This window comes from Rhinatrema bivittatum, chromosome 1, assembly GCF_901001135.1.
Source record: "Rhinatrema bivittatum chromosome 1, aRhiBiv1.1, whole genome shotgun sequence".
Lineage (NCBI taxonomy): Eukaryota > Metazoa > Chordata > Amphibia > Gymnophiona > Rhinatrematidae > Rhinatrema > Rhinatrema bivittatum.
In genome coordinates this window covers 430,559,522-430,631,610 of record NC_042615.1, presented here as the reverse complement: position 1 = coordinate 430,631,610, position 72,089 = coordinate 430,559,522, and the positions used below count along the sequence as shown (strand labels likewise).

The 72,089-nt window shown below is 46.6% G+C and overlaps 1 protein-coding gene across 1 annotated transcript; it reads right to left on the bottom strand.

Moving 5' to 3' along the window:
* Window positions 1-29,336: 29,336 nt before the first annotated feature.
* Window positions 29,337-50,547, bottom strand: EXOSC3 (exosome component 3). The gene is made up of 4 exons (XM_029604285.1): window positions 50,260-50,547; window positions 43,800-43,949; window positions 36,856-37,007; window positions 29,337-29,563 (listed from the first exon to the last, which is right to left on the bottom strand). The coding sequence occupies exons 1-4, from the start codon at window positions 50,512-50,514 to the stop codon at window positions 29,356-29,358; spliced, it is 765 nt and encodes a 254-aa protein (XP_029460145.1). The 5' UTR covers window positions 50,515-50,547; the 3' UTR covers window positions 29,337-29,355.
* Window positions 50,548-72,089: the final 21,542 nt, after the last annotated feature.

Sequence of the window (72,089 nt, the reverse complement as noted above, 5' to 3'; positions counted from 1 at the left end):
TAACTAGTCAATTGTGAGGAATTTCCAGAGGACCCTGTGAGACTGGAAGTTTGGGTATCTAAATGGCAGATGATAATTAATGTGATGTGATGTATATAGTGCAAAGTGATGTATATAGGGACTAATACAGACTATAGGTATACATTGTTGGGTTCCATATTAGGTGTCAGCACCCAAGAAAAGGATCTTGGAATCATTGTGCACAATACTGTGAAATCCTCGGCCTAGTGCACGTCAGCAGTAAAAAAAATGTAAATGCAGTGTTACATATTATTAGGAAAGGAATGGAAAGCAAAACAGAAAATATCATAATGCCTTGCCTCTGTATCAATCCACGGTGAGACCTCATCTTGAATATTGGGTGCTGTTCTGGTCACCACATCTCAAAAAGATATAGCAGAGTTTAGGGCTTTTCAGCCCAGAGAAGAGAGAGCTGAGGGGAAATATGATAAGAGGTCTATAAAGTAGGGATGTACAGCAATAAAAAATCAATTTTGATGAGTTTTTTTGTTTTGGAGGGTTTGCTTTTTTAAGTTCATTTAATAGCTTGGTTCATTTCCTCAACTAATAAACCCAAATTAAAGCCCCAAAATAAAAAAAAAAAGGGGGGTTTCCTGGAGGACTTCCGACTCCCTCCTAACCCCAAAAAAGTCTTGGGGATAGGAGGTGGGGATTTATTTTGTTTCATTTTGTTTATTTGAAATGAAATAAACATAAAAGAATGAAAAATAAATCAAAACCAAAGAAAAATAAAATGAAATGAAGGAGCCGGTGTTAGCAATCCCCTCCACCAAAAACAAAAACAACAACCCTTGTCCTAGCAGTGAAAAAAAAATGAAAGGCCCCACCCAGGCCTACACATATCGTCTCCCCTAATCCCCCTGAACCTATTTTACACCATTTGTAGCTGTTTAGAAATCCAAAAGAGCAGAAGCAATCCCTCATTGCTCCTGCCCCAGGGCTCTAATTCAAAATAGCACTGGCTGGCTTTCTTGTACAGAGGTGCAGAGAAATCTCGGGGCTGGCCGGCATCATTTTGAATAAGATCCTGGTAGAGCAGGAGCAATGGGGGTTTGGTCTTATTCCATTTGGATTTCTAAAGACTCATGCATGACATAAGATGGATCCATGGGGAGAGGGGGTGAGGGGGATTTTGAGGGCACACCCAGGGGATGGCTTTAATTTAAAATGTTTGCAGTGCTGGAGTGTTTATTTTTTTGGCAGGAAGTGGGAGGGGACTTAGGCTGGAGACGCCTTTGGAAAACCAAATATTTACTTAAGAACATAAGAAATTGCCATACTGTGTCAGACCAAGGGTCCATCAAGTCCAGCATCCTCTTTCCAACAGTGGCCAAGCAAAACTAAATGAAATAAAACACCAATTTTGTTGAAATTTCTTTTTTTGTTTCAGACAAAAGCATATCCCTACTAGTTACTCAGGGCTCCGATTTTGCTAATTAAATACCACAATCATAATCAGAAGCCTGTGTAAGTACTTTTCCTTAAGCAGTTTTCAAAGTAAAAGCACACATATAAGGGTGGATTTTAAAAGCCCTACATGCGTAAATTCTGGTGTTTGTGTGCGCCGGGCGAATTATCAAAGGGACTCAGTCACGCACGTAAATGCTGGTACGCGCATATGTGCCGGGCCACTTCGAAGGGGTGGGCTGTAGAGCATGTTCTGGGCAGGGGGGGGGGGGGGGCGGGCCGGGACAGCGCCATTGATCGCTGTCCCGAAGACTCAGCTGCTGGTGCACGCAACTTACTTCAGTTCGGGCCCTGAAGTAAGTAATAAAACAAAACCAAAATAGGAATAGATAGGATTTAGGGGGTGGGGAGGAGAGGAGAGGAGAGGGGAAGGGGAAGGAAGGTTAGGTAGGGGGATAGGGAACTGGGGAAGGCCGGAATGTATCGCAGAGCGTAAATTGCAAAAGCCCCCCCCTTGCGCGCACTGCCCGCACATACCCACGTGGATTATAAAATCTGGCGTGCATGTGCGCGTGGCCCATGGATTTTATAACGTGCGCGCACCAGCGCGCACGTTATAAAATCGGCACATCCACGTGTGCACGCCAGAAAGTGCGTGCACATTATAAAATCTACCCCTTACTTTCTCTTTTGAAAATCAGTGCAAAGCCTGTGGGTACTTTTTTACTCCTATGGACTTTTCCTTTGCATGTTTTGGGCCAGCCTGCACCACGGTACTTCTACACCTGTGAACTTTGCTGCAGCTGCAAAAATCGGCACCATGAAGCTCGATTAGGGATTTTCAAAATGAAATCCCTGTGCACTGTCTGGATAAAAGTGCTCGTTCTGTGAAACAGTATGGTTTATTTTCCCCTCACAGAGGGGGAAGGCAATTTTCATTTGAGGATTTTACCCAGTAACTGCTTGATTACCTGGGTAAAATCATTTGTAAACTATTCTCAGAATGTGCACCAACCTACAGGTGTTAGAACAAGATGGGCCACTCACTTCCTGGCCTCACCAAATTTTGAGTTGCTGTATGTAGAGCTCTTAGATGAAGCTACGGACATGCATTTGTGATGCAGCGCGTCAGGTCTTGAATAATTACCTTACACTCTGACATAGTCTGGCTGTCCATTTTGCTGCTTCTGGGCTGGGCCACACCGTCAATCCACTTAATGTCCTTCACACCCCATATCCTTTTGGTAACCGTCCTGTGAACCACCCTCTCTAGAAATGTATGTGTTTAAAGTTACAAAAAATAAGCCCCACTACACAATCTCAAAACCTGAAGTACAAGTACAAGGTAAAATATGGGGAAGAAATCACGGCTGGTTTGCAGGATGCCGATTCTGTCGTTCTTCTTGCCGGGACTCCGCAGTTGAGGGGGCAGTTCGGCCGCACAGGAACCCAATGGAGCATGCGTCAGAAGGCGAGAGGTGCTGGAGACAGCTGGGATTGCAACATTACAAGTCAGATAATCAATTAAAGTAATGCGACCTGTACCACGTTGGGTCTGATTGACATACAGACTCGGTTGGCAGTGGTCCTACATAATTTGTCTAATACTAATTTGTTTGCATGTGGCGTGCTAAAATTGAAAAAATTGACCTAGAAACCTTGTTCTGCTGAACAAAGCTGTTGGGGCAGGCAGTATAGCCGTAATAGGGCATTGCTCCACGGTGATGCATTAGACGAGATAAGATTGAACGTGATGGTTGCTATCTTATATTTAATTTGCTTCGCAATTGGGAGCCAATGTAACTCAAATAGCATTGGCGTGATTTGCTCCCTTCTATTCATGCTGGTAATCAGTCACGCCACAGCATTCAACAACAGTTGGAGAGGATTGAATGTTGCAGCTGGTAGACTCAAAAGAGTAGAGAATTACAGTAATCAACTAAGGGTAAGATGGAGGCCTGTATTATGTTTGGAAGTTGGCTTTTTCTAACAGGTGTTTCAGACCTTGCAAGGAGGCCTTGCAGGGAGGCCTGCCACCAGTCCATGACCTGAGAGTGTTCCTCATCCTAGCTGAGCTTCTCCATTGCTCCCCAGGGCTGGAAAGGTGAAACCCTGGGAAGATGGGGGTTACCCATATTTTGTAGAAATATATATTCTGTGTGGAGATCAGCTGGGGGGTGCTATCAACAGTTTTCACCCAGAATGCCATTCATCTTAAAGCCAGCCCTTCTCAACCCCAAGACAGCTCATTTTTGCCCTAACTAAATCTAGCCGCCTAGTGAAACTAGGCAACTAGATTTAGCCAATCTGAGGGGGTGTAACTTCTTACTTACCTGGCTAGATCACTTTGAAAATGAATCTCTTTATTGTTTTATGCATTCAACTAACATCTTATTTTCTCTTTGGCATTTGCAGCACTTTCTCTTAAAGTTACTTAGTGTTAATTATGTTTATGAAATCAAGGTTGTTTTTTCTGATTCCTTATTTTCTGAGGGAAGATTTGATGACCAATAAAAAATCACTGAATCTCTGTTTTCTTTTGAAGGTTGGGACAAGGATAACAAAATCTTCCTTTCAGTTCTGAAGCTTGCAGGATTTGAGGTTGAATTTTCACAGGCTGAGGAAGAAGTTTTGGAGAAAGAAGAAGAAAAGGACCCTGCATGGCAGGTCAAGAAGGAGAGAGGGGCAACAGCACCAGTAGCAATGAGAGAAGCAGACATTCATCTCAACTTTTTGTGTTTATTAACTCAGTGACCGGACTGCTTGTGGGAGCAGCTGCTCTCATCTTTATTTTTGGCATTTTGAACTTTGGCTATTCAGCTGGACCAGTACTTCTGGGTATTGGCGTTGCTATCTTTATTATCACCCTCGCTGCATATGGGGCATTTTGGATGTGGGCAAGAGAGAAGCACCAGAGAAACCAGCCAAATGGGGAATGCCTAGAGAGAGTCAATGAAGACCATTCCATCTCTGTGATAAATCCACACTTCAACATGGGCATGTCAACATGGCCCACAGAATCCCCGGTAGATCATATGAAGCACAGTCCTCCTGATCACTATCGGCATCTCCAAGATCAGCATCATCATATGGACTCAGTCCCCTGCTCTGGACCTAGCTTCACCATTCCAGAAGATCCTCCACCCAGCTATTGGGAATCTGTATCTTGCCCTTCACATCCTGGAAGCAGGCATGGATTTTGATGGCAGAGAAAAAGCACCTGACTTTGACTGATTACTGAATCTAAAATATAACCTCTTATCATTGACTAGTATGACACAAAATGCTTTTTAAAGGACATGTAACAGTATGGATGTATGTGAGTACTTGGAGTTGTAGGTAATGGGGAAGGTTACATAAAAGACAAGACTCTTATAATTACATTGTGCTTCAGAACCATCACTTGTTAAATACTCAATTAGAGGATGAGATAACTCCATGAAAACATGTTTACAAATAAAAAATATATAAAGGGAACAGAGCTACAGTACCTTTATTAGGGAGGGGGAGAAGTATAATTGATTTGAAGTACAGCAGTGTCATAGCAAAGGCATTGGTTGGATTACTTTTATAGCTTAAGTGTTTCTTGGTGATCTTGTAGGGAAGAAAGAGCAGATCCTGAGTGCATTTGGACATCTCTGTTTTACATACATGTGGTTCAGATTTGAGATGGGGCAAAACCAGGTGATAAATCCAAATGGCACAAAACCGCAAACTAATGCACTAGTGGTAATGAACAAAATTAAATAGAAAAAAATGCTGTTTGAGAAATAAATAATTCATAATTAATAAATAATCATATAAATATATATACAAATATACAAGAAAGGGGTAAACATGGACTTCTTTATTAAACAATTAATATGCATTTATTAAAATGTAAAGTCCACATATTAAAACATAAGACCCGACATGGCCATGTTTCGGCAATCATGCCTGCATCATGGGATCAACCGCCAGCACATTATATATTAATTTAAAAACAAATTTGTAATCAAATCTGGATAACCGATACACCTAATCAGAGAGAGCAAAGCGTGTTGGTTAACGCAGGCTCACAACTGGTAGAAGTAAAGAACTGTTCCCAAAATCAATCTGTCAAGGCAAGAATGGGGGATACGGTTTACTTCATGGATATTTGTTTTTATAATTCTTCAACTGAGCCTTTTGTTCATGTTGTTCAAGCATAAGGCAAACGTGCTTCTACTGGCACATAGAGCATTTTTTTGCTTAGGTTGTAGTAAGGGTTTTTCAGCAATAAACTTACTCAGGTATTTATTAAGTCATTTAAAAGTATTTCCCAGGAGCGTGGTCTGGACGGGGAGGGGCAGGATGGGGGCCGTCCGGAACAGGAGCCGTTAGACCCTGTCCTGGGGAAGCATGCATCAGCATGTGCGGCAACATGAGTAGGGTTTTCCCAGTTCCCTCCCAGTCCGCTCCAATTAAGAAACAAACAGGGAGGAAACTTCCCTATCCCCCTACCTACCCTTCCTCTCTTTTCCCCTCTCCTCTCCGAACCCTAAACTAATCCCATGTACCCTAGAAATTTTTGTTTTGTAACTTACCTGTTCCTCCAAGCTGCTGTAAGTTCCACGAGCCGGCTGGCTGCTGATGCATGCTTCCCCAGGACAGGGTCTAACGGCTGCTGTTCCGGACGGCCCCCATCCTGCCCCTCCCCGTCCAGACCACGTTCCTGGCCCGTCCCTTTGAGACAGGCCGGCACTTCTAAGTGTACTGGGGGATACGCACATGGCTGGGCCATTTTTAAAATGTGCATGGCGTGCGCATGGCCTGGTCACGTGCATATCTCCTGGTTTTAGCGCACACAGCGCTTTGAAAATTTGGGCATTAATGTATAATGTGACTCTTGACCCCTGATGCAGGCATTATTGCTGAAACATGGCCATGCTGGATCTCATGTTTTAATATGTGGGCCTTATATTTTAATATATGCATATTAATTATTTAATAAAGTAATACCTTTTTTAACCCCATTCTTGTATATTTTAATATTTTTTAATATATTAAGAACATAAGAACATAAAAAATTGCCATGCTGGGTCAGACCAAGGGTCCATCAAGCCCAGCATCCTGTTTCCAACAGTGGCCAATCCAGGCCACAAGAACCTATACTGACACTGGCTAAATACCCACCTGAACCCCTCTAGCCCTCACCCCCCATCCCTCATCCTTTCTCCGTCCCGCTCCCTCCACCTTTTACTCCGTCCCCCTCCCCCTCTTATTGAACCCATTCTTAACCTTATCTCCCTACCTCCCAAATTGCTCTCTGTACAAACCCTATGTAAATACTATAAATATAGTAATTCAAGCTCACGTTACTTGCCTTAAGCTAAGTTTATGTGTTCGCATCTGTTACCTGTATAATTTACCTGTTTTATATGACTAGTTCTCTGTAAAACGCTACCATGCCAAGTTCATGTTTCATGTAAACTGATGTGATGCTCAGAGTGTATGTCGGTATATAAAAACTTCTAAATAAATAAATAAATAAAGAACCTGGAAGTACCTAAACACCAAGAAGATCCTGTTGCGATTCCGCCCGTGGCTAGGGCCACGGTCGGCCTCTCATCTTCCTGCCAGTCGGCACCCCGACGCCATTGTTCTTCGCAGCTGGAGACCGCCCATGTTGTCCTCGTCACGGTGGGCCTGGCCGCCACATATCCATGCGGCCTGGAGCCGCCGACATCATTGCCGGTCCATGGCTGGGGCCCGCCACCGTCTCTGATGCTCCTCCCCCCACGCACCTCGGAAGCCGCCAGTGTTCCTGCTGCGGCCAGGCAGCTCGCGGCCCGGAGGCCGCCCTGAAACCTTCCTATGTGGCGGCAGGGAGCCACCAACTTCGCTGGGCCTGGTGCGGGCCTGGTGCAGTCTTTGCTCCTCTTCGCGGCATGGATGCTGCTCTCCAGGGTCCCGCCTCCTACCTGCCTCTAGGTGCGGGGCCGCACCTCCTTTCTACATTTAAAGGGCCAGGCCTTCGGGCTCCTCCTGATGACATCATCTCCTGCTGACTGTAAATCCTCTGGGGGGTCTCAGAAGCATTGCCCTTGGAACTAGTCCTTCTGTTCTAGTTGCCTTGGCTCCATGGTTTGCAGAACTTGCCCTTTTCGTGCCTTGAGTCTTCCAAGCCTGACCTCCGCCTGCCTGACTACACTGACCTCTCCAAGCCTGATCTCCGCCTGCCTGACTATGCTGACCTCTCCAAGCCTGATCTCTGCCTGCCTGACTAAAGCTGACCTCTCCAAGCCTGACCACAGCTGGCCTGACTACTCCGTCATCTTTCCAGGAGACCCTCAGAGGCCCACCTAAGTCCAGGTGGTCTGGGCACCCGAAGGCTCAACCTGCAGAAACCCCCAGACTGTTATTGGCGAAGCTCCAGCTTGCCTCTGTCTCCACGTATGCTCCGCCTCCTGGTAGCAGGCACTCTCTGGGTCCGACCAGAGGGCCGTACCAATCCTGCACCAGGACAAGGGTCCTCCTCCAGTGCAACAGATCACATGCTACTGATGTGATTAAAAGCAGTGGCTATTCCCTAAATCAGCTTGATTAATAGCAGTTAATGGACTTCTCCTCCAAGAACTTATCCAAACCTTTTTTGAACCCAGCTACATTAACTGCACTAACCACATCCTCTGGCAACAAATTCCAGAGCTTAATTGTGCGTTGAATGAAAAAGAATTTTTCTCCGATTAGTCTTAAATGTGCTACTTGCTACTTCATGGAATGCCCCCTAGTCCGTCTATTATCTGAAATTGTAAATAACCGATTCACATCTACTCGTTCAAGACCTCTCATAATCTTAAAGACCTCTATCATATTGCCCTCAGCCGTCTCTTCTCCAAGCTGAACAGCCCTAATCTCTTCAGCCTTTCCTCATAGGGGAGCTGTTTCATCCCCTTTTCATTTTGGTAGCCTTTCTCTGTACTATCTCCATCGGCAACTATAACTTTTTGAGATGCGGTGACCAGAATTGCACACAGTATTCAAGGTGCAGTCTCACGATGGAACGATACAGAGGCATTAAGGCATTTTCCATTTTATTAACCATTCCCTTCCTAATAATTCCTAACATTTGTTTCTTAATTATTATTTATTTCTTGTTTAGCATATTTGTCTATTTATTTTTGTTCACTACCACTAACATCTACCCAATAAAATCCAAATTCCATGAATTGTGTGTGTTGTTGTTGGGGGGGGGGGGGGGAGACAAGGGTGTGGAAGATTTTACCAAACTGAATCCAAGGTAGGGTCTGAGAACCACATTGATCCTGAGCTCAAAATTACAAAAATGGTTTACCTCGGGTTTGGTCTCCCGTCCTCTGTGCTAACAAGAATGTGTATTGATTTTCTGATGGAGGGGGCAGATTTACTGCTCCTTTCTGTGCCCCACCTCCAAGACCATGGTTTGTGAAGCAGTGTGCCTCCTGTTACTTCTTGCCCTCTAAGAATATACCCTGTCTCCTAAGTACATAGCTCATACCGCTACTGTAGTGAGTGAGGGGATCTGCTCCTTTCCAACCTTCTGCAGAAGCCACTAAAATATTCCCATTGCCTGATGCCATCTTCTCCCATTTCCTCCCTCCCAACTCATCTGCTGATTCTTCCCAGCTCCACTTCCTCTTTCTTGTACCTTGCAGATGCAACTGTGAGGGATGGAGGTGATGGAGCCCGGCTGCAATCACAGTGAAGTGGGAGGTTTAGGACTTGGTTTCCATTCCACCCTACACCCCTACTAATTTATTTATTGATTGATTGATTGATTTTGCATTTGTTTCTCGCTTTCCATCAGAATGCTGTGAGTTACAACATAATACAATCTTTAACACAGCTTATATCATGGGCATACAATACAATACAATAATGGTACCAAAACCATTTGTAATGGGAAGTACATCCCATTACTCAGATTAAAAGGGAGTGAAGGGAAAGAGAAAGCCAGTCACCGAAGTGGGCAACACAAGGTGTTATAGATGCAAGAAGAAATATAACTGCAAGTAAAGCCAAAAAACAATAAATTTAACTAAAATTCTTTTAATAATGGGAAAGTAGGCACAAAAGTAAAAATGATTTTACGAGAAAAAAATAGTTAAAAATGTTATATGGGAAGTAGTAAATGACGTAAAATCTAGTGCTTCTGCTTGATACTGGTTGAAGGCCATTGCGGGCAAGAGCCTGGATATTGTATTAAAAAGAGCACTTCCAATTCTGATACTAATTCCCTATATAATCTTTATAAAAGAATTTTGTAGAAGTAAGATTGTTCCTCATGGTCGGGAGTGTTTTTTGCGGTTCAAATACATGAGGGAACTTAAGCCAGATTGTGTTTGTTGATTCATTATGAAGAGAGTTGAGCCAGCCGCGGGTGGCTGCGGCCGGCGGGTGTAACAGTACCTCCCCTCCTAGGCCCCCATCCCGGGGGTTTCAGTTTCTGAGGATGGGTGGCATGGAATTGCTTGATGAGATCCTTATCTAGAATGTTGGTGGCTGGTTCCCAACTATTCTCCTCCGGTCCGAAGCCCTCCCATGAAAGTAGGTACTCCCATTTCTTCCCGTACTTCTGCACATCAAGAACATCTTGTACTTGGTATACCACATCCACTTCAGATGACAGTGTTTGTGGCTCAGGCAGCTTCTTGGAGAATCCAGACAATACAAGGGTTTTAGCAAGGATACATGGAAAGTGTTATGGATCTTAAGCGAGGGTAGAAGCCAGAGCTTGTAGGTAACCAAGCCCAAACGACGGAGCACCGGGAAAGGGCCAATGTATCGAGGTGCGAAGCATGTAGATGGGAGCTTGAGATGGATAAATCGGGTGCTGAGCCACATCTTGTCCACCCGGTTTGAACTGAGGACTCACTCGGCGATGAACATCAAAGAACCTCTTGGTGCTTTGGGCTGCTTTAAGTAGTAACTGCTTCGTACTGTTCCAAAGCCAATGTAATTCAATGGCGGTTGACTGAGCCGCTGGTGAAGAAACAGACAAAGGTAGAGGTAGCAGAGGAAGTGGTTGACGTCCGTAGACTACCTGAACAGGTGAGGAACTGGTGGCTGAAGATGGATGAGAATTTAAGGCGAATTCCACCCAAGGAAGGAGCTCTGCCCAGTTGTTCTGCCGGAGGTTAACATAAGCATGAAGGAATTGCTTGAGCGTCCTGTTAGTCCTCTCCGCTTGCCCATTGGCTTATTTATTTATTTATAACTTTTATATACCGACATTCAAATGAATATCACATCGGTTTACATTCAACAGGGGTAACAACTTAAGTGAAGGACCGGAAAAATAAAAGTAAAAGTTACATCTAACAGGGGTTTCAGAGGAACCGGGAAGAGGAAGGAAAGATAGGAAGAGCTAGAGAGAGAAGATAAGTGGGTAGATTACCCGGAACTATATTACATCACCAAATTACATCGCTATATATTATATTGTATCACCAAATTGTATCACCAAATTATTATATTACATCACCAAATTACATCGCTATATATTATATTGTATCACATTAAGCTAATGAGACCATATCTTGGGTTATTGCATTAATAATCGAAGAAGAACAATTGCCATGAGTTGAATTTTGTTAACTGTTGGAATAATACAATTATATTACAGTGCTGACTCTATTATGAATCTAGGTGGTGGTATATTACAATTATATTACAGGAGGGTGATATGCGGAGGTAAAGTCTAGGGCAGGGGTGGGCAATTAATTTTCCCATGGGGCCGCATGAGAAATTGGGATGGTTTTAGAGGGCCGGACTAATATAATTAACTCAGTTCTCAATAGCCCTACTTATGAAAAGACCTCTGAGAAAACACAACAAATAAGACCGATACAAATGCTTACATGCTAGCAAAATATCTCATCTCGGTAACAGACACAGAACCGACCTAACATACTCCCAGGATCCGTAGTAATGCACATAAACTAATCCACACACAGTTACACCTGTATTATGGAATACAAAACAGGAGCAACCCTATCTATGAAAAGGCAACACCACAAATATTAAATCAGGTCCTAAAAACCAATACACCTCTTATTAGGAAAACAGAATAGCAAGCAGCTATAGATCCCCACACAGAAATAATTGTAAAACTATACTAATAAGCAGAATAAATGTTTCAAAACAGCTATGAACAGAATAACATCCAACAATTAAAAACTCATAAACCTATTAAACATTCTCCAAATACCAATAAAATATTTCAAAAAAGCAGACATCACACAATTAAAATGGCAGTCAAGAAAAATAAACTTAAAGCCATCTTACTTACCCCCTCCAGCAGCTCTCCTACTCCCCTTCCCTGCAGGCCGTGGCACACACCAGAAGCAAGCAGTAGAAGCTAAGCTCTATACTTATGGTCCTCTTCCTTAGTGCCCATGTCTCTCACACACACAACCATACCAGTCATGCCCCCATGACCAGTTTCTGTCTCTCACACACCAATCATCTCCCAACAGTCTTTGGCACACACACCAGTCACCTTCCTGAACAGTTTCTCTCATGCCATACACACACACACACCACAGGCTTCCCCACTCCCGTGTGTCTTCTTACATATATGGGCTTCTCACTCTCATAATCACTTTCTCTGTCTCTCTCTCTCTCACACACCCACACACTCACTCACCAGTCTCTCACTCCCATGCTTGTTCTCTCCACATGCACAGGCTTCTCATTCCCATAATCACTTTCTTTCTCTCTCTCACACCACACACTCACCCAGTCTCTCACTCCCATGTTCTCTTTCAGATATACAGGCTTCTCCCTCCCATGATGTGTCTCACACACACCCAGGTTCTCACTCCATGCTCACTCTTCACATGCACAGGCTTCTCATTCCCATAATCACTTTATTTCTCTCTCTCTCTCTCACACACACACATACACCAGTCACCTGATCTCACTCATGCATACACACACACACAGGCTTCCCACTCCCAAGTTCTCTTTCAGATATACAGGCTTCTCCCTCCCATGCTGTCTCACACACACCCAGGTTTCTCACTCTCATGCTCACTCTCTTCACATGCACAGGCTTCTCATTCCCATAATCACTTTCTCTCTGTTACACACACACCAGTCTCTCTCATTTCCATGCTTGCTCTCCACTGCACAGGCTTCTCATTCTCTGAATCACATTCTTTCTCTCACATTCACACACACACACCAGTCTCTTTCTCTCACACACACATTCACCTTACCAACCAGTCTCTCGCTCTCATGCATGCACATACACACACACAGGCTTCCCACTCCCATGCTGTCTCACACACACAGGCTTCCCACTCACATGCTGTCTCACACACACCCAGGTTTCTCACTCTCATGCTCACTCTCTTTACATGCACAGGCTTCTCATTCCCATAATCACTTTCTCTCTGTTACACACACACCAGTCTCTCTCATTTCCATGCTCACTCTCCACGTGCACAGGCTTCTCATTCCCTGAATCACATTCTCTCACATTCACACACACCAGTCTTTTTCTCTCACACACACCGTCACCTTACCAAGCAGTCTCTCTCTCTCATGCATGCACACTCACCCCGGTTTCTCACTCCCACAACACCAGGCTTCTTACGCTCATGCTTTCCCACATACCCAGACTTCTCACTTCCATGCTTTTTCTCTCTCACACACACACACATCAGTCACCTCCCTGACTAATGTCTCACACTCTCACATACACATCAGTCATCTCCCTGAGCAATCACTTTCATTGTCTCTCACATACACACACACATCAGCTCTCTGACCAGTCAATCACACACAGGCTGGCTGGCTGCTTCTCTCTCTTTCTCACTTCCTCTCCCCCCCACCGGAGCACAAATGGGAGCTGCAGCAGCCCCGCCGAAGGCCAAGAAAGAAGAATCCCATCGGCCGCGGGAGGCTCATGCTTCTGACTCCTTTCTCGATTACTGGCTGCTTCAATTGCTCGGGGACCGACGCTGCAGCCGACGCGGCGCGGCTCTTTCTCCTTCCCGCGCACCGCTCCGTGTATCACTTCCTGTTCCGGGTCACGGGAGGGGGGGTGCAGGCGCGGGAAGAAGAAAAGGCCAGCCGCGGGTACCACAGCTTCTAACACTGCTGCTGTTCCCGCTGGGCTTGAACGTGCTGACAGCCCAGCGGCAACGGCAGCGGGAGAGACCGGGAGTGCGCGCCGCGGACCGGCAAAAAACTCCCACGGACCGGAGGTTGGGGACCCCTGAAAAAGACCGCGAAAGGCGGAACTGGTAGGTAGTAGGAAAGAAACTCGAGCGAAGGCACGCTGCCCGATTGGCCGGTGCTGGGCAAGCCTTGCCCAGCACCGGCCAATCGGGCAGCGTGTCTTCGCTCGAGTCACTCCCTCCCCCCCCACCGAACGCTGTAAAAAAAACAGTTCATTCTCCGCTCCCTCGCACCCCGATTGGCCGGCCAATCGGGGAGCGAGGGAGCGGAGAATGAGGCACGCTGCCTTCCCTTGCAGAGGGAAGGCAGCGTGCCTCATTCTCCGTCTGCTCTCAGCAGTGGGCGGGCCGGTCACAGACCGTAGGCGGGCCGGATTCAGCCCACGGGCCGCCCCTTGCCCAGGTCTGGTCTAGGGAGACATTGAATTTTTTTATAGAGAGACCTCCAGAAACGGGCTGTGAACTGAACTCCACGGTCAGAAAGAATGTGCTTAGGGAGTCCATGGAGCCGGAACACATGACGGATAAAAAGCTGGGCGAGTTGTGGAGCCGATGGGAGGCCAGGCAGAGCAACAAAGTAGACCATTTTAGAAAAGCGGTCTACAATGACCCAGATGGTATTGTTGCCATCAAAGGGTGGAAGGTCAATGATAAAATTCATTGCAATGTGGGTCCAAGGCTCACCCCAAGGCAGAGGTTGCAATAGACCCCACAGGCGTCCTACCGGAGGTTTGTGTCGAGCACAAATAGGACAAGATTCCACATAGCCCTGTGCATCCTTCCTCATTGTCGGCCACCAATAAAATCGTCAAAAAACGATTCACATCCCTAGATGGTAGTAGTACTCACAGATGGTGTCTGTAGCGAATTCTTCCAAGTAGAAGAGGAGATGGACACAGGCAGCGAGTCAGGGAACATGGGCCCTCGAGGAGCGAGTACCGGTTCCTGATAGCGACCTGAAAGAAGCAGAGAGGCCCCCAAGGAGCGGGTACCTCGTTAGCAGAAAAGAGTCCAATAGAAGTTGGAGGCAGAGTAGCTGGGTACGAAGAGCAAATCCCATCCGTAGGAAATCCCTTGCTAACTCAACGGCTAGCAATAAACAGTAGGCTTATATATCCGGGCAGCGTGACGTCATCACAGGGGACGCCCCTGAGGTTCGCGCCATAGAGGAAATAAGAATGAGGGCTGCGCAGCGCGCGTGCCCTAAGGTACCTGAGGATCATGGCAGGAGGCAGCTCCCAAGATGGTCCGGGGACGCCGGAGAGGACGACGGGCAGATGCCGCGGCAGCCAGACGTCCACAAGGAGCAGAAGGAGTTGCATAAAAAGAAAGGTAGGTTGAGTGAAGCCGTTGGGCAGCGATGGTTGCAACAGGTGTCAGGTGCAGCAGCTGGTGGCTCTGCCGCGAGGGATGTAGAATGAGCACAACAGCCAGGATCAGACAGTAGAGCCCCATCCTCAATACAATATGTCGCCTACCCCTTCCACGGGCTAATCTAGAGGCATGGGGTAAGGTGTCCAGAAATGGGAGGGGGAATTATCGAGCTTCTCCCGAAGCTGACAGCAGCTGGCTCTAAAAGAGCTATGCAGAGGAATGGCGCTTCTCTGCTCACAACGGCCCGAGGAAAAACGGCTTCTCAAGGCTGGCTGCTGAGGGGGGAAGAGGTTGGAGCCACCAACATTCACCCTGGCTAGTGCTGCAAATAAGAAATTACAGGTAAGAAAAACACTTACCCCCAAGGGCAGACAGTAAAGGAAGAAAAAGTGCCTATCAGGTTCTGCCTGCAAGTCTCAAAACTGGGAGAAGTAACTTGAAATTTTAAATCTTTCTTTTTGGTTGTTTTTTTTTTTTTTTAAATTGATCCATACCAAAGTAAGCAAAGTAAAAAGTAGTGAGAAACGCTGGGGAGCCGTAGATGTCCCCTGCCATCTGCTGGAGTCAGAGAAAAATACTGAAGGGACACAGAGGGCGCTCCAAACTATAAGGAGCTGTCCTTTCAGTTTTTTGCTCTGACTCCATCTGCTGGAAGGGGGACATAACCCCACTGTCTGGACTGATCCGGGTACGTTCAGGGAATTTCAATTTTTTAACAATGCACCCAACACATTTTTGTCCACAAGCACATAGAATAACATTTACTGCATACTTGGTATTGAACTTTTGAAATTCCATACTCCCCAGTCCTTCCTTTTTGCAACTGGAAAATGAAAGCTTGTATAATGATTTCTTGTAATGTTCTTATACATCTTACCAAAGTCATGCACAGCTGGCTCAAAACTGTTGAACACTTGGGGAATTCTAGTCTAATATGAACAGTATGAGGTCCATATTCAAAAGCAATTAGCAGTTATCTGGCTAAATGAAGATTTAGAGACTTATCCAGCTAAATTATATCCAGTTAATAAGTAAACCAGATAAGTTAGAGGTGTTCCGGGGGCTTAACTGGGAGATGTTAAGTTAGTCATATAACTTATCCGGCTAAGTCTGGTTGGCCTATAGAACTGTCCTAAAGTTATCCGGATAAAGTTAGCTGGCTATATTCAGTAGTGTGACAGCACTATTGAATATACCTCCAAAGTTAGCCAGGTAAGTTTATCTAGCTAACTTTGCTATATGGACAGTGACTGAATATGGATCTCCATATAAATTGTAATTGTAAAAAAAGTGTATCTATTGCATATGCCTTCTATTTCTTGTTAATAGCTGATTCTGTTCCTGCTTCAAACTTGTCAATAAACCGACTTGCACATTTTTAGTACCATTTATCACCTATTTTAATTGTTCCTTAAATCTGTACTTAGAACCCTAAAGGTTATATGTACTACAAACAGAAAGCAATGTATGTCACCTGCCGGTTCTTACATGGTTGCTGTCATAACAATTTAAGAAGTGCCATGTTGGGCCCAACATTCTGTCTCTGGCAGTGGCCAGTCTAGGTCACAAGTACCTGGCCTAGCCCCAATAGTTGATGTATTTCTTGAATCTCACTCTCAAGAGTAAGCGCAATCTCACTCTCAAGAGTAAGCGCTGGCTTTCCCAAGTCTAACATAAGTTTTGCTTTTCTGGGTCAGACCAAAGGTCCCTCAAGCCCAGGATCCTGTTTCCAACAATGACCAATCCAATTCATAAGTACCTGGCAGAATTCCTGTTATGGCTCCGGTCCGGGCGGTGCATAGGGAACATCACCCCCAGAGTGGCGCGAGGTGGCAGGGTAAGACTTGGACAGCCTGGTAAGGCAGGAGTAAGATTTGGATAGTCTGGTAAAGTTGGAGCAAGGCTTGGACAGTCTGGTACAGCGGAAGCAAGACTTGGAATGTTGGTAAGGCTGGTGCAAGGCTTGGACAGGAACAGCATGCAGGTAAGACTGGAACTGAGACTTAGACTTGAACAGCGTGCAGGAGAGACTGGAACTGAGACTTAGGAACAGCATGCAGGTAAGACTTGAACTAAGGCTTAAACTGGAACAGCATGCAGGTAAGACTTGAACTAAGGCTTAGACTGGAACAGCGTGCAGGTAAGACTGGAACTGAGACTTAGACTGGAACAGCGTGCAGGAGAGACTGGAACTGAGACTTAGGAACAGCATGCAGAAGACTTGAACTAAGGCTTAGACTGGAACAGCATGCAGGTAAGACTTGAACTGAGACTTAGGAACAGCATGCAGGTAAGACTTGAACTAAGGCTTAGACTGGAACAGCGTGCAGGTAAGACTTGAACTAAGGCTTAGATAGGAACAGCATGCAGGTAAGACTGGAACAGAGTGCTGGTAAGAATGGAACTGAGACTTAGACAACAGCAGCATGCAGGTAAGAGTAGAAATGAGACAGACTGGAACAGCGTGCAGGTAAGACTGGTACAGAGGGCAGGTAAGACTGGAACTGAGGCTTAGACAGGAGCAGCATGTAGGTAAGACTAGAAATGAGACTTATCAAAACAGCATACAGATAAGATTGGAACAGTGTGCAGGTAAGACTTGAACTGAGGCTTAGACAGGGACAGACTAAACAGAACAGGACAGGACAGGGCAAGACAAGGACAATACAGAATATGAAACATAAAAGCCTGAAGGCAGAAACACAGGAAGGTCCTGAGGGACAATACAGAGAAAGGACTAGATAGGCCACAGTGCACAGCAAGGCCTAGATAGGCCAGAGGTCCAGGCAAGAGGGAAGAAGGCCCAAAGGGTACAAGGCAAAGCAAGGGTCAAAAGGCCAAGAGACCACGAGGCAAAATGAGGATATGACTGGGAAGGCCACAAGGCAAGAGTGGCAAGGGCAAGGAGCCAAAGGTAACTTGATGCAGAAGCATCTTGGGACTGAAAAGGCAGGATTATGTAGGGCTGAAGTCTGGGTGTACTGCATTTAGAAGGGAGGAGCTTGGCCAGGCTGGAGAGTATGCTCTTCAAGGTCCCCTGGTGGAGAGGAGGCCATGAGGCAAGTTGAGTCATGAAACCATGGACGCAATGGTGAGAATAGCTCTCAGTGGGGCTCACCGGAGGCCTCTGCTGGTAGGGAGATGTCCTCATTAGGGTACGGTAAGACTGCATAGCAGCTGAAATTGTAACAATTCTCAAGTTCAGTAGATTCCATGCTGCTTGTCCCAGGGACAAGCAGTGGATTTCCCCAAGTACAACTTAATAATGGTTACAGGACTTTTCTTCCAGGATCTTGTCCAAACCTTTTTAAAACCCAGCTACATTAACAGCTTATACCATATCCTACAGAAAAGAATTCCAGAGTTTAATTATGCATTGAATGGAAAAGTATTTTCTCCTGTTTGTCTTAATTGTATCACTTAAGAACTTCATTGCATGTCCCCTAGTCTTTGTACAATTTGAAAGCATAAAAAACAGATTTGTGTTTACACATTCCAATCCACTTATTATTTTATAGACCTCTATCATATTTCCCCTCAGTCATCTCTTCTCCAAGCTAAAGAGCCCTAACTTCTTTAGCCTTTCCTCATAGGGGAATCATTCTATCCCCTTTATCATTTCGCTTGCCCTTCTCTGTACCTTTTCTAATTCTGCTATATTTTTGTTGAGATGAGGTGACCAGAACTGCACACAGTAATCAAGATGAGGTCTCACCATGGAGCAATATAGAGACATTATGATATTTTCACATAGATAAGCAGCTGAATTAGCCATGCTGTCTGGGTACATCCTCCATGCCACTAGGTGGCGGAGCTCTCTAAGATCACCAAAGTCTTTCAGTGAGGTACTCCCTCTTGCATTTTCCAGCGTTCGCCTGAGGATCCTCAGTCCGTTTTTTTCCACACGGCTATCATACGTGGAGCTCTCCTCTCCTGAGAGAACAAAAAAAAAAAAACCATCAAAAACCACAGGAACGGTCTTTACCAGTCAGGATGCCTCAATCAGGATTTAAATTATGTGCCTGTGGCAAGATTATGTCGGTCACTGATGGCCACAAATCTTGTTATCTCTGCCTCGGTCCTGACCAGGACCAGGCAAACTGTGGGGACTGCAACCATATGTCCCCATGAGCGCAGCGCAAGCGAGCTGCCCGGATTCAACAGTTAGGAACATTGGGCTCTTATGCTCCTTCTGAGTCCTCAGCAAGATCCTCTCCAGGCCCAAAGAGAAGGAAGAAGACCCCCTCTCATCAACGGGCCTCTTTTGGAGACCCCCCCCCCCAGGGTTAAAACACCCACCGCTGATGCCCCACCAAAATTCGATGCACGGCACGGGGGATGTGTCGATGACACCGTGGCCACATGCTGCATCGACGCCACTGACGACCATCATTCCGGCTCTCACACGAAGCATCAATGCACCTCCAGAGAAACAGCGCACTGATGCATCGATGCAATGAGAAAGTAGTGTCGCAATCGCATCATGCCGATGCACCACTGACACCATCGACGCAGATCCTCTTACCCCGACGCTGCCGACTCAACTGACGCAGCCAAAGCCTAAAAAGCATACAACGGGTCATAAAAGACCTAGGGAACCGTCACCTCTACTAGTAGTAGACTCTGACCAAGATGTCTCTCTGCCAAGGTTCTCAGGCAGTATGTCATCTTCCTCAGAGGTGCTTTCGAGGCTTTCTACAGTCTCTCTACGCTGTACTGATCCTGGAATCCAAGACCTTCTTACTCAGAAAGTTGTACAACCTCCACTAATTGTAACCCGACCCAGGGGCCCAAGCACTGATATACTACTGGCCGCCCTTCTGCCTGTAGAAGCTCTGACGCCCACTCCTTCTACTTTGGGGCTAGCTTCACAAGCTATATCCCAAATCACCACAATATTATCACAATTCTACAATCTGTGGAGCAGACACATCAGCCACCACTACCTCTTCCAGCCATAATACCACTGGTTCCAGAAGACCCCTCTATCCTGGGGCCAGCTCCAAAAGACCAACCATAAAGGCTTGCATCGCCAATGGAAGATCTCCTAGACACATCTTCCTCAGCAGACTCATCAACAGGCTATCTGTCAGACCCAGCTGAGGACCCGCCTGAACCCGCCTCACAACCAGAAGACCTTACCTATTCCCAATTATTGGAAAAGGTAGGCTTAACACTAAATGTAGAAACGAGGAAAATACCAGACCCCCATCAAGAAATGTTAGGGATCCTAAAAATCTTTGACAATCCCATTGAGCCCATAGCACTTCCACAACACTCGGTGCTAAATGCAGTGATGGAAAAAACATGGGATACCCCTCTCTCTACTCCACCAACATCAAGAAAATAGACCTCAAATACTGTATGAGGGACTCTCCCTTTTACTCAGCAGTTCAACTCCCACATAATTCTATAGTAGTTGAATCTGCGATGCAGAAAGCAAGGAAATCACGGCTACACTCGAACCCACCACCAGCTCGAGATGCAAGTTCTCTGGATGACTTTGCAAAGAAAGTGTTTCAATCCAGCATGCTAAATGCTAAGATTCAAAATCATCAATTTTTCATAGCACAATATCTATTTGAAAATCTACAGGCTCTAAAGCCTCATTTGCAACAGGGAACCTCAGAGACCAATTTGCCTGCAGAATATCATAATATGGAAGAAAGTCTCAGACACCTCCTTCGGTCTGTTTATGAGGGATTTGAGATTTCCTCAAAAACTTTGGCGAACGCTATAGCAGCAAGGAGGCTCACATGGCTTAGATCCAGTGCCTTTAGGGACAACGTACATGACAAATTAACCAATCTTCCATGCCGACCTGACAATTTCTTTGAAGATAAGTTCACCGAAACGGTAACAAAGCTTAAAGAACAAAATACAGCAGTACTATCACTGACCTCTCCTCACCAACCTTCGTCATCTAGGCGACAATATTCTTCTTACAGATTACAGGCCTCCGCCATATCAACCTACCAGACAACAGCCTTACCAAGAACAAGGACCGTGACAGTGCCCCAGAGCCCCTCACCAGTCCCATCAACAAACTGATCCTCAACCCTCAAAGACCCAGCAGGGTTTTTAGAAGTACTCTCGCCACCGGCTCAGACATCTTTGGTAGGGGCAGATTGTCCAGCAACCTGGGACAACATTACATCAGACCAATGGGTCCTGACTTTAATAAATGAGGATTACTCCCTCAATTTCAAATCCCTTCCAACCCTCCCACACTTAGTTTCTCAAAAACACCAAACTGCACATTGAGGACCTCTCCTTTGGGAAATCAAAATACTCCTCCAACACAAGTGCATTCGGAAATTAACTTCTCCATAACTTCATCAAGGGTTCTATTCACAATACTTCCTTATTCCCAAGAAGTCAGGAGGGTTACGTCCAATCTTGGACCTATGCTCACTCAACAAGTACCTTCACAAAGAGAAATTCAAAATTACTTCTCTCAAGTCCATTCTTCTTTCAACTGGATGTATTCACTGGACTTGAAGGATGCAAAAGCCCACATACCCATGCATCCCAACTCCTGTTGTTACTTCTGTTTCCAGATGGACGACAAAACACTTCCAGTACAAAGTTCTTCCATTTGGCCTCTCCTCTGCCCCCAGAGTCTTCACCAAATGTCTAGCAGTAGCGGTGGCACACCTCCGTCGACAGGGGGTTCAAATATTTCCTTATCTGGATGATTGGCTTCTAGTAGCACCTAACCAGCCTCTCCTACAGGACAATCTAATTCACACGAATTCTTGCCTAGACAATCTGGGTCTACTAATCAACTACGAGAAGTCAAATCTACAGCCAACACAAACCTTACAGTTCATCGGGGCCTATATTCTCACCATTCAAGACAAGGCATTCCTGCCACACCCGCGAGCACTAGCTCTCTCCACACTGTCTTCAGTCCTACTTCACAGTACAACTGTTCCAGCCTGCCAAATCCTGTCTATTCTAGGACACATGGCAGCATCTATCTATGTAGTCACACACACACACATGACTACTCATGCGTCGCTTACAATGGGGTCTGAAGAATCAATGGACCCAGTTCCTTCATCCCCTTGAGAGGGGTTATCCCCGAAAGGAATGGGACCAAGACTACGACCTGGAGGAGGGCGTCCTCTGTGAAGCTGTTCGTGATTGCTGAAAACGATGTTGACCCCGGAAACGGGTACGAGTAGCACTGAATGTCCTGGAACTCAGAGGACGATCTTCTGGCAACTTGTGGACCTTGTTCTCACCAAGAGACTTGATGAGCTGGTCCAGCTCCTCTCCAAACAGCAACTTTCCTTTGAATGGCAGGGAGCCCAGCTGAGATTTTGAGGAAGAATCCGCTGACCAGTTGCAGAGCCAAGGCGGAACGCTTCCAAGCGTTCCGCCTGCTGCGCCTCCTCTGGAGGTAGCTCTTGAGTACTGAGCAACTGTTGTACCCATCTGAGGCCTGCTCGTTGCATAAGAGAGCTGCAGACAGCCGCTCTGACCCCCAAAGCGGACACCTCAAAGACTCTCTTTAGGCATACCTTGAGCTTGCGATCCTGTATATCTCGCAGAGCTGCGCCCCTAGTGACTGGAATGGTCGTTCTTTTCGTGACCGCCGACACTGACGCATCCACCTTGGGTACCCTGAGGAAATCCAAGGAGTCTTCAGGGAGTGGGTACAACTTGTCCATTGCTCTGCCAACCCTCAGAGAGGCCTCCGGAGCATCCCACTCCCTGGACAACAACTGAAGGAGCATAGGGTGAAAAGGAAATGACTTAGCTGGTGGGCGGAGGCCCGCCAGGACAGGATCCCCCTTCCTTGCCGTCATACTGGGCCCTGTAGCATCTTGTGGGGCCTCAATATCCAATTCGTCCAGTACATGGGGGATAAGAGGGTCTAACTCGTCCCTCTGAAAAAGTCGCAACACCCGGGGATCATCTCCTTCTAATTGCACCACAGGTGTCTGATCATCCAGGTCTGGGTCGACAGTAGGATCCTGATGAGGTGGATTGGGAATGAGAGGGTGAGAAACCATCCATACCCAAGAGGACCCTTGTGTATCCCTGGCGCTTGGGGTACCCCACCTCCTGTAGACCCCAGGGGGATTCCTGGTCTTGAGCCTTGTGGGGGTTCTGGTGCTTGAGGAGTGGGTGCGTCCCCAGCCTCATCCAGCCAAATTACCTTGGCAGGAGGGGGGGCTGAAGCTGGATCCATCCTTGTTAAGTAGGCATTATGAAGTAAAAGAATAAATTCAGCAGAGAAAGGCTGTGGAGTAGGAGCGGGGGGGGGGGGGGGGGGGGTGCTGCCGGAAATTGTCCCAATGGTGCTTCTGCATCTAGGGGGATCGCGGGAGTCATAATCGGCGGTGAGGGAAAAAATCCGCTGTCTGCCGCTGAATCAGGCTACGTCGGAGCAGTCAGTGCAGGAGACAAAATGGCCGCCGTTCCCACGTTGCCCGGGAACGGGGCCAACCCCCCCCCCCCCCCGAGGGCGTGTGCGCTCGAGCGCGCGAAGCAGACCACCCTGCAGGCCTCGAGGTACTCTCCCCACCGGGGAGGCACCTCGCACATAGGCCTTCCCGGGAGAGCCGCGATCTGGGTGGTACCCCTGGCGCTTGGGGTACCCCACCTCCTGTAGACCCCAGGGGGATTCCTGGTCTTAAGCCTTGTGGGGGTTCTGGTGCTTGAGGAGTGGGTGCGTCCCCAGCCTCATCCAGCCTAATTACCTTGGCAGGAGGGGGGGCTGAAGCTGGATCCATCCTTGCTAAGTAGGCATTATGAAGTAAAAGAATAAATTCAGCAGAGAAAGGCTGTGGAGTAGGAGCGGGGGGGTGATGCCGGAAATTGTCCCAATGGTGCTTCTGCATCTGGGGGGATCGCGGGAGTCATAATCGGCGGTGAGGGAAAAAATCCGCTGTCTGCCGCTGAATCAGGCTGCGTCGGAGCAGTCAATGCAGGAGACAAAATGGCCACCGTTCCCACGTTGCCCGGAATGGGGCCAAACCCCCCCCCCCCCGAGGGCGTGTGCGCTCGAGCGTGCGAAGCAGACCGCCCTGCGGGCCTCGAGGTACTCTCCCCACCGGGGAGGCACCTCGCACATAGGCCTTCCCGGGAGAGCCTTCTCCACAGGCACAACATCGCGTCAGATGCGGCATCAGAGGGGAACAGAGCCGGCACAGTAATCACCCTGGAGGCTGTCAGCAGCAACAAGAAAAACTTGTGCTGGAAAGGTAACCAACGACCAAATTAGACAAATATAAGCTAAAACAGAGGAATGGCGCCTCTATGTTAGGGCTGCCCTGAGGAAAACGGCTTCTCAGGGCAGCTGGTCGTTGTAGATGGGGGGGAGAGGTTGGACCACCAACATGCACCCCTGTCAGATAGCTAGTCAGTTTAAGAGGACTCCTGTGAAAACAAAACTACAGAACGAGGGAGAGATAAACTGTTACAGTCTCAATTTTTACACCCTGAGGCTGCCAAAGAGAGAAAAGACATCGGGAAAAATTTCATCTTACCGCTTCCTACCCGTGATACCGGCGTGTGCTGAAGCCTACCAGAGACCTGGTCCCACCCCCTGCGAGACGCTGACCCCCCGGGTGACGTCATCTAATAGCGCGGAGCCTGCTTAAGACGCTGACCAGGCCGGTGGCTACTGCCCGAGGGAGAGATAAACTGTTACAGTCTCAATTTTTACACCCTGAGGCTGCCAAAGAGAGAAAAGACATCTGGAAAAATTTCATCTTACCGCTTCCTGCCTGTGATACCGGCGTGTGCTGAAGCCTCCCAGAGACCTGGTCCCACCCCCCCGCGAGACGCTGACCCCCCGGGTGATGCCATCTAATAGCGCGGAGCCTACTTAAGACGCTGACCAGGTCGGCGTCGCGCGCCGAAGGGGCGCACCTAAGGGGATCTCCTCTTAGTGCTCCCCCTTTGTGCCTCACCCGTGGGCCTCACCCGTTGGTGCTATCGGAAGATCGTTGTGTTTAGAAGATTTATCGTTTGCGTTTCCTTGTAAGTTCCCTGTATGTCAGTACAATTATGGAGGAATTTGCGATCCCCAGTAAAATTAGTAGCCGTAGATTGTGAAATAACCATGACTCAAAACAGAAACATGTAATAGAACGTTGTCTTGTTCAAGTTCCTATAACTAACAAGACTAAATTTATAACTCTTACTATGCTGTCACTATCTCTGTTCAATGTTCAAGCTTTAGGAAAAAAAATCCCAGTTGTAGTTGACCATTTGAGGGATAGCAAACCAGATATTTGTGCAATAACTGAGACCCTGTTAAAAACATCTGACCAGGTAATCATTAATCAGTTGCCACATGTGGATTATGATATTTTTTCCATTCCCAGAATTGATAAAAGAGGAGGAGGAATAATGCTGTTAGCAAATAAAAAGTACCATTTAATCCAACAAAACGTTAAATTGCCAGCCCATTATGAATTGGCCTTTTTTAAATCTTGCTTACTGCAGGTAATTCTGGTTTACACCCCTCCTGGTTTGTTAGATCACAACTGTTCGCCTATTACGGAATTCTTAGCTACTTCAGTTGATCAAGCAATACCCACTATCCTATTAGGGGATTTTAATCTTCATATTGATAAGTGCCCATTGTCTTCTAGTTGTGAGCTATTTCTAAATTCAGTGGAAGCTCTAGGTTTTTGACAAGTCGTGAAAACTCCAACACATAAAGCAGGCCATACGTTGGACTTGTTATTTCTAAATGATGCTTTGCAGTGTGAATCTCATCCACTGAGTATCCCTGTGCCTTGGTCAGATCATTATCTTATTACAGCATCTATTATATTTAAAACACCTCCTTTCAATTCAGAGGGCTTAAATAAAGTTGAAATTGAATTTAGAAAATCCTGTAAGGTAGAAGAACTCACAGAAATCCTACCAGAAGTACTGGCAAAAATGGATTGCTCTAAAGCAATTAATTTGTGGATAGAATCCACAACAGAAGTAGCCAATAAAATCTTCCCTATTATAAGGAAATGGATAACTCCAGGGAATAAGCATAAATCCCCATGGTTTTCTTCCCATTTAAAATCCCTGAAACAAGGACTGCGGAAACTAGAAAGATCCTGGCGAAAAAAGCGAAACACTAATTCCTTATCAAAATATAGAATTGCACTGCATGAGTAGAGAAGGGAGATTAATACAGCCAAATGAAATTTTTACTCTGAAAAGATTCACAAATTTCAATTCAATTCCAAGATATTATTTTCTTATGTAGCTGACCTTATCAAACCCAAAGGAAACTTGTATGTTTTTGAAGATCCAAAAGAAAAAGCAAACAAATTTGCTTCTTTTTTCATAAATAAAGTACAGGATCTCGTAAAGAAATTAAAAAACCAACCCATTCAAAATATCTCACTACCTTGTAATCCTTCAGTTGCCTGGTCATCTTTTGAAATGGTATCCTCACTAGAAGTAAGTAATTTGATAAAAAAAAGTCTAATCCAGCCACTCACCCATTGGACGTTATTCCATCTAAGGTCCTTAAAACAGTCCCTGATACTATAGCAAAATCACTGGCAGACATTATTAATATATCGTTAGAGGAGGGAATATTTCCAGATCTTTTGAAATGCGCTATAGTAAAACCTTTATTGAAGAAAGAACAACTTGACCCGCAGGTTATGGCAAATTATCGTCCCATTTCAATACTCCCATTTGTGGCTAAATTATTGGAGAAAGTGGTAAATAGACAGTTGACGGAGTATCTTGAGGAAAATCATCTGCTTTTTCCTTCCCAATTTGGGTTTCGTAAATCGCATAATACAGAGACTTTGCTGATTTCTCTGACCGACACGATTCAAAGAGGATTTGATCAACATAAATCATACCTATTAATCCTATTGGATATATCGGCGGCATTTGATACTATCAATCATGAAGCCCTGATACATAGACTACAAGAAATTGGGCTGAAAGACACTACCCTCACTTGGATGAGATCATTTCTATCTAATAGATCTTTCAAAGTAAAATTGGGCACAGTAGAATTGGAGCCGGTGGAGATACAGACAGGGGTCCCCCAGGGCTCTTCATTGTCTCCCACTCTTTTTAATATATATATGGCCCCTCTGTGTAGATTTTTAGCCGGACTGGGTCTGGTCCACTATTTGTTTGCTGATGATGTCCAAATTTTACTACCTATTAATGATTCACTTCAGTCTACTTTAAAATTATGGGAAATGTATTTTAACTCTTGTCCCTAAATAGTGCAAAGACAGAAATACTATACTTAAGTAACAAAGTAACAGAGAAAATAGAAACAGAAATCAAGTCGCTAGCACCATCTTACGAGTTTAAGTTTGAAGTAAGAGACCTGGGTCCTATCCTCGATGCGGAACTGAATATGAAGGCTGCCATAAATAGAGACGGCTTCTATAAATTGCAAATATTGAAAAAATTAAGACTTTTATTACATGCAGGAGATTTTCATACAGTGTTACAAGCAATTATATCACCGAAATTGGATTACTGTAATGCTCTTTTGTTAGGAGTTCCACTTTCAACTTTGCGACCTTTACACAGCTATTGCAAAATGCAGCAGCGCGGGTATTGTCAAATAAGAGAAAATATGATCATATCTCCCCTGTTCTGAGAGAGCTGCATTGGTTGCCCATAAATGCAAGGATCCATTATAAATGCTTAATGTTAATACATAAAACTGTGTATGGTTGTAATAATGAATGGTTGAACGCATCTTTGCGTATACACACACCGGCACGTACTTTGAGATCTTCTGGGAAAGCCTTGCTTACAATTCCTTCACCGAGAGTAGCTCATTTGAGTTCAGTCAGGGAGAGGACTCTCTCTCTGGCTGGTCCTAAAATTTGGAACGCACTTCCGCTTGATATCAGATCTGAATCATGCATTCAGAAGTTTAAAAAACTTTTAAAGACCTGGTTATTTAAACAGGCTTTTAATGAATCAAATGAATTTAGTAGTTAAGTACAGTGATTGTCCTGCATTAGGTTTTATTCTCTCTGATTAAAATACAGGTTAGATATCTTTGGAAAAAATGAAGGGAGCTAGGAAGGATAGGTTAGAATTCCTCTCCTGGAGAAACGGACCAAATTAGTGATTAGTAGAATGTGCTCTAGATATTATTCTATGCTGGATTAATGATTAATGTGGGCTGCAGTATTAGTTTTATATTGTTTTATTGTTTTTTAAATTAGGATTTTAATTTGACATTGATTTTATTTTGTATTTATGACTATAGAGTTTTTGATAATGTTTATTGTAATTTAATTGGATATGTATTTGATGTACTGATAATTATTTTCTGTACTGTAAACCGACTTGATATCGTGTGAGGAAGGTCGGTATATAAAAAATGTTTAAAAAAAATAAATAAATAAAAACTTACCCTAAAGTGAGAAAAAAACACAGACAAGTTTATGAAGTCTATTAGTGCCAAACGTTCTGTCTGCAAGTTTCAGGAACACTAAGACAAATTGAGATAAATCTTTCACAGATCCTCCCTATTATTTATTTATTTATTTATTTTTTAATTTGATCCATCCAAAAGAAAGAAAATAGTAAGAAATCTATAAAGATTATGGGGGAACCGCAAGTGCCAATGTCATCTGATGGAGTCAGAGTAATACTGAAGGGATGCAGAGGGCGCTCCAACCTATTAGGGGCCATCCTTACAGTTTTTGCTCTGACTCCATCTGCTGGAAGGGGGACATAACCAACTGTTTGGACTGATCCGGATATGTACAGGGAATACATGTTTACATGCCAAATTGAAAGTGTGTGTGTGTTTTCCATCAATCCACGAGGTTTCTAAAGTCACTTTTCAAAAAGAGGATTTGCTCCATAGTGGGTCCCAAGCTTTGGCTCTCTGCACCGCTGGATGTAAGGATGGAGTTATTTACTTTTCAGGAAGAAGGTGAAATTGTGGCTGTTTCCATCATAAGCTGTTCAGAAGAAGCCTGCAGTCTGTTACAGTGGAATTCTCCAGCACTGAATGAGGGGAAGGTTATTTAATTTTAAATGTATGATTATGTTGATATTTTTAATGTAACTTTTTAGTATTTGAGATTATTGGTGAAGTTTATTTGTTGTAAACCACACCGGCCAGGTCTAGTACCTGAGTGAATGCCTTATAAGAACTGATAAATAAATGCTCAAGAGAAGTCCTGTCTCACAGAATTTAAAATCTGTGGAGGGAAGAAAGAAATATAGGAGACGTGGGGATGGAGAGTGGGTACAGATGTGATACCTAGTAGGCCAGGAGTTATACATTTTAAAAATTGGCAGTATTAACTAATACTAGTTACCACAACCACATATCATGTATGGCAATAAAGAACAGTACACAAAAAGTGTCTGAAGTACATTTTATTCACAGCACATTGTCTGAAAACTTTGCAAATGTTTGTTTTCTTTGCTCTGCTGTCATGTGTTCACAGGCCTCCAAAATGTTTGCCACAATTAAAGTCCATTGAGTAGTTTTTGCCTTGACCCATATTCTGCCATTCATTCCAATCACTATCTCAAAGGGATAGACTTTTCCAAGCTCCTGAATGATTTCACCCTGTGGGGCTAAAAGCCTACATTGGGGGAAATATAAGAAATGAAACAAAGAGGTTATTTTTTCATAAAAAGTTTGATAATCAATAAAAATATCTGAACTGAAAACAGATGTTAAATGTCTATTTTTAGTATTTCATTCATACTGTATCCTTCTAATGTGTTATCTGATGCTACCAGTGTGCCATCACTTTAAGGAAAATCACAATTTGTTTGCCTATTGGGAGTGGGGTATACAAAACATTGATTATATCTCCTAAGTCCCCAAATCAGATTAGGGTGACTGTCCCTACTGTAGTTCAACTTTGCTTAAGAACATAAGAAAATGCCATACTGGGGTCAGACCAAGGGTCCATCAAGCCCAGCATCCTGTTTCCAACAGTGGCCAATCCAGGCCATAAGAACCTGGCAAGTACCCAAAAACTAAGTCTATTCCATGTTACCACTGCAAATGGCAGTGGCTATTCTCTAAGTGAACTTAATAGCAGGTAATGGACTTCTCCTCAAAGAACTTATCCAATCCTTTTTTAAACACAGCTATACTAACTGCACTAACCACATCCTCTGGCAACAAATTCCAGAGTTTAATTGTGCGTTGAGTAAAAAAGAACTTTCTCCGATTAGTTTTAAATGTGCCCCATGCTAACTTCATGGAGTGCCCCCTAGTCTATTATCCGAAAGAGTAAATAACCGATTCACATCTACCCGTTCTAGACCTCTCATGATTTTAAACACCTCTATCATATCCCCCCTCAGTTGTCTCTTCTCCAAGCTGAAAAGTCCTAACCTCTTTAGTCTTTCCTCATAGAGGAGTTGTTCCATTCCCCTTATCATTTTGGTAGCCCTTCTCTGTACCTTCTCCATCGCAATTATATCTTTTTTGAGATGCGGCGACCAGAATTGTACACAGTATTCAAGGTGCGGTCTCACCATGGAGCGATACAGAGGCATTATGACATTTTCTGTTTTATTCACCATTCCCTTTCTAATAATTCCCAACATTCTGTTTGCTTTTTTGACTGCCGCAGCACACTGAACCGACGTTTTCAATGTGTTATCCACTATGACACCTAGATCTCTTTCTTGGGTTGTAGCACCTAATATGGAACCCAACATTGTGTAATTATAGCATGGGTTATTTTTCCCTATATGCATCACCTTCCACTTATCCACATTAAATTTCATCTGCCATTTGGATGCCCAATTTTCCAGTCTCACAAGGTCTTCCTGCAATTTATCACAATCTGCTTGTGATTTAACTACTCTGAACAATTCTGTGTCATCTGCAAATTTGATTATCTCACTCGTCATATTTCTTTCCAGATCATTTATAAATAAAATATATTGAAAAGTAAGGGTCCCAATACAGATCCCTGAGGCACTCCACTGTCCACTCCCTTCCACTGAGAAAATTGTCCATTTAATCCTGCTCTCTGTTTCCTGTCGTTTAGCCAGTTTGCAATCCTTGACAGGACATCGCCACCTATCCCATGACTTTTTACTTTTCCTAGAAGCCTCTCATGAGGAACTTTGTCAAACGCCTTCTGAAAATCCAAGTATACTATATCTACCAGTTCACCTTTATCCACATGTTTATTAACTCCTTCAAAAACGTGAAGCAGATTTGTGAGGCCTTGCCCTGGGTAAAGCCATGCTGACTTTGTTCCATTAAACCATGTCTTTCTATATGTTCTGTGATTTTGATGTTTAGAACACTTTCCACTATTTTTCCTGTCACTGAAATCAGGCTAACCGGTCTGTAGTTTCCCGGATCGCCCCTGGAGCCCTTTTTAAATATTGGGGTTACATTTGCTATCCTCCAGTCTTCAGGTACAATGGATGATTTTAATGATAAGTTACAAATTTTTACTAATAGGTCTGAAATTTCATTTTTTAGTTCCTTCAGAACTCTGGGGTGTATACCATCCGGTCCAGGTGATTTACTACTCTTCAGTTTGTCAATCAGGCCTACCACATCTTCTAGGTTCACCGTGATTTGATTCAGTCCATCTGAATCATTACCCATGAAAACCTTCTCCATTATGGGTACCTCCCCAACATCCTCTTCAGTAAACACCGAAGCAAAGAAATCATTTAATCTTTCCACGATGGCCTTATCTTCCCTAAGTGCCCCTTTAACCCCTCAATTATCTAACGGTCCAACTGACTCCCTCACAGGCTTATTTTTATTTGTATTTTAAATTGATGGGGCTCAGCTTCATAACGTAGCAGCAAGTGCTCTGCACTTCCAGGTAAGTGACTGCACTTGATCCGAGGGCTCGCTGGGAATGGGGGGTCCTGCTGAAGTCTGAGTTAGCACGTTTGCTTATATAAACAGAATTTTCCATAGATAGCAGAATGAATTAGCCATGACATGGGGATGACACCTTCTCGTGGCAGTGAACAGACTCATCTCGTACCCCCCTGACTACTGACTCTTTAATAACTTTTTTCTTAACAGATATCGATTTTCTCACAACCCAAGGACGTCGATGGACGACAGAATTCCAATTTGCATGCATAACGGAAGGTATAAACTGGAATACCCAACAAACAGTAAGAAACCAATTAAATCTATTAGAATGAAGCGTAAAAACAATATGGACCGATTTCTTACTCCCGTTACAGTTATGGATAAATTTACATGTAATAATTTGTTTTTTCTCACTTTTATGCTAATTAATATTCAAGCAATATCTAAGACCGCCATTATAGTCGACCTTGTAGCAGATAAAAAACCTGACTTTACAGCCATTACTGAGACTTGGCTTAAACCTTATGATAATATGTTTCCAAGTTGTGTTCTAAGTTGATCTTAGTTGTTCTAAGTTGATCTTAGTTGTTTTCCCAATAGATTGTACTTTATTATATATTATCCGTTCATTATTTCGATATGTTCCATGTAAACTGCCTCCCCGGCGATAGTTATCTCTGTTAAATGTGAACTGGAGTGATATTTATTGTATACAGGAACTTCCGGTATATAAAAACCAAAAATAAATAAATAAATAAATACCGTGTTAGTCAATCAGCTTTCAAATGATATGTATACTGCTTTTTCTGCCCATAGAACAAAATGTAAAGGGGGCGATCTCCTATTAATAGTAAAAAACGAGCTGAATGTAAAATTAGTTCCAACTAACATAGATGAGCCATATGAAGTTATTCTACTTGAATCTCCATCCATCCAAATTTGTCTAGCTTATTGCCCTCCTAAGTTATTAGATCATAATATTTCCCCGATAATTGAGTTTTTGACAATAGTAAATCCTGATAAGCCTTCCTTTATTCTAGGGGATTTTAATATACATATGGATGACGAGCCCCTCAGTCCTACATGTTTTACACTGTCTGGATCCCTTTTAAGCCTAGGATTTAGCCAGATAATCCAAGGACCCATGCATAAAGCAGGCCATATGTTTGATTTAGTCTTTACTAATCTAGAAAAGTTTGAAACCTATGAAACTTCTCAGGCCCCTGTGCCATGGTCTGATCATTACTTAATTTCTTGTAATTTTCAAGGCAAAGAAAATCATACCAAAAATCAATTAGATCAAATTATTTCATATCGACCCAAATATAACTCTGAAGACTTAAAATTGGCATTAGAGGAAAATATAGATAACATTGATCTAACAGATTGTCAGACCGCCATTAAATCTTGGTTTAAGGTACATTGCCAACCAAATCAAGCCAATAAAAACAAGAGTCCTAAAAAACAATAAAATAATAATAATATCAAAAAAGCAAAAGTACAACTTAGAAAATCTGAGAAATATTGGAGGAAAAACAAAAACCCTCAAACCCTAGGCCTATATAGATCCCAATTAAATAAATATAAAAATATCATTAATGATACAAAAAAGAACTATTTTAAGCACAAAATTCACTGTTTTAGTTATAATGCCCGAACACTATTTACTTTGGTGAAAAACCTAACAAAATCGTCTAATGTAGAAGTAAATCCATTGGCAGAAGCCAAATGTAATGAAATAGCCTATTTTTTTAAGAACAAAGTTGACAATCGTTTGAAGAGGTTTCCTCTATGGAACTTGAAGTCGTCATTAGAAAATTAAATCCAACTAATCATCCTCAGGATTTCATTACCGTGGTTGCATTGAAACCAATTGCACATCTGATAGCTCCAATACTTGCAAAAATGGTTAACCTTTCCTTATCTGAAGGATATCTTCCAGAAGATTTGAAATCTGCTCTTATTAAACCTATTTTAAAAAACCTAACCTGACTCCAGACCTTCTAAGTAATTACAGACTGATATCGAACCTTTCTTGGTTATCAAAAATAATTGAAAAAATTGTCCACAAACAATCGGTGGAGCATTTAGAGTCAAATAACATCCTGTATCCAAATCAATTTGGATTCCGCCAACATTTAAATACAGAAACACTATTATTATCATTGACCGATACAGTTCAACAATATATTCTTGTCTTACTTGATCTGTCGGCGGCGTTTGACACGGTAGACCATGACATCCTGGTAACAAGACTAGAAGAGATTGGTCTAACAAATAATACTCTCAGATGGTTTACCTCATTTCTACAACAAAGATCCTTTCAGATTAAAATAGGCAGTACCCTTTCCAACAAAGCTGAACTCCAAACTGGGGTTCCACAGGGTTCTGCTTTGTCGGCAACGCTGTTTAATATTTATTTACTGCCTGTATGTCATCTCTTGGCAGGCCTAGGATTGAATTTTTATATTTACGCTGATGACATTCAGTTACTTATTCCTGTATCAGATACAGTTGAACAAACATTTAAATTGATAACCATTTATCTTTCTGCTATTAATCAACTACTATGCCATATGAAATTAGCTTTAAACATGGAAAAAACTGAAATTATTCTCCTTGATAGAAAACCAAAAAATAGTATGAATAATACTAATTACACTCTTACTTTACCAAATAATATTAAGTTAATGCTTTCTGATTCAGTTAGAGATCTAGGAATAACCATCGACTGTCAACTAAATTTTAAAAAACATATCACAACAAAACTAAGGGAAGGTTATTATAAATAGTTGGTTCTGAGAAAATTGAAACCTTTGCTGAATGCCAATGATTTTCGATCAGTGTTGCAAACCCTAATTTTCTCATCTCTGGACTACTGTAATTCTCTTCTGTTGGGTCTTCCACAATCTACTTTACGCCCCCTCTACAAGTGCTGCAGAACTCGGCGGCGAGAGTTTTAACAAATTGTAAGAAACGTGATCATATTACACCTGTTTTGGTTAAGTTACATTGGTTACCGATATCGCAGAGAATATATTATAAGACTTGCTGCATTCTCCATAAAGCTATTCATGGACAAAAACAGACTGCTGAATTTTTCAATCCATCTACATACTCCATAAAGATCATTAAGATCAGCTAATAAAGGACTATTGCAAATTCCATCAGTAAATACAGCTCATCTCATATTAGTACGTGATAGGACTATTTCTGTTGCCGGTCCCTGTATCTGGAACACAATGCCTGTGGAATTACATCTTGAAACAGTGTTCAAAACCTTTAAAAAAGCCCTGAAGACATGGCTCTTTGAACAGGCCTATGCAAACTACTTAGAGAAAGGAGACAGTTAGAATGAACTATTTGATGATTTTACTTCCCCTCCTTTTATTAATAATTTTTATTTTCCTTTTTGAAAATGTGTTTTGTAATTTTAACCACTGATATTTATTTTGGGTTTTTATGATGTCTTCGGTGATGTGAACCGTTGCGATGTGTCTTTTCGAGCGATGGTATACAAAACTTTTAAAATAAATAAATAAATAAATAAATCATCACACACACCCCCCCCCCGGATCGATCTCTCGCAGTCCTCTCGCAACTTCACTCGAATCAACCAGTCGTCTAGATATGGGTGGACTAAGATTCCCTCCTTGTGCAAGAATGCCGCCACGACCACCATGACCTTGGTGAAGGTACAAGGGGCCGTCACCAGGCCAAACGGAAGAGCCTGAAACTGGAAATGTTGACCCAGGACTTTGAACCGGAGGTACCGCTGGTGATCCCAAAGGATCGGGATGTGGAGATACACCTTGGTAAGGTCTAAGGATGCGAGAAACTCCCCTTTGCGCACCGCGGCCACGACCATTCTCAAGGTCTCCATGCAAAAACGGACTCGAAGACACCGGTTCACTTTCTGCAAATCCAGAATGGGACGAAAGGTACCCTCTTTCTTGGGAACCACAAAGTACACCAAATACCAGCCCTGTTCCGCTAAGGGAACTGGAACAATGGCCCTGAGGTCGAGAAGCCGTTGCAGAGTCCCTTGTACTGCCTCGCATTTGGCCCACGAGGCTACGTGAGGCTCCACAAAGGCCTCCCACATCGGGCGCAAAAACTCGAGAGCGTAACCGTCCCGGACCACTTCCAAAACCCAATGGTCCGAGGTAATCCTCGCCCACCGCGTAAAAGCTCGACAATCTGCCTCCTACAGCTTCTGCAGTCCTTACAGGTTGCCTAGTCGTGATCTGGACCTAGGCAAATGTAACAATAATTATGATAGTCAGTGACAGACATTATGTGTCCGCACAGACAATATTTAAATCTTGGTTTCTTCGTGGACATAATAGCACTGAAAAGTGCTGTTTAGGAATCGCTAGCGCAAAAACCTTTAAGACAGAGGAGTGAAGAGAGACACGAAGAAGCGAGAACACGTCCATGCTTGAGTACGGAAAAATAGAACTGAAGAGACTGGTACATGCTTCGTGCGGAAGTTCCGCTCAGGAACAGCAGAATCAAAAACTCTGACAGAGAACACAACGTCTGCAAGAGCATCGTCTGTGACGTCACCCAAACAGCATGGCTAATTCAGCCTGCTTATCGACGGAAAAAGGCATTTATTTGACAAAGAAAATACTACAGTAATATTAAAAATGCTGAAGCTGAAATTACAGGATCTAAATTGATTTTGTAGATTAGAACTAAAAGAGTGACCTAAATGAAAACCATTCCTCTCCCAAACCATCTTAGCTTACTTGTACTAGATCAAACTATGATCAAACATAGTATTACATACCATAAAAAGCTAGTTATGTGCTACTATGTAACTAGTCTCTTATATCAGTGCTTCATGGGGTATACAACACTAAAAAGTCACTATACAAACACTAGGGAACTATAAAACATAGGTAAAGCTGAAGTAGTGTTTTCAACTTCCATGTGAGATTCATCTTGCGAAATAAAAAAAAAAAGAACCCGAATGTCTGCTTAGTTCAAACTCTATGTACAGTCTGCTACTGCAAATAAGAAATGTTAGTAGGCAACGAAGACATTACTTACCTCCTTACTAAACCCAAGGATACCTTAAACAGGAGGCCTTCATGTCCAAACACACCCATTCCAACTGCTCTTCCACAGCTGTCAATACAGACCAGCTCAGGCTCCATATCCTTATTAGCGACAACAAACTGTCCATAAACCAGATCACCAACCTAAAACAAGAAATGGTGTCTGACGTAAGGGGGAGAAACAAGCACAAGCTTGCAGAGAGCCTCGTTCGTCGCATTTATCCATTTGACTGTATTCCAGAGCACTGCAGCATCAGTAAAGGCAGAAAGCCTGCGGTAAGGTAGTCAAAGGCTGTCAATTTTTATCAGTAAGTGGACAAATAGTTACCACTCTTCAGTGGTTCTATGTCAGAGATCTAATGGTAACCAAAGAAAGTAACTTGCAGCTAGTTTTCCTAAATAGCTGGTCAAATGACCACTAACTTTGAGAGGTATTTCTTCAGCTCCGTAAGGCATCAGACTTCAATAGCCTCATGCAGGATATCATATAATGCTGCACGTGCTGGAAGCACTTTCCTGCTACTTTTTTTTTAAACATCATCATTTGAAAATGGGAAGAACAATTTTCATAGTGATGTACCTACATAAATAGGTCTTTACCTGGGTAGACTGCCCTTGTTGCAAACCATACTTACAACGAATGGAATATGGAAGATTTCATGGCACACCTATTTTTAGCCAAATTAAAAAGATGTTGTCAGGGCGGGTGGGGTTGGGGGGTGAGGGAAGAGGCAGAAATGCTTTGGTCTGGAGGAGAAAATATTGTCAAAACTACATGCACTGTTCCCTCTTCCCCAATTGGCTGCCCACAGAAAATAGGAGCCAATTTAGATTGCACTTTGCTCATGCGTACCCTGTAGGAAATTTTCAAAGGGAAAGCACCCAGGTAGTTTCCCTTTCTTGAAACACATGTGGATTATTCAAGACTGCTCCCGCATTATGTTATTGTGAAAAATTACTAGCTGTCCTTTCCAGTAATAATCTTAACAGTGCCATGTGAGCTTAAAATACCTTGAAATTCTAAAAGATGTTGGGGCAGGTTTAAGTCTTTTTTGACAATATGTATTTCCAGAGTAAAAGGGATTTAGGCATTTGTCACTGTCCAAGTCTTTCAATTTGGTAGCTTCAGTCTTTGACAGCCTGACAATCCTTCTCTCAGAAAGTTCTGAATGAGATACTAAAGGAAAATTAGTTCTTACGTGTTAATTTTCGTTCCTGTAGTACCACGGATCAGTCCAGACCATGGGTTGAGCCTCCTGTCCAGCAGATGGAGACAGACTAAAACTGAAAAGGGTATCCTATATCAGGACAGAGCCTACCCTGCAGCCCTTCAGTATAACCATTGTCAAAGCAGAAAAGAACTAATATAACCCAGGAAAGAGATCAAGCAAGTAAACACGACTCAAAAGAGTAACAGAAGAAACAATTATCCACAAGGAATGGACTCTGTAAAACAGCGCTCTTGCATATCCGTGGACATCATATAGATGCTTCCAGTGTCCGTAAGATAATGATAGGTGATATTCATCCAGGGACCTGTAGGAAAAGCTTCAAGTGGTCGGCAGGAAAGTAAGAGAACCAGGGAAGGGTGTCTGGACTGATCCGTGGTACTACAGGAATGAAAATTAACAGGTAAGAACTAATTTTCCTTTCCCTGTACGTACCCGGATCAGTCCAGACCGTGGGATGTACCAAAGCTTCCCTATACCGGGTGGGACCGAGACAGCCACTCTCGAAGCACCTACCGCCCAAAAGAACCAAAAACCGGGGCATGCAGGTCTAAACGATAATGTCGAACAAACGTATGCAGGGATGTCCATGTAGTGGCCCTGCAGATTTCTTGCGGAGAGAACGACTGACTCTCCGCCCATGAAGTAGCATGAGAACGCAAGGAGTGAGCCTTCAAGCCCTCAGGAACAGAGCGGCCTCGGCAAATATAAGCCGAGGCAATCGCTTCCTTCAGCCACTGAGCAATCGTAGTCCGAGAAGCCTGTTTTCCCTTATTCGGACCACTCCAGAGGACAAAAAGATGTTCGGAGAGTCGAAACTCATTGGTGACTTGAAGATAACAGAGTAACACACGTTTCACACCAAGCCGGCGAAGATGGCCCCCATCGGGACCGCGACATCCTCCGTAGAGAATGCCAGAAGCTCTACCGACTGATTAACACGGAAGGAAGAAACGACCTTCGACAAAAAGGAAGGAACCGTTTTGAGAGAGACTCCTGAGTCCGAAAAACGCAGAAAAGGCTCCCGACAGGACAGCACCTGAATCTCCGAAACCCGACGAGCGGAACAAATAGAAACTAAGAAAACCGCCTTAAGCGTAAGTTCCTTTAGTGTAGCCCAACGGAGGGGTTCGAACGGAGCCACACAGAGAGCCCGGAGGACTAATTTGAGATTCCAGGACGGACATGTGGGTCAGACGGGGGGGTCTCAAGTGTTTGGCGCCCTTCAAGAACCGAGCAACTTCCAGGTGAGACGCCAAGGGGTGCCCTTCTACATGACCGAGAAGAGAACCAAGAGCGGACACTTGGACGTGCAACGAATTGAAGGACAGACCCTTGGAGAGGCCCTTTTGAAGGAAGGAAAGAACCACGGAGACCTGCGCCGACCGCGCCGAGACACCCGAATCATCACAGACATTCTCAAAGACCTTCCAAATGCAGACATAAGCTAAAGAAGTAGATTGCTTGCGCGCCCGCAGAAGGGTGGTAATCACCTCTTCCTTATAGCCTTTACGCCTCAGCTGTCGCTGTTCAAAAGCCAGGCTGCTAGACAAAAACGAACAGCCTGTCGAAAAATACAGGACCATGCCTTAGTAGACGAGGAAGATGGCCGAGACGAAGAGGACGGTCCGACGCAAGATTGACCAGATCCGCGAACCACGGCCTGCGGGGCCATTCAGGAGCTACCAGGATGACGGCCCCTCGTGGAGCTCTATTCGTTGGAGAACTTTTCCCACAAGAGGCCACGGAGGGAACATATAAAGGAGAACATCCGATGGCTAAGGGAGAGCAAAGGCATCCACTCCCTCTGAACAGTGCTCCCTCCAACGGCTGAAGAACCTGTTGGCTTTGGAGTTGCTCAAAGTCGCCATGAGGTCCAGGTGTGGGGTGCCCCACCTGTTGATGATCAAGGTTATGGCTTCGTCCGAGAGCTCCCACTCTCCTGGATCGAGACGCTGACGACTGAGGAAATTGGCCTGCACATTCTCCTTGCCCGCTATGTGGGAGGACGCTAGACAATCCAGATGCCGCTCCACCCAGGCAAGGAGCCGGCTGGCTTCCAGAGCCACTAGGCGACTCCTCGTGTCCTCCTGTTGGTTGATATAAGCTACCGCCATGGAGTTGTCGGAGAGGACCCTCACCGCCTTGCCTCGGAGCTGGGGTAAGAACACCTGTAGAGCTAGGCGTACTGCCCGGGCTTCCAGCCGATTGATGTGCCAGCGGGCTTCGACTGGGGACCAATAACCCTGAGTGGTCTGAGACTGGCAGACTGCCCCCCAGCCGGAGAGACTGGCATCCTTGGTGACTATGATCCACTGTGGAGTCCGAATAGGCATTCCCTTCAGAAGATGCGGAAGCGCAAGCCACCACTGTATGTCGGCGATGGTAGAGGCCGAAAGCGGAAGAATCATTTGAAACTGTTCCGACACCGGCTGCCAGCGGGATAGCAAAGCTCTCTGTAACGGTCGCAAATGCGCAAAGGTCCAGGGGACTAGGTCGATAGTTGAGGCCATAGTCCCCAGGACCTGGAGGTAGTCCCACGCCATCGGGAGCGAAATAAGGTTGCTCACCTGATCGATGAGCTTGAATGCCCGAGCATGGGGCAGGAACACCTTGCCAAGCCGCGTGTCAAAACGCGCCCCCAGAAATTCCAAAACCCGGGAAGGCTGCAGATGGCTCTTGGGGAAGTTGACTATCCACCCTAGGGAGGTAAGAACAACAAGAACCCGGTCGACTGCCTGCCGGCAGAGTATCTCCGACTTGGCCCGTACGAGCCAGTCGTCCAGATAGGGATGGACCAAGATTCCTTCCTGTTGGAGAGCGGCCACCACGACCACCATGACCTTGGTAAAGGTGCGCGGCGCGGTGGCGAGACCAAAGGGCAGCGCCTGGAACTGAAAATGCTGGCCCAGAACGTGGAAGCGAAGGAACCTCTGGTGTTCGGGGCGAATCGGGATGTGTAAGTATGCCTCCATTAGGTCAAGGGAGGCCAGGTATTCGCCAGGATGAACAGCTGCTATGACCGCCTGCAGGGTCTCCATCCGAAAATGGGGCACCTTGAGAACCCGGTTTACCCTCTTGAGGTCAAAGATCGGGCAAAAAGAGTCTTCCTTCTTTGGCACTATGAAGTAGATGGAATACTGGCTTGCGCCAATCTCTGCCTCTGGAACCGGGAAAATGGTGCCCAGCTGCCGGAGCCTGGTAAGGGTTTGGGCCACCACATCCCGCTTTAGGCGCCCTCAGGGAGAGACTACATAGAGGTCCGGTAGATCTCGAGAAAATTCTAAAGCGTAACCGTTGTGGATGATCTCGAGAACCCACTGGTGATCTTGACCCATTCCTCGAAAAATAGGGAGAGGCGACCCCCTAGGTTGGGGACCGAGGAACGGGCCAACCAAATCTCATTGCGAAGCGGGCTTCGGGGCGGTCCGCTGAGAGGCCCCTTGCAGAAGGGCCAGCGTCCTCGAAAGGGCTGGGACCAAGATTGGGACCTGGAAGGGCACCCCTTGGCAGAAGTACCACACCCTTGCACCGCATACCGACGTTGGCTCCAGAAACGGGAACGAGAAGGCATAAACGCCCGGGACTGTTTTGGCCGGTCCTCAGGCAGCTTATGAACCTTGTTCTCACCCAAGGAATTAATGAGCTGTTCCAGGTCTTCGCCAAAAAGCAACTTTCCCTTGAAGGGCAGGGTGCCCAACCGTGCCTTGGACGATGGGTCTGCTGACCAGTTAAGCAACCAGAGGAGCCGACGAGTGGAGACCGCCAAGGCCATCGCTTTTGCCTGGACTCGAAGCAGATCGTACAGAGCATCCGCCCCGTACGCAATGACGCCTTCCAGCCGTTCAGCCTGCTCCGCCTCTGCGGACGGGAGGTCCTGGGTGCCAAGTAATTGCTGAACCCACCTAAGGTCTGCCCGCTGCATGAGACTGCTGCAGATAGTCGCCTGGACTCCCAATGCAAGCACCTCGAAGATGCACTTAAGGTGGAATTCAAGCTTGCGATCCTGCACGTCCTTCAAAGCCGTAGCATCCACCACTGGAATAGTGGTGTGCTTGGTCACAGCGGAGACTGAAGAATCCACCGTGGGAATTTTCAGCATCTCCAAACAGTCCTCCGGGAGTGGATAGAGCTTGTCCATGGCTCTCCTGACGCGGAGCTCCACCTCGGGAGCTTCCCATTCCTGAAGGAGTAGCAACTTGTGCATAGGATGGAAAGGCCGACGCCTGAGCCCGAAGTCCTGCCAGGACGGGGTCCATATGCTTGGGTAGCGCGGCTGTCAGGGAATCCGCCGGGGGGCCCTCGATCCGTAATTCCTGAAGGACAAAGGGAATGATGGGCTCTAACTCCTCCTTGTGAAATAGCCGGAGAACCCTAGGGTCATCCCCGTCTAGAGAGGAAGCGTCTCCGCCACGTCCAGACTCTGATCCGGATCAGGAGTGCCCAAGGGTGCTGGAGGGTCCGGGAGAGGGGGGGGCCCCCATGTTACCCGCACCCAAACAGACCCCTGCCCATCCGAGGGCGCAGGAGCGAGAGGGGGGTCTAATCGAGGAACTTTGGCCGGCGGGGGACCAGGGGAAAAATCCTCCTCCTCCTGCAAGCTGGCCAGATAAGATTTGTGCATGAGGAGCACAAATTCTGAAGAAAAACGCGGCCTAGACTTGCCAGGGGAAGGGGGGGTCAGGTACCTCTGCCTGGGGACTCACAGGACTCAAATCTGGGGGACCCTAAAAAATCAGATCGTCAGTGCCAAGCAGCTCCGAATCGGGAGCTGCAGAAACCCCCAAGATGGCCGCCGTTCCCACGGTCTGCCGACCCGGGAACGGCCTGGCCACGCGACTAGCAGAGCGACCCTGGACTGAATTTAAACGAGCCCCCCGAGAGGGCCCTTCATACCCTAGTAAGCATGCTGGGCAGGGCCCCTCACGCGAGATACGCATCGAGGGCTCTCCAAATGACAGGCAGCAGTTGGAGCGCAGCACGATCACTGAAGAAAAGCCACAAAGAGCAGAGAAAATCAGCTGTTTGCAGTAAGATCCGAAAACGTGCTGCCGAGAGTAGCGGAGGCAGCAGATTGAACCCTGAACGCTCCTGTCCCAAACCATCCTGGCTGCCGGACCCCGACGACAAGAACAGGCTGGAAAGTTGTATAAATAGGTTTGCCCTTTTCTCTCTTTGCTTTCCTTTACTTTGTTTTTTTTACAGTCTAAGGCAGAACTGAGAAAGACAGGATCCCAAAGGGAACTGTCCTAGGGGGGCTTCCTTGGCAAAGTAAATGCAGCCAGGGGAGGGGGGAGTGACTGGACCACCAGTTTCACCCCCAAGGATCACCGGGAACAGGGGCTTAGGCTATGTTTCCACAAGGGGCAAGAGCGTGGAGACGGTACTGTCTCCTGAAAAATAGAATCTTTTTTTAATTCTAAACAAACGAAAAAGTACTTGCTTGATCCTGAGATAGAACTACCCAAAGTGGGAAAAGGCTAACTAGCCGAGATCAGGGAACCACAGGGTGAGCTGATCCATCTGCTGAAGACAGACAAATACTGAAGGGCTGCAGGGTAGGCTCTGTCCTCATTTAGGATACCCTTTCAGTTTTGGTCTGTCTCCATCTGTTGGACAGGAGGCTCAACCCACAGTCTGGACTGATCCGGGTACGTACAGGGAAATATACAATACTGTGCATGAAATACACATGGCAGACACCTACCTGCACGTTTGGTCTGTTTCTTTTGGTTGCACCTTCAAAAGCCAGGTACGATAAAGAGGCCTGCTCACTTCCTCCAATGTCTACTTTGAATACGTCACCTGATTTTGCTGTCACTATTCCTATCACATGGTCTCCCTTCACGGGTACGTACTGCACAACAGAAGAGCAAAAGTAAGGGAAAATACAGCTATGGAGTGCAGACAAAAATATTCCTAGAATAAAGAAATAAAACCAGTAAAAACTCAGGTATAAATAATAAACAAGAGGCAAGCATTTGGTGAAAAGAAGTTCTAGAACAGGAAGTCATACTGGAAAGGGCAACCTTAGAAGTAATGTGAGGAAATGGTTCCTCACACTCAGAATGGCAATTACATGGAACTGCCTCCTAGTGGACAGGATAGTCAGGAAGAGATGGGATTAATGTTGGGGAAGCAAATAGGGTCATTATCAACTGCCATACTGTTTCAATGAGCAGTGCTGAATGACAAAATTTTCTGTGAAGACTGGCAAAATATTACTCATCCTGGGACTGAGGATTTTAGCACTCACATTCCCACAGCTATAAATTCTATTCTTCTCCCATGTTGTCCAGAATACAGATAATGTTACCTGGATGAAACACTGATATTACTTTACACCATTTTTCCCCCACCTTTATCTGACTCTGCACCTAAACTTCATAAAACTGTACAATACAACTGGGTTGTACGCAATCATAATTAACAAAGTCCCAGTAGTGGGACAGTTGCCTCAGTACTCTTGAGCTCTACAAAATGCCAGTGGTGGTGGAAGTGGTGGGCAGGGAGGGGGGTTGAGGTTAGTTTATTTTTGTTTTTAGGTAAGCAGAAAAGGTGCAATTACTTCTTGACCGATAACTTCCTTTCCTTGAGTCAAGCCAGACCAACCAGTTCTGATGAATGGGTTATGCCCACTGACCAGCAGATGGAAAGAGAGATCAAGAGGCTTGCTGATGTCACCCATTATAGGCATCCATGTTGACTTCAGCCTGCTATTATCTGTAACAAGCTAACTGTGGACAAACTAAATTCAAACCATTTAACAGAACCTTGTACTTAATTTTGTTTTATGGACTTCCAGAAGAACTAGGAAGAAAGTAGACCAAATACAGACAAAGAAAATGGGGGAAATTATTCACCTGTATTAAAGCAGAAGAAATATGTCATAGCTCTGCAAACTCTAGTCAATTTGTGGTTGAGGGAAAATATCAATTTAACAGTCAGGAGCAGGCCCTGGACTGGAAAGGAAAGTATTAGGTAAGAACTAATTTCACCGTCTTCTTCTTCCAGTCATACCAGTCCTGACAAGTGGGATGTACCTAAGCCATGCCCAAGAGTGGGATGCTGTCAAACCAGCTCTCAACACTTGGAAAGCAAATGAAGCCCTCCTCCCTGACACACACATCCAAGAGATAATGCATTACAGGCCGGATTTTAAAAGACCTGTGCACATAAAACCTGGGGTTTACGCGTGTGGCTGAGCCTTGCGTGTACCGCGTAAATTTTCAAAGGGGCCTGGCCACGTGCACAAGTGCCAGGCCGGGGTCTGGGCGGGGGGGGGGGGTGGGCCAGGACAGCGCTATTGTACCCTGTCCCGATGACTCGCACGCCAGCAGCTGGACAGCGTGCGCAAATTACTTCTGCTCCAGCCCTGAAGTAAGTTGCAAAACAAAAAAAAAAGGATAGGTAGGGTTTAGGGCAGTGGTTCTCAACCTTTTTTTGGCCGGGACACACCTGACAGATGGTTCTCACATTCGTGACACACTGAACATGTGACCATCACGGGGCTAAATGTAAACATGCACTCTGCATCTACAGGAATCCCCTCAACCCCCAGCAATGAGTGCAGAGTAGATCTAGGGCATTACCCTGTACAACTCGCCATACAAAAAAGATATTCTAGTTCTGATAACATCCCAGTAAAAGCAAAACAAACTCCTTTTACTACCAGGCAAAATAGCCTTCCTTATGAAAAGACAGCAAGTTTCCACTAATGCATATTCTATTGAGAAAACACCACAAATAAGATTGATACAAATGCCTACATGCTAGTTAAATACCTCACCTCGGTCACACACCCTTCACCAAGTACAGAAAAACCACAAATTATAAATATGGAGACAGAAACTGAAATGGAAAACCAAAAAAGCCACTCTGCATGCAGTGCGAACCTGGAGAAATGGAAAGAGAAATATAGCACCTAACAGACTAACCCACACAAAAGTTCCACCTGTATTATGGAACACACTCAAACAGTAACAACCCTATCTAAGAAATACAACTATTAAACCAGGCCCTAAACACTAACACATTTCCTATTGGGAAAACAGAATAAGCCAAGCTGCTATAGAGCCCCACACAGAAATCATTGTAAAGCTATACTAAAAATGTCACAAAACAGCTGCTGAACAGAATAATACCCAACAATTAAAAACTCATAAAAATTATTAAAACATATCCAAATATCAATAAAATATTTCACAACAGCAGACATCGCATAATACCCAATAATTAAAATGGCAGTCCATCATCTTCCTGACCAGTCTCTCAATCACACTCATGGTCTCTTATATACAAGCTCTCGATCACACACAAATGCTCTCACACCCATTCACACCAGCTCTTACCCAGGCTTCCATTCACACCTACACACACAAGCTCTCACCCATGCATTCATTCACACCCACACACACAAGCTCTCACCCAGGCTTCCATTCACACCCACAGACACAAGCTCTCAGCCCGGCACCCATTCACACCAGCTCTCACCCTGGCACACACACAAGCTCTTACCAATGCATCCATTCACACCCACAGACACAAGCTCTCACCCAAGCACCCATTCACACCAGCTCTTACCCAGGCTTCCATTCACACCTACACACACAAGCTCTCACCCAAGCTCTCACCCATGCATTCATTCACACCCACTCACACAAGCTCTCACCCATGCATTCATTCACACCCACACACACAAGCTCTCACCCAGGCTTCCATTCACACCCACAGACACAAGCTCTCACCCAGGCATCCATTCACACCCACACACACAAGCTCTCACCCAGGCATCCATTCACATCCACACACACAAGCTCTCACCCAGGCATCCATTCACACCCACACACACAAGCTCTCACCCAGGCACCCATTCACACCAGCTCTCACCCTGGCACACACACAAGCTCTTACCAATGCATCCATTCACACCCACAGACACAAGCTCTCACCCAAGCACCCATTCACACCAGCTCTCACCCAGGCTTCCATTCACACCCACAGACACAAGCTCTCACCCAGACTTCCATTCACACCCACACACATAAGCTCTCACCCAAGCACAAGACACGCCAGCTCTCACCCAGGCACTCATGCACACACAGACATGCCAGCTCTCACCCAGGCACTCATGCACAGACGCGCCAGCTCTCACCCAGGCACTCATTCACACACAGACGCGCCAGCACTCAGCCAGGCACTCATTCACACACAGACGCGCCAGCACTCAGCCAGGCACTCATTCACACACAGACGTGCCAGCTCTCACCCAGGCACTCATTCACACCCAGACGCGCCAGCACTCAGCCAGGCACTCATGCACACACAGACGCGCCAGCACTCAGCCAGGCACTCATTCACACCCAGACGCGCCAGCTCTCACCCAGGCACTCATGCACACACAGACACCCCAGTTCTCACAAAAAAACGTATTCTTTCTTCACTGCAGGGATGGGTTCCAGTTCTGCCGCGGCTTTACTCCGGCGGGCCTTCTTTTTGCGCCACCAAGGGAATGGGCTCCTGTGGTAGCCTCGGTTGGGGTCGGGTTTCCTCTTCGCCGCCACTGGTTGTGGCGGCCTTGCTTTGTCGGCGTCCGGTTTCCTCTTCCCCGCCACGGGCTGTGGCGGCCTGGCTTCGTCGACGTCCGAAACTGCTATTCCTCCCACCCCCGAGCTATGGGATGCCTGCCTCACCGGCCAATCAAAGGCTTTCTCCCTTCTTCCTACTCCCACTGGTAGGTAGAAGGGAGAAGGTTTCCGATTGGCCTGCGCGGGGGCAGGCAGAATGAAGGAGGCTTCCCATTGGGCAATGGGGGTAGGAAGAAAGGAGCTTCCAATTGGCCCGCGGGGGCTGGAAAAAAGGGAGAAGGGAAGTGCAACGGGCAGTGGGACACCGAGAGACGCGACACACCGGTTGAGAAGCACTGGTTTAGAGAGTGGGGAGGAGAGAGGAAGAGGGAGGGAGTTTAGGTAGGGAGGTTAGGGAAGTTCCCACCCAATCAGCTCCTTAACTAGAGTGGCCTGGGAGGGAACTAGGGAAGGTCCGATTGCATCGCCACGCGTAATTTGCAAAGGTTCACCCCCTTGTGCGCACCAACCACATATGCGAACGCGGTTTGTAAAAGCCGACGCACGTGTGTGCGCAGCCACCGAATTTTATAACATGCACATGCATGTTATACATTCGGCACGTCCATGTGTGAGCACTAGGGGTGTGCATTCGTTTTGAACGCATATGTAAAACGCAACGTAATTTTTTTTTTTAACTTAAAAAAGTGATGAGGCGAAAACGATCGGATTTCCAACTTATTCAACATAGCTATGTTGAATACGTTGGAAATCGCGATTGTTGATCCTAAATAAAAATTTAAACCCCTCACCCTCCTTAATCCCCCCCCCAAGACTTACCAAAACTCCCTGGTGGTCCAGCGGAGAGTCAAGACGCCATTCCTGTATTCCTTTGCGAGGAGCCGACGTCACGTGCTCCTCGCAAAGGAATACAGGAATGGCGTCCTGACTCTCCGCTGGACCACCAGGGAGTTTTGGTAAGTCTTGGGGGGGGATTAAGGAGGGTGAGGGGTTTGAATTTTTATTTAGGGAATCGGTGCACATATGGACATAGACTCAACTTATAGAATTCTACATATGTCCATATTGACCGAAATTGACCCCCCCTTTCGACTTATGGACTTATGAACATAAACTTTTTGTCTGCACATCCCTAGTGAGCACCGGGAACAGAGCGCAAATGTTTGAAAATCTACCATATGCATTTTAGGGTACTTCATATCCAGGAACCTCCTCTTCCTGGCCCTCTCAAAGATGGCCATTCATAAGACAAGGAGACAGCAGTTGGCAGGGTGACACGTTTGGACCATGGGGTCCTATTCTGGGCAATGGTGCATTCCCACCTTCAAGCACAGTACCATGGTACAACATCTGTTGGTTCGGTGGATGGCCTGGTAGACCAATGGGCACCAAATTATCAGGCCGATACAGAAAAACACGTGGGAGAGCCAGCAAGCGCCCGCTCTCCTGACGCACGCAATTCACTAAACCGAGGCATGCAAATGAGGGCCCGTGGTAAAAGGAGGCGCTAGGGATGCGCTAGTGTCCCTAGCGCCTCCTTTTTAACAGAAGCGGCGGCTGTCAGCAGGTTTGACAGCCAATGATCAATTTTTCCAGCCTCGGTTCTCGAGCCCACTGACAGCCACGAGTTCGGAAAACGGATGCCAGCAAAATTGAGCATCCGTCTTCCAACCCGCGGGCAGATTTTAATTATTTTTTTTTTTAACTTTTTGGGCCTCCGACTTAATATCGCTTTGATATTAAGTTGGAGGGTGTACAGAAAAGCAATTTTTTCTGTACACTTGCCTGGTGCTGGCTGAAATTAACACCTTTGGCAGGTGTTACTTTCTGGATCACTCGGGAATGACTAATAGGCCCATCAATATGCATTTGCATGTTGCGGGCACTATTAGTTTTGGGGTGGTTGGCCACGCCTTTTCAACGCGCTATTACCCCTTACTGTATAAGGGGTAAAAATAGTGAGTCGAAAACGTGCAGCCAAACGCGGGCTTACAGTGTGCTCCACTGGAGCGCACTTTACTGTATTGGCCAGTATGTCTGCTGCTCAGCCAAGCCTCTTTAGATTTTGTTCTTCACGTGAATATTTAATATTTAGCACTTTTTTATTTATGATTTGCAGTCACTTTTTAACTGGTTTGTGTTTGCACTTTTGTTACATTGGTTTCTTCTTAGAGCCTTTTAAAAAATAACCAAGTTTGCTTGAAATGAACCAAACACTTCCCATTTCTAATCTGAAAGTGACCAAATTTTCTTAGGGAACTTTGTCGTGGCATGAAGGCAATGTAGCAAACCCCTAGCTTGAATCAGTCTAGCCTAGCAAAATTGGAGCTAGCAGACAACTCTACCTACACTCTTTCATTCGTCTTTTACAATTTAAAAGATAAGTACTCGTTGGGTCCCCCATGTGAACACTATAACAGCCCACTCAGAGAACCTTTTCTCTCTCTCTCTCCTCCCCGGCGTCACGGTTTGGGCATCTCGGTACAGACATTAATAGGCATTGGTACTGACGTCACCATCAGGCTCCCCCTTCCCCGTGCAGTGGAATCTCTCAGCCCGCGCGACCCGCCCCTTCTTTACCCGTTTCTGCTGCGAGTCCACCCAGTAGAGGGCGGGCGCGCGGTGCCGCAGGAGGCCGCTGCGGGTGACGAGCAACGCGCCGCCGTGCTGCCGTAGCCCCGGGCCGCAGGTCACGCGTGCCCGCGCCGGGGAGCGCACCAGCAGCGCCAGGCGCGCGCCCTCCTCCTCCTCCTCTCGGTCCAGCGGCGGCAGCAAAACGTCCCCCGGTAACACTGCCCGCCCTACCCGCTCCTCCGCCCGCACTGCTGCTGCCATCCGGAGGCCTAGGCACGCGCGCGCACACACACACACACAGCCGGACCCGAGCGAGAGTGCAAGAGAAACAGAACAGAGCAGCGAACACCCTCCTCATCCACTGACTGCTGCCCTCTGCCGGCTCCCCCTTCCGCGACGCAGCAATTCATACTCATAGCTCCCGGAAAACTTCCCGCCAAAAATAACAAGCTTAAGTAGCTATAATGCTTCGGGTAGTCTGTCAGGAGACATAGGGGTAGATTTTAAAAGGTGCGCACGTGGGTCCATGGGCACGCATGTTATAAAATCGGGTGGCGGCGCAGCCAGGCAATCGGCACTTCCCCAGTTCCTTCCCAGTACAATTAAGGAGCAGACTGGGAGGGAACTTCCCTAACCCCCTGCATAAACTTCCTTCCCCCTCTCCCTCCCACCTTACCTCTTTTTTATTTTTTTTTATTTGGTTACTGTATGCTCCTCGGGAGCAGAAGTAATTTATGTGCACCAGATGCTGGTGCATGCTTCCCAGCAGTCCTCCATTCTGCCCTGCCCAGAACACACACCCCTGGCCCGCCCCCTTTTCAGGGCCCGGCAATTATGCGCATATTGTCACTTAGCCTTTTGAAAATGCATGTGGCAAACGCAGGGCCCAGCCACGTGTGTAAGTGACTATTTGCATGTGTGGCCAATTAAAAATTTGGCCGATAAGGATTTAAACTTCGGGAAACCTTGGCACCCTCTCAGCCAAATTTAACAGTGCGAAATTGCTTTTTTTGGGGACGGTTACCCAAAATCTGTGAAGGAACATGGTAGATTGACCATTTGGGATGACAAATAGCCCAAGCTCACAATTTATGGATGAATGGTACCAAGTTTGGGGGCGTTCTGTTTTGACCAGCGAGATGATGGACAGACATGTTTGTTAAAACTGCAATTCCTTAGGCTTGTAATAGGGTACAAACAGCAGGTACAAACAGAAGACTTCCGGCACTTGGTCCGAGAAGGAAAAGTTTTTATTCTTTTTGCCAGCAAAAATAGATGTAGCTGAATCGCTCAGTAAAACTACACCCCCTCCCAAGCAGGGAGAAACTTTTTATACATTCCACATTTCTTATCTTTCACACATGCGTTCTACACACTGCTGAGCAAGCATATCCCGGCTGAGGGCTAACTGACCCATCCTCCTTCCCAACCTGGAACTTTCCTGAAACTTCTCCTGTGTTCTGCAGGAGAGGCTGTTGGGACTTGCAGTTCTGGAAAGGAATTTGTGAGTCTGCAGCAATACTGCCCTATACATAATACATCCTTTGTTCTAATCATAGCAGTGGCAAGGTTACTACTTGGCAGGCAAGCAGTGAAAGCTTATCAGACAATATTGCAGGCAGCAGATCCTTTGTGAAGCGGGTGATTCTGGTACATGAAGTCCTGCTGGTAGGGGTTTCAGGTTGTCCCCTGTCAGAGTGAAGTCTCCGCCCACTACAGGCTGAATTATTTTTGAAGATTAGCAAAAGTATCCATAACCTTCCATAATCAGTTACCTACATTATAATGTCTGAGAACATAAGAAATTGCCATTCTGGGTCAGAACAAGGGTCCATCAAGCCCAGCATCCTGTTTCCAACAGTGGCCAATCCAGGCCTCAAGTACTTGGCAAGTACCCAAACACTAAGTAGATCCCACGCTACTGATGCCAGTAATAGCAGTGAGTATTTTCTAAGACAACTTGATTAATAGCAGTTAATGGACTTCTCCATGAACTTATCCAAACCTTTTTTAAACCCAGCTACACTAACTGCACTAATCACATCCTCTGGCAACAAATTCCAGAGCTTAATTGTGCATTAAGTGAAAAAGAATTTTCTCCGATTAGTTTTAAATGTGCATGCGATGCAAAGAGCTCCTGGCTCTCAGAGAACGAGTCCGATCTCTGGAGGCTAGAATGGCAGACCTAGAGGAGCTGAGGCAGACAGAGAGGTATATAGATGAGACCTTCAGGGACATAGTAGTCAAGTCCCAACTTCAGACTGGCAGCCCTGGTGCTGCCTTGGAGGAAGAAGGTCTCATAATGGGAGAGCACCAACCAGGTGTAGCAGGAAAGGATCCTGTAGCAAGGACCTGCTCTCTAGGTGATGCATTGTCCTTTCGCACTGAGGATATCTCCCCAAGGCCTACTGCCCAGGAGGGAAGGGTTAGGTCGGCCGTCATAGTTGGTGATTCGATTATTAGGAATGTGGATAGCTGGGTGGCTGGTGGGCGTGAGGATCGCCTGGTAACATGCCTACCTGGTGCGAAGGTGGCGGACCTCACGCGTCACCTAGATAGGATTTTAGACAGTGCTGGGGAGGAGCCGGCTGTCGTGGTACACGTGGGCACCAACGACATAGGAAAATGTGGGAGGGAGGTTCTGGAAGCCAAATTTAGGCTCTTAGGTAGAAAGATTAAATCCAGAACCTCCAGGGTAGCATTCTCTGAAATGCTCCCTGTTCCACGCGCAGGTCACCAGAGGCAGGCAGAGCTCCGTAGTCTCAATGCGTGGATGAGACGATGGTGCAAGGAAGAGGGATTCAGTTTTGTTAGGAACTGGGGAACCTTTTGGGGAAGAGGGAGTCTCTTCCGAAGGGATGGGCTCCACCTTAACTAGGGTGGAACCAGACTGCTGGCGCTAACCTTTAAAAAGGAGATAGAGCAGCTTTTAAACTAGAACAAAGGGGAAAGCCGACAGTCGCTCAGCAGCGCATGGTTCGGAGAGAGGTATCTTCAAATGATACTAATGATGCATTAGAATTAGGGTATCCCGACAGTGAGGTTCCAATAATTAGAAAAGTAGTCCAAGTGCCTGTAACTAAAAACTCACCTGAGCTAAAAAATTCTAACTTATCCCTATCAATTAAAAAGCAGAATAAAAATACAAACAAAAAACAAACTTTGAAATGTTTGTATGCTAATGCCAGAAGTCTAAGAAGTAAGATGGGAGAATTAGAATGTATAGCAGTAAATGATGACATAGACTTAATTGGCATCTCAGAGACATGGTGGAAAGAGGATAACCAATGGGACAGTGCTATACCGGGGTACAAATTATATCGCAATGACAGAGAGGAGCAGTCGGGAGGAGGTGTGGCGCTTTATGTCCGGGATGGCATAGAGTCCAACAGGATAAACATCCTGCATGAGACTAAATACAAAATTGAATCTTTATGGGTAGAAATCCCTTGTGTGTCAGGGAAGACTATAGTGATAGGGGTATACTACCGTCCACCTGGTCAAGATGGTGAGATGGACAGTGAAATGCTAAGAGAAATTAGGGAAGCTAACCAAATTGGTAGTGCAGTAATTAATGGGGGACTTCAATTACCCCAACATAGACTGGGTAAATGTATCATCGGGTCACACTAGAGAGATAACGTTCCTGGATGGAATAAATGATAGCTTTATGGAGCAATTGGTTCAGGAACCGACGAGAGAGGGAGCAATTTTAGATCTAATTCTCAGTGGAGCACAGGACTTGGTGAGAGAGGTAACGGTGGTGGGGCCGCTTGGCAATAGTGATCATAATATGATCAAATTTGATTTAATGACTGGAAAAGGAACAGTGTGCAAATCCAAGGCTCTCGTGCTAAACTTTCAAAAGGGAAACTGATAAAATGAGAAAATTGTTAGAAAAAAACTGAAAGGAGCAGCTACAAAAGTAAAAAATGTCCAAGAGGCGTGGTCATTGTTAAAAAATACCATTCTAGAAGCACAGTCCAGATGTATTCCACACATTAAGAAAGGTGGAAAGAAGGCAAAACGATTACCGGCATGGTTAAAAGGGGAGGTGAAAGAAGCTATTTTAGCCAAAAGATCTTCTTTCAAAAATTGGAAGAAGGATCCAACAGAAGAAAATAGGATAAAGCATAAACATTGGCAAGTTAAATGTAAGACATTGATAAGACAGGCTAAGAGAGAATTTGAAAAGAAGTTGGATGTAGAGGCAAAAACTCACAGTAAAAACTTTTTAAAATATATCCGAAGCAGAAAGCCTGTGAGGGAGTCAGTTGGACCGTTAGATGATCGAGGGGTTAAAGAGGCACTTAGAGAAGATAAGGCCATCGCGGAAAGATTAAATGATTTCTTTGCTTCGGTGTTTACTGAAGAGGATGTTGGGGAGGTACCCGTAATGGAGAAGGTTTTCATGGGTAATGATTCAGATGGACTGAATCAAATCACGGTGAACCTAGAAGATGTGGTAGGCCTGATTGACAAACTGAAGAGTAGTAAATCACCTGGACCGGATGGTATACACCCCAGAGTTCTGAAGGAACTAAAAAATGAAATTTCAGACCTATTAGTAAAAATTTGTAACTTATCATTAAAATCATCCATTGTACCTGAAGACTGGAGGATAGCAAATGTAACCCCAATATTTAAAATGGGCTCCAGGGGCGATCCGGGAAACTACAGACCGGTTAGCCTGACTTCAGTGCCAGGAAAAATAGTGGAAAGTGTTCTAAACATCAAAATCACAGAACATATAGAAAGACATGGTTTAATGGAACAAAGTCAGCATGGCTTTACCCAGGGCAAGTCTTGCCTCACAAATCTGCTTCACTTTTTTGAAGGAGTTAATAAACATGTGGATAAAGGTGAACCGGTAGATATAGTATACTTGGATTTTCAGAAGGCGTTTGACAAAGTTCCTCATGAGAGGCTTCTAGGAAAAGTAAAAAGTCATGGGATAGGTGGCGATGTCCTTTCGTGGATTGCAAACTGGCTAAAAGACAGGAAAAGAGAGAGTAGGATTGAATGGGCAATTTTCTCAGTGGAAGGGAGTGGACAGTGGAGTACCTCAGGGATCTGTATTGGGACCCTTACTGTTCAATATATTTATAAATGATCTGGAAAGAAATACGACGAGTGAGATAATCAAATTTGCAGATGACACAAAATTGTTCAGAGTAGTTAAATCACAAGCAGATTGTGATAAATTGCAGGAAGACCTTGTGAGACTGGAAAATTGGGCATCCAAATGGCAGATGAAATTTAATGTGGATAAGTGCAAGGTGATGCATATAGGGAAAAATAACCCATTCTATAATTACACAATGTTGGGTTCCATATTAGGTGCTACAACCCAAGAAAGAGATCTAGGTGTCATAGTGGATAACACATTGAAATCGTCAGTTCAGTGTGCTGCGGCAGTCAAAAAAGCAAACAGAATGTTGGGAATTATTAGAAAAGGAATGATGAATAAAACGGAAAATGTCATAATGCCTCTGTATCGCTCCATGGTGAGACCGCACTTTGAATACTGTGTACAATTCTGGTCGCCGCATCTCAAAAAAGATATAATTGCGATGGAAAAGGTACAGAGAAGGGCTACCAAAATGATAAGGGGAATGGAACAACTCCCCTATGAGGAAAGACTAAAGAGGTTAGGACTTTTCAGCTTGGAGAAGAGACGACTGAGGGAGGATATGATAGAGGTGTTTAAAATCATGAGAGGTCTAGAACGGGTAGATGTGAATCGGTTATTTACTCTTTCGGATAGTAGAAAGACTAGGGGGCACTCCATGAGGTTAGCATGGGGCACATTAAAACTAATCGGAGAAAGTTCTGTTTTACTCAACGCACAATTAAACTCTGGAATTTGTTGCCAGAGAATGTGGTTCGTGCAGTTAGTATAGCTGTGTTTAAAAAAGGATTGGATAAGTTCTTGGAGGAGAAGTCCATTACCTGCTATTAAGTTCACTTAGAGAATAGCCACTGCCATTAGCAATGGTTACATGGAATAGACTTAGTTTTTGGGTACTTGCCAGGTTCTTATGGCCTGGATTGGCCACTGTTGGAAACAGGATGCTGGGCTTGATGGACCCTTGGTCTGACCCAGTATGGCATTTTCTTATGTTCTTATGTTCCTATGAAGGAGTTAATAAACATGTAGATAAAGGTGAACCGGTAGGTGTAGTGTACTTGGATTTTCAGAAGGCGTTTGACAAAGCTCCTCCTGAGAGGCTTCTAGGAAAAGTAAAAAGTCATGGGATAGGTGGCGATTGTTATGGTTTTGAGGTGTTGGAGTGGATTCTTGGGTACTGTGGTGATGACCACTCCCACGGGGAGGAGCCCCGTGAGGATCCACAGTACTAGGTTAGACTCTAGACACGCAAACACAGAGAATTGTCTTTTATTATACAGCAGAATAATACCACCAGAGGTGGCAGTAGTGAAGTGATCCAGAGGTAGCAGTCCAGGGGCCCTCATCAGAGGAGACCCATCTCGCAATGATAGTATAGAGAGTGCAGGATGCAGGTTCCCAGTGCTGATCTGTAGATGAGACAGACTGACAATGATAGATTACTCACTAAGTTGGTAGCTATATAGATGGAGATCCCAGCAGGCAGAAGTAGTTGAATACAGGCACCGAGGCAGGGAGAGCAGGCCCTCGAGGAGCGAGACCCTGATCCCTGATAGGTACCTGAAAGAAAGCAATGGGCCCCCAAGGAGCGGGTACCCAGGTTAGAGAATTACCGCGAAGGGCAGAGAGAGCTTCCAGCGGCAGCAGGGAAGCGGCAGAGTAGCTTAGACCGGACAAGTCCAATCCTTGCTATCTCGAATTGTTAGCAAACGAAGTGCAGGCTAAATACCTGGATGGCAACCCGTCACTCATGGGGGCTGCCCCCGAGGTTCCCACCATGACGTGGATAAAGACATCGGTGGCGTGTGCGCGTGGACCCTAGGAGGCCCTTTGGAGAAACATGGCGTAATGTCTTGCCATTGCCGTTCTGGGGACGCTGGAGAGAGCGGCATGCAGACGCAACGGTAGCCATCTTCCCAAGGCTAGCGGGGAGAGCAGAGAGAAAGGTGAGGCACAGAGGTCGAAGCCATATGAGACCGACGGACGCAACAGTACCCCCCCTTCAAAGGGCCCCCTCCAGACCCCCTTCCTGGTCTTGCTTTTCGAGGATGCAGTTGGTGGAATTGACAAAGCATCTCTTTGTCCATGATATTAGCTAAAGGTTCCCAAGAATTTTCTTCGGGTCCATAACCCTCCCATGACAGGAGGTATTCCCAAACTCTGCCTCTCTTTCTTACATCAAGGATGGCATCAACCTTGTACTCGATGTCTTCTTCTGCATCAATGGGTGTAGGTTCAGGTGTCTTGGTGGAAAACTCAATAAGGACAAGCAGTTTCAGTAGCAAGACATGGAACGCATTATGAATCTTCATTGCTGGAGGAAGTTTCAGACTGTATGTGAGTGTTCCCATATGTCGGAGGATGGGATAGGGTCTGACAAAGCGTGGAGCAAATCGAGCTGATGGTAGCTTGAGTCTTAGGCTGGAATTCAGAAGCCTTGCTGTGGTAAGCATCATAGCCTTTCTCTGCTCGTTGTCCTGCTTTTTGGAGCATCTCTTTAGTCTTTCTCTAGAGTGATTGAATGTCATTGGCAGTGGATTGAGCTGCTGGGGACAACACTGAAAGTGAAAGTGGCAAAGCTGGTAAGGGTAGTCGTCTGTAGACCACTTCAAATGGTGTTGATCCAGTAGATGTTGCTGGATGAGAGTTGATTGCGAATTCAGCCCAGGGCAACAGTTCAGCCCAGTCATTTTGACGTGAACCAACATAGGCTCGAAGGAACTGCTTGAGTGTTCTATTCATTCTCTCAGTTTGGCCATTCGACTGAGCATGGTATGCAGAGGTGAAGTCGAGAGAGATGTCAAACTTTTTACACAATGCTTTCCAGAACTTTGTTGTAAATTGCGCTCCTCTGTTAGAGAAGATGTGTTTTGGCATGCCGTGTAGGCGAAAGATGTGGGTGATGAAAAGTTTAGCAAGCTCCATGGCTGAAGGCAAGCCCTGGAGAGCCACAAAGTGAGCCAACTTCGAGAAACGATCCACTGTAACCCAGATGGTATTGTTACCTCCAGAAATTGGTAAATCTACTACAAAGTCTATAGCAGTGTGCGTCCAGAGCTCATCTGGTACTGGTAAGGGATGAAGCAGGCCCCAAGGACGTCCGGGCGGAGGTTTCTGTCTGGCACAATTGGAACAAGAAGCAACATAGGCGAACTGTCTTCCTTCATGGTGGGCCACCAGTAGTACTTCTGTAGTTTAGCCAGAGTTCTTCTTTGACCAGGATGTCCAGCCAGTTTTGAATCGTGAGCCCATGCTAACAATTTCTTTCTTAGATTGCAGGGTACAATGGTCTTACCTGGAGGTACCGGATGTGCACCTGACAGGATAACTCTCTTTTGGTCGATGATATGCTGGGGTTCATCATGTACGTCTTCATAGAGAAATGAGTGAGATAGGGCATCTGCTCTGACATTCTTATCGCCAGGGCGATATTTCAGCACAAAGTCAAATCTGTTGAAAAACAGGGACCATCTCACCTGTCTATGGTTTAGGCGGGAGTTTGATGGAGGTAATCCAGATTTTTGTGATCAGTGAAAACAGTGATCTGATGTGCACCTTCAAGCCAGGGGCGCCACTCTTCAAATGCCATCTTTATTGCCAGTAGTTTTTTATCCCCAATGCCGTAGTTCTTCTTCGCTGGCGAGAAGCGTCGGGAGAAAAAAGAACATGGGTGCAAGATCTTAGAGTCACTGGTCTGGCTTAGCATGGCCCCTAAGCTTACATCCAAGCTTTATCAACAATAAAAGGCCGTGTTAGGTCCGGATGGCAGAGGTATGGCTTACTCGAGAAGGCATCTTTCAGCTTCTGAAATGCTGTCACAGCTTCCGTAGACCAATTGGCGACGTTGGCACCTTTCTTAATCATTGCTGTTAGTGGAACAGTTAGTGAAGAGTAATTCTTGATGAATGTTCTGTAGTAGTTGGTAAATCCCAGAAATCGTCTAAGAGCCTTTAGACCGGTGGGTTGTGTCCATTTTTGAATGCTCTCAAGCTTCTGAGGGTCCATCTGGAAGCCTTGGTTAGAAACGATGTACCCTAAGAAGGGCACAGATTCCTTGTGGAATTCGCATTTAGACAACTTGGCGTATAAACGGTTCTCACGAAGTCTCTGCAGCACTCTTTTGACATCTTCCTGGTGGGTATTCAGATCCTGGGAAAATATCAAGATGTCGTCCAAGTACATAACGACACATTGGTAGAGTAGATCACGCAGAATGTCGTTTACCTTGTTTTGGAAGACAGCCAGGGCGTTGCACAGGCCGAAGGGCATCACAAGGCATTCAAAGTGCCCATCCCGGGTATTAAAAGCTGTCTTCCATTCATCGCCAGAGCAGATGCAAACGAGGTTATAGGCTCCTTTGAGATCAAGCTTGGAGAATATCTTGGCTCCCTGTAGTCTATCGAATAGCTCTGAGATGATTGGTAAGGGATAGCGGTCTTTTACAGTGATCTCGTTTAGACCTCTGTAGTCAATGCATGGACATAATGTTCCATCCTTCTTCCCCATGAAGAAGAAGCCTGTGCCTGCAGGAGACTTGGAGGGTCTTATGAAGCCTTTCTGAAGGTTCTCCTGCATGTACTCAGACATAGCTTTATTTTCTACTACGGAGAGAGGGTAAACCCTTCCTTTGGGTGGTTCTGTATTAGGCTTAAAATTGATGGTGCAGTCGTAGGGTCTGTGTGGAGGCAGAACGTCTGTGGCTTCTTTGGAAAATACATCTTGAAAGGATCCATATTGAAGCGGCAACTCTGGCAACAACGGGGTAATTGGCATGCAGGGTATTGGAGAAACTTCCATCAGGCACTTGCCATGGCAATCTGGACCCCAACTTGAAAGCTCCAAAGTGGCCCAGTTGAATTGAGGCATATGTTGCTGCAGCTATGGTAGCCCCAGTACTAAAGGGTGCATGGCCTTCTCTAGCACAAAGAAGGAAATAGTCTCTGTATGAAGAGCTCCGGCACGTAAGGTCACTGATTCGGTGAGCAGGGTTACTTCACCCAGTAAGGGCTCCCCATGGATAGAAGATAGGAGTAGTGGAGACATCATGGTAGTGGTGGGGATCTGCAAATGTTCCACTAGACTTCTCAATATGAAATTGCCTCCTGCCCCAAAGTCCACTAAGGCAAGGATCTGGTATTCTAGAGGTCCGCAGATTAAGGATACAGGAAGAGAAAGTGGAGGAGAGGGTGCAGTTAGACCTAAGAAGAGTCCTCCCACAGGACTTAGGTCTGCCAGTTTCCCAGACATATAGAGCATGATTGTACAGCATGACCAGCTTCTCCACAATACATGCATAGTCCCAACCTCTTTCGCATACTTCTCTCTTCTGAAGTCAAGTGACTGCGGCCTAATTGCATTGGTTCTTCTTCGCCAGCAACTAGAACTGGGGGAATAGGCCTGGGCGTAGACTTAACTTGAGTCTCTCCCTGAAGTGGTCTTCTGGGACTCTTGGCCTCTTGAACCTTGTCACGGAGTCGGTGATCAATTCTTGTTGCCAACTTCATTAGTTCTGCTAAGGTCTCAGGCATCTCTCGAGTCGTCAGCTCATCTTTCAACCGGGAGTTCAGTCCTTCAAAGAATTGTGTCTTCAGGCATTTAAGGTCCCAATGTAATTCTGACGCCAACGTCTCAAATTCTATCGCGAAGTCTGGCAAAGGTTTATTACCTTGTTTCAGTTGAACCAACGTAGATCCTGCTGTCGTGTACCGGGCAGGGACATCGAATACTGATCTGAACAGATCAAGGAACCCGGCAAGATCATGTAGGATAGGGTCATCGTGCTCCCACAGCGGAGAAGCCCAAGCCAACGCTCTTTTGTCCAGGTAAGACATGATATAGGTGGTCTTGGCATAAGCTGTCAGGAAATGATTAGGTTGCAGAGAAAAGGGCATGCAACATTGATTGATAAATCCTCTACATCTCCAAACTTCCCCTGAGAAGCGTGTTGGAGCAGATAGAGGTACAGTTGTCTTGACCGTCACTTCTGGCGGCGTAACGTCTTTACCTATGGTGGTCGGTGTATTCATCTGTGCGTGCAATTGGTTGAAGACAGTAGTCAAGTTATCCAGCGAGTTCTGATGTTCGGAGATTCGCTGGGCCAGGCCTGGAATGGCCTGCAATGCGGTGAGCTGAGCCGAATCTATGGAGTTAGCAATCTGTTATGGTTTTGAGGTGTTGGAGTGGATTCTTGGGTACTGTGGTGATGACCACTCCCCGGGGAGGAGCCCCGTGAGGATCCACAGTTCTAGGCTAGACTCTAGACATGCAAACACAGAGATTTGTCTTTTATTATACAGCAGTGATAGTATAGGGAGTGCAGGATGCAGGTTCCCAGTGCTGATCTGTAGATGAGACAGACTGACAATAATAGATTACTCAGTTAGGGGGTCATTTATCAAAATGCGATAAGGCGTTTTTGCATGCGTTAAGGGCTTATCGCATGCGAAAAGCCCCGTTAATGCATGCGATCACACCATATTGTATGGTGTGATGCAAATTCAGAAAATAGGAGGAGTGTGGGCAGGGTTAGCCTGTTTGTGAAGAGCTATTGCACAGCCATAACACCGATTTTAACTACACCTCTTTGGATTGTGTTAGGCTGTGTGATAGCTGCTGTGACTGTGCAGTAAGGTTTCATTGCCATGTCTCCCGTAAGTCCTATTTCAGGTGAATTGTGAGAGAGAGAGAGACAGAGACTGGCTATAATATCATGGCCCATAGGTAGGTATTTGTATCCCTATGATAGGCCCACCTAGTAACTCGAGGTGGGGTTTAGATAAGAGTGTAGGGGGTTAGGGGCCACTTTGACATTCTACTTGACACCTACGAACAGAACAGTGGTCTCTTGTGAAGATTTGCTGGCCTTCGGAGTGAGGAAACTCACTCCAAGATGAGATTTGGGCAATGTTCTCTCAACCTAGCTTGATGTTACTTAAGTTAACTTACAGGCTGATACAGTAAAGCGTGGCCGCAGTTACCCCGTTTCTAACCCGCTGTGTACTCACAATTTCGCCGCTTAAGTCTAACCCGCAATTCACTATCTGTTTTTACCGATCCTTACCACTTCTTTAACTCAACGCGTATCCCTTTCCGCCTGCGGCATGTATGTGTATGTAAACGATCCGATTGGCTATTCCCTCCCATACAGTAAAGTGCGCCCTGACTATCGCCTTTTTAACCTGCTATCTTGCTACGTCTTTAACCTACTAATTTACCGCCTACCCTGACCCTTGCGTTAGTGTGGTTCACTGGTTGCTCAGCATATTCAATTTAAAGCTTTAACCTTGGTATTTAAGGCTCAGCATGATCCCATACATTCCATTGCACTGTCTGTATTCACAAGAATGTAATTATCTGATTCTACCACCAAAAGCCGCCCAGTCCCAAACCAACCCAATCCACAGAAAAAAAAATGCTTCTCGCACTTAGCCGCCCAGTCCCAAACCAACCCAATCCACAGAAAAAGAAATGCTTCTCGCACTTAGCCGCCCAGTCCCAAACCAACCCAATCTACAGAAAAAAAAATGCTTCTCGCACTTAGCCGCCCAGCCCCAAACCAACCCAATCCACAGAAAAAAAAATGCTTCTCGCACTTAGCCGCCCAGTCCCAAACCAAACCAATCCAATCCAATCCAAGCCCAAGCAGAGAGTGACGAAATTTCACAGTCCCAAACTTTCGCCCAGCCCCTGCTTAACTGCCCTGGCCGCGGCCACGCAAGCCCCCAGCAGTAGAAGTAGAAGGGCGGCGAGAGAGAGTGGCTTCCGCAGCCCCGCCAGCGTAGATGAATAGGTCCAATGTGGGCGCTCAAGGCAGCAAAGGCGCATGCACACACGCCTTGACCTCCGACATCCAGCCGGTCACGGCGTGTGCTCATGCGCCTTCGCTGCCTTGAGCGTCCATATTGGACCTGCAGGGGTGCACGTATTCATCTTCGCCGGCGGGGCTGCTGAAGCCACTCTCTCTCGACACGCTCTCTCGACGCCCTTCTACTGCTGCTGCTGGGGGCTTGCGTGGCTGCGGCCAGGGCAGGTGAGTGGGGGCTGGGGGAAAGTTTGGGACTGTGAAATTTCGTCTTTCTCTGCTGGGGCTTGGATTGGGTTGGTTTGGTTTGGGACTGGGCGGCTAAGTGCGAGAAGCATTTTTTTTCTGTGGGTTGGTTTTGGACTGGACAGCTAAATTTCGTCTCTCTGCTGGGGCTTGGATTGGGTTGGTTTGGGACTGTAGGAGAGCCATCCACTTCCTGGTACCTGTCATTTCAAACATTATTTGAAATGACAGGTACCAGCGCACCCAGGATACTGTATAGGCGCTGTATAGCGCCTATACAGTAAAATGGATTGCGCTTCATGGATGCGCGTTGGACGCGGCTTGCATTTGCATGCCATTTAAATACAGTATGAAGTGGTAGGTGATCCGAACTGTGCGTGCGGCAAACGCGGGTGCGCCGGGCACTAACGCACCTCTTTCTACCGCCCCTTACTGTATCAGCCTGTTAGAAAATAGCCACTGCTATTGCTAGCAACAGTAACATGAAACAGACTTAGTTTTTGGGTACTTGCCAGGTTCTTATGGCCTGGATTGGCCACTGTTGGAAACAGGATGCTGTGCTTGATGGACCCTTGGTCTGACCCAGTACGGAATGTTCTTATGTTCTTATTGTGTTATGCCTTTTGGTTGTGGGCAGCCGCAGCCGTGACCACAACCCCCTACCTGATTCGCGGCGGCAACGTTGGGGAGGTCACTGGAGTCCGTCTCCATTTCGTCCCTGCACCCCGGGCCTCCCCTCGCGGCTTCGGGCCGCTCTGTAACCATCCCCGGGAGCAAGATGACTGCCCTGCTCTTAGGCGCGAGGCCGCGCCTCCTCTGAGAATTTAAAGGGGCCTCGCCCTCTAAATTGTCTTCACCTGCTCCTGATGGGCTAGGCACAGGGAAGTATATAAGGGGACTTCCTCCACTCGCACCTTGACTTGGCAACAAGTCTGCTCACTCCGGTGAGTCTCCTGGTACCTCGGGTTCCTGGTTCCTGCTTTTTCTCTGTGATCGTTCGGTGTGTGACTTCGGACTGGCAAGCGGTGATCCCTCGGTGTGAGGCTTCGGACTGGCAAGCGGTGATTCCTCGGTGTGTGACTTCGGACTGGCAAGCAGCGATCCTCTGGTACTCGACCTCGGACTTCTTCGACGGACCATCCATCCTCAAGGGCCCACCTAAGTCCCAGCGGCCCGGGTCCCTATGGGCTCCTCCCAGGGGGACCACGGGCTTCCAGTGGCGAAGATCCAATTGACCCTTGCACCGACTTCACACCTCTTCGTCCTCTCAAAGGCTGTCTAAGTCTCCAGCAGCGAAGATCCAGCCAGTTCCAACTTCTATTCCGCCTTGCCACCCGACGGGGGAGCCTGAGGAGCCATCTCCTAAGGTCGTACCAATCCTCCCGTCAGTCCAAGGGTTCACGTCTCTCCTGGTCATAACAGATTGCCAAGTCCATGAACCCGGTAGAGGCGTCTGCCCGCCAGGCCATCCCCAGAATGGCCCAACATATGATGGACCAGCAAAAAACTCTGGAAGCCCTTGTCTCCGCAGTGGAGAACTTGAATCAACGCTTCGAGGCGTTAGGGCCCATGAATCTCACCTTGCCATCCCCGTCTATGGCTCCCGGGGCCCGCTCGGTGATTCACCTGCCTACACCACCACGCTTTTCTGGGGAACCCCGGTCCTGTAGGGGTTTCATTAACCAGTACAATATGCACTTCCGTCTGCAGCCGATCCTCTTTCCCGACGATGCTACCAAAATCACCTTCATTCTCTCTCTCCTCGAAGGGAAGGTCCTAGCATGGGCTTCCCCCCTATGGGAACGAGATGACCCCATACTGAGTAATTTGAGAGAGTTCTGGGAGCTTTTCCGAATGAGTTTCAGTGACCCCACTCAGGAGGTTTCCGCCGGGCCCAAACTTCTCCAACTGCGTCAAGGTTTGAGGACGCTTGCTAAGTTTGCCATTGAGGTTGGGGCACAGACTGCTTACGAACCATCTTCCTACAGGGACTCAGTCCAAAAATCAAGGATGAGCTCGCGGGTCAGGAGCTGCCTAGGTCCTTGAACGCCCTCATCAACCTGGCGGGGCGTATTGATAGACGCCATCAAGAACATCGCCAAGATGCAAGGGTGAAGGGCTCCATCTAGAGGAGGTCGAGGTTTTCGTGGCCATCTGGGAGCAGATGGCCATGAAAACCTCGACCTCCTCTAGACGCCCTCGATGCTCCCCTTGATTAGTGGCAGCCAGTGATCCGAAAGGGGGAGATCGCTCCCAGGACCCTGCTGGACCACCAGGGACATTCAGTAAGTCTGGGGGGGGGGGGGGGGGGGTCGGGCGGGGGGTTGCAATTAATAAAATTTGAAGAGTTGGAGGTGGGTTTGGGTTTTTGTTTTTTTTAATGTGCCCTTTCTTCCCCCCCCCCCCCCCCGAAATACAATAAGAAAACCACACGAAATTTGTGGGATTTCTTATCATTTCGTCGCCCCCTCGAAATGTGACGAAATAGGAAATATCGTCTCTATTTCCTATTTTGGCACAAATGAACGCACATCCCTACTGTTTTCTGCTTCCTTACTCTTAATTTATTTGTTGCTTTGCACATACTCAGTAGCAACATTCATTGTTCTGTATTTCTACATATGAAACAAAAAGCATAAGAAGCATTTTACACATGCAGCATTTGTTAAATTTTTTTATTGAACTTTAACTACATTTCAGAATTCCAAGGGCAAAGTGTGTACAGCAAATTACTCATGCTAACAAAACTATACTAGGAAGACTATAGTTATACAAAAGACCTTTACATATTTATAGGGGGAAGAGAAAGTGCAGTATCAAGAAAAAAGGATCAGCAAATAATTACAGACAATGACTCTGGCCGGACATCCTGAATGTCCGGCCAGAGTTAGAATGTTTTAAAGATTACCCCCCTAACTCAAGAAGTGTATTTATTTAGCAGCTTTTATATTCCGCAATCTCCACAATACTTTCAATGTCGATAACATAAAGACTATTTGTAATTAATACCCAAAACAATTTTCACATTTACAATAAAATTTATACTAATACATATTCTAAAACTCAATAAAACATTAAACTACACTAAAAGCAATGTTAAATAGATATGCTTTTAACTAATTACTAAATATCTTGACATCTGATAAGGCATGCAGATCAGCAGGGAGAGCATTCCACAATGTTAGAGCCACATAGCCAAATGCCCTCCTACGAACTGTCTGCAGTTTACAAGTGTGCACAAATGGTCCAACTAGCAAATTTTGGTCCTGAGACGAGTACCCTCACAGGGCAATATCTCCTAACTAACTACTGATTAATGCACAAAGGGCATCAATATATAATAGCTTTTAAACTATCACAAGCAACTTAAAATGAGCTCCAAAAGCAACAGGCAACCAATGCAGATCACAGCATATTGGTGTGGTCTATAAATGCAGTTCCTGACAATATATGTGCCACAGTTTACATGTAGCTTTGGTTTGTTATACACAACTGTGTCTAATGAAGTTAGCAATGCAGTTTAAAACTAAAAATAAATATTAAAATGAATAAAGAGGCATTGTTGTGCTTTTGTTTGCATGGGTGAGAGTTTAGGTAGTGGCGGCCAGTAACAATTACACTGAAATGGAAGGTGAAGTTGTCAGCTTGCTATAAACCAGTGAAAGGAAGGAATGCTTCTTATCTGCAGAGCCATAGCCAGGCAATTTGGCATCTAGGGCCAAGTGAAAAAGTGTGCTGTCATCTTATACACAATACACAATACCACGAGCTAAGAGACTCAGTTAAATGTTTTAAAATTTTGAACTTAATAGCATGAGTGACCTTTAGGTTTGCATTAATGTAATCCTTAACTGCTAAAAGAACTCATCCTTAACTGCTACTTACCTTTACGAGCTGATTACACATTTCTATCTTGCTAAACAGTAGGGGGTAGATTTTCAAAGGGTTACGCACGTAACCCCCGAAAACCTACCCCGCGCGCCAAGCCTATTTTGCATAGGCTCGGCGGCGCACAAGCCCTAGGACGCGCGTATGTCCCAGGACTTCGAAAAATGGCGGTCCGGGAGCAGAGCCATGGGCGTGGCGGCGGTCCGGGGGCGTGGCATGTTATAAAATTGGGTGTACATTTGTGTGCGCCGGGTAGTGCGCACAAATGTACCCCGCGTGCGCAAAATTTAAAATCGGCCCCTAGGGTTTCAAAAAGGAGTTTGTGCCTTTAAGCCATGATGATGTCATCCACATAGACCCTCAATGAATGCAAGAAAAGAGACCACAAATTAGAAATAGAAACATGTAAACAAAATCTGGAATTAAAATGCCAAGAAGCCAGAATCTGCATACAGTGCCACACCAGAGAAACAGAAACAGAAATGCATTTGCTCGTATATGGTGCAAAAGAAAAATATATCATGTGATGTACATTCTCAAAGTTGGCATATTCCATTTACTAAACTGAAAATAAAATGCTTCTTTCAGTTGTGAACTATATGAGTAGTGGACCCTTGGGCCGGCCTACAGGAGACTTGGGAAGGACTTCAGTGGTCTCAACTAGACAGGCCGGGAGGCAGATCTCTGGCGGGCAGGCGGTGTCAGATTCACCCTGGAAGCTGGTACTTCCCCGGGAGGAGCCCTTAGGAGCCCAGCTGCTGGGACTTAGGCGATTCACCCTGGAAGTCAGAGCCCCCCCGGGAGGAGCCCGTAGGGGACCGACCGCTGGGACTTAGGCGAAGCTCGGAGTTGGACCTTGGACAGGTACGGCGGCCGGTGGAGCCGAAGCAGGCAGGTACCAGGCTTGGCTGAAGCTGGCAAGAACCAGGCTTGGGCTACAGGCAGGCAGGAACCAGGCTTGGGCTGAAGCTGGTAGGAACCAGGCTCGGGCTGTAGGCAGGCAGGAACCAGGCTCGGATTGTAGGCAGGCAGGAACCAGGCTCGGGCTGTAGGCAGGCAGGAACCAGGCTTGGGCTACAGGCAGGCAGGAACTAGGCTTGGGCTGTAGGCAGGCAGGAACCCTGGAAGGCACAAGCTGGGAAGGAAGAAGCCTTTACAAGAGATCAAGACAAGTACCAGTACGGCAGGCAGGCAAGAACGGAGTGGCTAGAACGCTAGCGAACTCCGGGGCTCGAGGCAACGGGGGACCGAAGGAACCCTGTTGCAAGGCCCCGATCAGGCATCCGCGGCGACCCTAAGTAGGCCGCAGCTTCTGACGTCAGACTAGGGGCGGAGCCATCCTCGGGCGGGAAACCATCTAGGATCTGGTGAAGGCAGGGGAGGCCGGAGTTGCTTCCCATTAACCAACAGGAAGGGGGAGCTTCTAGTGGCAGAGTGGGTATGGTTGTTGTAGGAGAACTCCGCCCATGGGAGCAACTCGGCCCAGTTGTCTTGTCTCTCGTTCACGAATGAATGTAAGAAGGTCTTGAGGGTGCGATTCGTGCGCTCCATTTGCCCGTTGCTCTACGGATGAAATGCGGAGGACTGGCTGAGCTGAACGTGAAAATGTTTACATAAGGTTCTCCAGTAGCGGGCAGTAAATTGCGGGCCTCGATCAGATACAATATCTTGGGGGAGCCCGTGAAGCCTGAATATGTGCTGGGTGAATAGTTTAGCAAGTTCCGGAGCAGATGGCAGGGTTGGCAGAAGAACAAAATGGGCCATCTTGGAAAAATGGTCGACGGTGACCCATACAACCGAGTTTCCCATAGACGTAGGAAGGTCTACGATGAAGTCCGTGGAAATGTGCGTCCACGGCTCCACCGGGATGGGCAACGGCTGGAGGAGCCCTCGGGGTTTGCCCATCGGTGGTTTCTGTAGCGCACAAACAGGGCAGGAGTCCACAAAAAAGCGCACATCCTTTTTAACCGTAGGCCACCAATAGAATCAGTTGACAAGATCCAGAGTGGCCGATCGACCAGCGTGGCCTCTGGTGAGGGACTCGTGAGCCCAGGACAAGACTGCCCGGCGAGAGAGCCGAGGGACCACTGTCTTCTGTTCAGGGTGCACCGTCATGGAAGCTAGACCGACCTTCCAGGGATCCAAGATAGATCGGAGAACTCCAGAAGATTCCTCGGGCTCCGAGGGTCGGGACAGGGCATTGACGTAGACGTTCTTGGCTGGGTTCTCGACTATCTATTCCGACGTAGCCTTGGTTTCCAACAAAGACAAGGGGTACACACGACCCCGGGGGGGGAGGGGGCGTGTCCGGCAGAAGATCGATGGAGCAGTCGTACGGGCGATGCTGCGGTGGAATCTCTGTTCCGGTCTTGGAAAATACATCTGTGAATCCCTCACAGGGAGCAGGTGGACCAAGTGCAGCATGCGAGAGCAGGCGGGCGGGCGGTCTAGGCAGTTTCATACAGTGTTTAATACAGAAGGGACTCCAGTCGGTGATCTGCATAGTAGACCACTGGATGGTAGGAGAGTGTCGTTGGAGCCAGGGTAGTCCAAGCACCAGGGGGTGGATAGCCTTCTCCAGCACTAAGAAGGCTATCTCCTCCACATGGATCGCCCCTGTGCAGACCGTCAGCGGGACAGTGGAGGCCCAGGATTTGCCCAAGTAAGCGCGTACCTTGAATGGAGGTGATCCGCAAGGGGACCTTTCGTTCCACGGTAGGAATCTCCAGCTGTGTAACTAGTTGCTCTTGAATAAGATTACCTTCCGCGCCAGAGTCCAGGAAGGCAGAAGTCTCCAGAGACCCCCCTGGGCATTCTAGGACAACTGGCAAGGTGCAATGGGGAGCAGTTGCACAGCCTAGGAGGAGCTCCTCTCGACCCCCTAGGCTTTGGCGTTTTCCACCTGCTCTTGGCAACGTGCCAAAAAGTGACCCTTCTGGCCACAATATAGGCATAAGCCTAGCGAGCGTCGTCGCTGTCTCTCTTCCTTGGAGAGCAGAGCACGACCCAATTGCATGGGCTCAGAAGCGGGAACCTCAGGACGAGGGGCCCTCCGTGGCGGAAGCGGTCGTGGTGAAGCACTTGGCGGACTGGGTCTCCTCTGGCGGGATTCCTGTGCCTTTTGCTGCAGGCGTCGGTCGATCCGGGCGGCCATCTCTATCAGGGCACTGAGGTCTTCTGGGATCTCTCGGGCTGCGATCTCATCCTTAATTCGCCCGGAGAGACCTTCCAAGAAGATTGCCCTGAGGCTACCATCTTGCCACCCCACCTCCTGGGCGAGGGTCCTAAATTCCATAGCATAATCAGCTAAGGAGCGAGACCCTTGACGCAGCTGCAAGAGGTCCGAGGTGGCAGTAGCCCGACGGGCAGGTTCATCGAATGCCTGCTTGAAGATAAGGATGAACCACTGCAGATCATTCAGGGCAGGGTCATTGTTCTCCCAAAGGGGAGAGGCCCAAAACCAGGGCCCTCCCGTTGAGCAGAGACAGGATGTATGCAACTTTGACTGCATCCTTGGGAAACTGGCGGGGCAATAGGGAGAAGCGGATGAAGCACTGATTTAAAAATCCTCGACAAGTCCTAGTGTCTCCGGCATAGCGCGAGGGTGCCGGCAGTTGGGTCATCGAGGCAGCGGGCAAGGAAGGACCTGAGTCCACCACAGGCTGGGATGGGGCATCCAATGCGTCCATTCTGGAAACCAGTTGCCCCAGGGAGCCGGCGAGTACGTCCAAGTACTATTGTTGTTGTTGCAATTGTTGGCGTAGCCCAGGACGATCCTGGGACTCTGGGGAGTCTGCCGAGTCCATGGCCTTGCAATCTGTTGTGAACTATATGACTAGTGGACCCTTGGGCCGGCCTACAGGAGACTTGGGAAGGACTTCAGTGGTCTCAACTAGACAGGCCGGGAGGCAGATCTCTGGCGGGCAGGCGGTGTCAAATTCACCCTGGAAGCTGGTACTCCCCCAGGAGGAGCCCTTAGGAGCCCAGCTGCTGGGACTTAGGCGATTCACCCTGGAAGTCGGAGCCCCCCCGGGAGGAGCCCGTAGGGGACTGACCGCTGGGACTTAGGCGAAGCTCGGAGTTGGACCTTGGACAGGTACGGCGGCCGGTGGAGCGGAAGCAGGCAGGTACCAGGCTCGGGCTGTAGGCAAGCAGGGACCAGCCTTGGCTGAAGCTGGCAGGAACCAGGCTTGGCTGAAGCTGGTAGGAACCAGGCTTGGGCTGTAGGCAAGCAGGGACCAGCCTTGGCTGAAGCTGACAGGAACCAGGCTTGGCTGAAGCTGGTAGGAACCAGGCTTGGGCTACAGGCAGGCAGGAACCAGGCTTGGGCTGTAGGCAGGCAGGAACCCTGGAAGGCACAAGCTGGAAAGGAAGAAGCCGGTACAAGAGAGCAAGACAAGTACCAGCACGGCAGGCAGGCAGGCAAGAACAGAGTGGCTAGAGCGCTAGCGAACTCCGGGCTCGAGGCAACGGGAGACCGAAGGAACCCTGTTGCAAGGCCCCGATCAGGCATCCGCGGTGACCCTAATAGGCCGCGGCGTCTGACGTCAGACTAGGGGCGGAGCCATCCTCAGGCAGGAAACTGTCTAGAAAGGTGCGGGGCAGCCGCACGCACGCCCAGAAGCTGGCCAGCAATGGAGGAGGTAACAAGTTTGTGTTTCCGGAAGGGTTGTATAAAAGAGTTCCGGGTGGTCGCCATGGTTAAATTGAAGCGGGTTGAAATTCAACCCGCATTTGAGAAAAGGATCTGCACGGATAAAATCGCCGCAT

Coding starts and splice junctions, on each gene's coding strand:
- EXOSC3 (XM_029604285.1), bottom strand. CDS start 50,514: ATGGCAGCAGCAGTGCGGGCGGAGGAGCGGGTAGGGCGGGCAGTGTTA. Junction 37,008..43,799: donor GAAACAGACCAAACGTGCAG/GTAGGTGTCTGC, acceptor TTCTTGTTTTAG/GTTGGTGATCTGGTTTATGG. Junction 29,564..36,855: donor TCCTTGGGTTTAGTAAGGAG/GTAAGTAATGTC, acceptor CCCCCAATGTAG/GCTTTTAGCCCCACAGGGTG.